A 69,993-nucleotide genomic window follows, 5' to 3' on the forward strand; every position below is an offset into this window, starting at 1 on the left:
CTACGGTAGCCGATAGCCATTACACGCAAGACGCGGGAGGACTCCGCGATAGGCGACATCCATTTATCAAGAGCACCCCTCGAGTAGATGGTGAGAGCGTGTTTGTGTTTGTGTTGGACTTAAAAGAACCGTTTCAGTTCCGAGGGTGCTTCAGCAAACGTCCATACAGCCCACGAGTCTGGTCACCCCTCCTTCCTGAGGCACATTTAATGGTGCTGATTAATGAAGCCATTGGGCATGAAGGTGCCGGGTGTTCACGGGCACCGCACACTGCTGCGTGCGGTGTGTGCGGTGCGTCCAGCAGGCGTGGGGGTAGGGGATGGGTAGGCGGCTCTGACGTCACGGCTGCGTGCGGTGGACGGTCTGCTGTGGCCAGTCCGACCGGCCACAGCGATCGCTGTGTGCGGTGACGGAAGGCTGACGTAGGGACGCAGTGGGCGGAGTTTCGAGGCTGTGTGCGGTCCGACCGCACACCGGGCCCGTGAACAGCCCTGGGTCAAATGTCTAGAGAGATTGTCATAAACAAGCATGGCAATGTGAGTTCACATAGGCTGAATAATAAGGTAAATGACCATAAAGACATGGCAATAAAATGACAGGCCTCTGGTAACCAGATTTTTTATGACCCTGACTGATCCTTTGACCAACAAGTAATAACAAAAAATAAATGCAAATGAATATTAATGCTTTTTGTTTCAAAATTATAAATTTCAGAATCAAAAACAAATCAAAAGATTCATGCCAATGAGTCAGCATTCCAAGCATCTCACAGCACAGCTCTGTAACAAACATCTCAATCTGCAAACAAGAGCTTATAGCTGAAACCCATAAGACCACCACTAATGCTAATTGCTACACATATATGATGACAATGCCAGTAATATCACATAATGTTTAAGAAAGAACTCTTAAATACAGAGAGGGCACAGCCAAGGCACCATGGGTAACACTTACCATGAGACCCAGAAGTTGCACATGACATGACAGCTGTGACCATGGTGCTACAAGATGGTGCAGCAGCAGCCCGATCCACCTTCATCTTCTAGGCTGTCGTTCATTTCCCGTACAATCTCAGTGAAAACTTGATTTACGTTGGTTTTACTTTTGGCACTCGTTTCAAGAAATGGACCACTCCACATCTGAGCAAGAGCCATTCCTTCTACCGTTGACACTTCACGTTGATGCTCTAGGTCAACCTTGTTGCCAACGAGCATGATAGGTACCCTGTCAGTTCCTTTCACCCTAGCAATCTGTTCCTTCATATTTTTAATGTCTTGAAAGGTTTGATGATTGGTAAGGCTGTAAACAACCAGGAAGCCCTGTCCATTCTTGATGTACAAATCACGCATGCTGGCAAACTGTTCGGTACCAGCAGTGTCCAAAATCTCGAGCACACATGGAGAACCATCCACCTCTATTTCTTTCCTGTAGAAATCTTCAATCGTCGGGTCATATTTTTCCATAAAGTGTCCGGTTACAAATTGGACGGTCAAAGCACTCTTGCCCACACCGCCAGAGCCCAAAACGACAACTTTTAATTCACGCATTTTCAAGCTTGATGGTCCTTCACAATGATACTAAAACAGTCTTAAAAATTTCTCTTAATCGACTGACACACTGGCGCAACGCCCACCTACACACCACTCAGAATTAGGGAGCGCGAAATCACACAACCGCACCACACCCCCTCCATCGCGGATGTGCAACAGGCGGTCAAGGACTCAGGTGATCTGAAACTCTTCGAAGTTGAACGATAACGTGACGTCATTAGTTCCGCAGCTCTGATTGGTTGTCGTTTCTGGCACCTGCAGAATAGTGATTGAAAATTTTTCAAAGAATGATAATATCCATGAGCTACATACTGCTTACTCTTTACTTTTGGCCAGTTCCTCTTCCTGAGTGTCACCTTTTGTTTCCTTTCAAATATCAAAAATATACATATACCAATTTCGTAAACTTCAATCTTTTTTCATGAGAACGGACTAGTGACGTAAGAAATATAACATGTCTAACACAAATGATGAGACAAAACAGGTGTGCAATAACGACGCATGCGGCAAAAATGACGCCGTCCGTTCAAGGCTATGAAATGGGTATGAAATCGCCAAGATTCTTACGGAAATGGCTACATTTTAGTCCAGGTGACAACTGACAAGGAGATAACTAGATAAAGTCCTGCAGTTTCTATTGAGCTGGTTCCGATTACTCAGGTTCCAGGATGATGTCAGCGACCGCAGATGCCCTGAACGCCCTCAGTGCGAGAGCTAGCGCAATGCCAATGCCAATGACACTAAGGACTAGATGGCGCTCGTGAATAGCAGAGGGCGCTAGAGTAGCATTAGAGATGGCGCTAGTGCAGCAGGGAGGGCGCTGGTGTAGCAGGGGAGAGCAAGATTAGAGGACTAATGTGGCTCTACCCAAGACCCTAAAGCTCTACCAACTTGGCTCTACCATAGAAATGGCTCTACAATGATTCCTCCCCCTGATGTGGCTATGATGGTGAGGGTGCCATTTAATTTGTAGACTAAGCGAGTATCCGGACTCCGATACATTGACAGACAGACAGACAAAAACTTTATTCCAGACCATATTGGTCCATAAAAAACCCTTCACATCATAAAAAACACACACACAAACACACATGCTAAAAAGACACACACTGCAGCCTAAACACAGGGGAGTTAGGACATACAGCTAGTGCTGGACGGAATCCTGTCGGCTGTCAGCTTCACACGGGATGGGACGCCACTCCTCATGAGCGGGATGCGACAGAGGAGGTATGTACCAACTTGTCAATTATCCGTGTGGAATAGTAAATGAATGAGTACCGATCAGGAGCCATGTAGGAGTCTCGACTGCAGGGGGGGGGGAGTCTCGACTGACAGCCCTTCCCCCGACTGGACCGATACAACTGCTTACTAACTATAAATGCAGTGCAGCTGCTTATCGCTCAACAGCCAGCTGTGGTACCTAATAGGATCGAGATCAGCAGAAACAGGGAAGGAACTGAATGTTCTTCAGAGTTCCTAACACATCGGAGTCCACTCAGCTTGTGAGGAATTGTATGTATGTATAAACCAACATTCCCTTGCAAAAGTTCACCCGACGTACGTACCTACTGATCTGAGATACACACTACATACTGTATAATCGTCATATTATGCCGTGCCGCGACCCATGAGGACAACGCTGAGAAAAACCGAGGACGTGAGGACAGCTCAGCCCATCCGCCGTCCGGTGGCGCTGGTGTCGGTCGACAGTGCCGTCCAAAATCACTCATTAGCTGCACTCGGATCGGGCGGACAGACGCAGACCAGAGCGCCCGCTGGACAGGCTCCCCGGGTCGACTCGCTAGCGACAGACGACCGGGTACAGCGAGCGACTCTGGCTCTCGCCGACTGACGACTCTGACTCGCCGACTCGACTCCGCTGGTATGGAGGTGCGCTGGGCGCGACTGGTCGTGGCTGCGGCGGTGGCAGCGGTGGCCCGGCCCTCTCCGGCTCCGCTGGGTACCGGGGTTGACTGCGAGCTACCTGCCAGAGTCCGAGACAACATCCTCCGGTACCGGCCGCAGGTGGACCGCATCATTGAGGTGAGCGGATCGTGTGAACCAGTCAGCAGCCAACTCGATAATTCTGCCTCACGGGCCAGAATGGAAGCATTGCGCGAGAATATCGACTTATTGGGCTTACACACTGTGCAATCCTGTTTCAGCCCATGAGCGATTTCGCATCACCCAACAATCTTCAGTCTCATACGCTTCAGATTTATAATGGAGTAGCCTCGTTCATAAATTACGAAAAGTTAATTACTGCACAAAGCAGATAACTAGCGCTGGCCTCCTCAGCCCTTTGAAAGTAATCGACGCATGTTTACGTTATAGTGCGGCCTTCAACGTCTAAGCAGTCCAAGCGGCTGCCGGCTGTCCTCAGCGCAACGGTGCGGCAGGCATTCCACAAAGCACACATGCTAGACCGAACAGAAGTCAGCCCTGGAGGCCGTGCACTTAACACATGACACAAACATGGCCAAGGCCACATGACAAGTAGGTAGGTATTACATACCCGGAAGGATTTTTTAACAATTAGCCCTCGCCGAGCTTTTGAGGTCTTATGTTAACCAATGACAATTAAGATCGTTAAATGGAACAAGGTAGAGTGAAGACCCAAATTGAATGAGAAGCTAGGTAGGTATCCGAGCGTCTGTTTCTTTCTTTGCGTCCCGGGCAATCGTCAGAAAACCGTCAAGAGGCTCATCGGGGGTAGGGGAGAGTGGGGTAATTTGGCCGGTGGTGTAAATTGGCCGCCCCCACCTGTACCATGTCTAATAAAGTGAGTGAAATAACTCTAGTCTCTATTCATTTGTCATGGGTAGAAATAACTGGAGGACAAATGTCTAAACTTTGGCCCTCGTAGTTTTATTCAAAATTAATACAACGTTAATTTCATTAGGAAGTGGTAACTTTTGCTTCTGTTTACAAAATTGTATAACATGTAGTATTTGGGCTAAAAACGAATTCAGACATTATAGCGCCATTCTTGGGGGTGTTCAGCGGTTCCAAGAGCAATTTCATCTAATTCCGTATAGCCGTGATGACTTTATAGACAAAAATTTTCAGAATGGCAATATGGGGTAATTTGACCGGGACTAGCGAGGCAACTTGGCCGGTGCGCTGATGGTCACTATGCTAGGACGGCCGAGTTTTCATTGTCAATTGTACCATAAATGACATGATTCATGACCAACTTTGACTACTTTGATGCCTTACTTCCGATTGGTCAACTGTAAGAGCATGTGACGTCATCAAAGGTTACCAACGTTTTTTGCTAATAAATCCTTACATAAAAATGGTACAGCCACACAAATGGTCTCATTCTGTTCAGTTCGCCAAGGCGCATCGAATGATATGCATGATGACCTTGAAATCACGTGACCTTGAGGTCTAGCGACGTGAGGTAACGTGACCTGAGGTAAACCTTTGACCTTGACTTCTCGAGGTCAACACATATATGTTTCGATGCGGACTGACGAGAGAATTACGATGGTACTCGAAGCTTTGGCCTAGCTTGATTACTTCAAAAGTTATTCGTAAAAAACTGTCTTCGCATCTAGAGCCGCTAATTTGGCTATTTTGACCCCTGTGACCCCTGAGTTAACCTCCAAAATGCGGCAAATGCGTCATAGGACACACGTCATTGCTGAATCTGAAGCTGACTCGCAATATAACAGAAAATCCCGGCCGCAAACTTAAACCGGCCAAATTGCCCCACACCCCCGGCCAAATAACCCTGCTAGTGGGGCAATTTGGCCGCCTTGCAGACCTTTGTAATACGTCACAATTTCAATATAAGTAATTACTCTATCATTTCAAGTTCACTGTCCAGTAAAGTAAAATGAATGCGACACCTGCCAGCGTTGAGAAAATGCAGAAATGTGTCGTCAATTTTAACCCGCGCGGGGCTGGGGTCTCCAGCCGAACGCGCGGGGCTGGGGGGGGGGTAAATTTTACCCCCCCCCCCTGTTATCTCCCGAACTAATGGTCCGATTTGGAAAATTCAAACGCCAATCGAAAGCTCTCATCACGAACTACTAAAAACATGTACTTAATTTAAAGTTTGAGGTCAAGGTCAAGGTCAGGTCAAGGGTACAAATTGCAAGTTTCTACAGTATCGGCCTTGCACCGTAGTTGCCGAAGAATAGAGTCATGGACTGAGACTGATCGCCCAAAACGTGTTCTTAGGCTACCAAGACAATATTCGTTGCATACAATATCATTCAGAGGTCAAGGTCAAGGTCAGGTCAGGTCAGGTCAGGTCACCAAAAAACAAAATATAGAAACCCAGCCGGCAATTCGCTTGGGCTAAACTATGGCAAACGTCGGGCAGCTTGGGCTTAGCCTGGGTTTGCCCACTTCGATCAAAACCAATGCATTTTTTACTTGGGCTGAGCTTGGGCATGCCGCAGCTATGCCCGAGTGTTACCAGCTGCAGCTCAGCCCGACATCCGCCCGCGCAATCAAAGCAGGCTCAACTTGGGCGGAGCGCGGGCTGATCAAGCTGGTTGTCTCCTTTGGCTAACTGGAGTAAAGCCGAAGTTGAGCCATACTTGATCGGCTGTTCACGCATGCGCATTTCTGCGCCAGTCACGTTTTGCTCGGGCTTACATCGGGCTACCGCCAATCGTCGCACAACTAGGGCTAAGCTACGGCTGTCCGGAGCTCGCAGAGCGGGCATACCTCCGGCGGAGCATGGGCTTTAGTCGGCGTTTTTGTGTCATACGCCGACTTTAGCCCAAGCCCTAGCCGACTTTAGCCCGACTAAAATCTCGGGCAAGCCGCACTTTAGCCTGCTTGGGCCCGGAGTAAAATTGCTGGCTGGGAAAGGGCATGTGCGACACATGTTTTATGGGTCATTTTACTCATAGAATTCAATAGACACACTCAATAAGTGATATGGACCACCTCTGGATGAATTTCAGGTCGAGGTCAGGTCAAGGTCAGGTCAAGTGAGGTCAAATTTTGAAGTTGCTTGTTAAGGCCTAAAAAGGTGTCTATCTGATGCAGTTTTTCACGGCGAATCGAATGTTGCTATTTTTGTTTCCGTACGAGGTCTAGAACTTCCAAAAAAGTCATTTTTCAAAAATTTGTGTGTCGTGACGTCATAACATTTTGAATAACTCCCACATTTTTGAACCGATTCTTCTAAAATTTGGTATGTAGGTGCACATAGACCACTTCTCTGACATATATTCCGGTTTTTTTGCTAGACTCAAAATTTTGGATTTTATAATGATTTTCCCAAAAAAGTCAGTTTTTTGAAAAAAATTAGGCCAAAATCCAAAAGTTTCAAAAATCCGAGATAGCCATTTGATAGACAAAGTAAAATTACGTATAACCTTTTTTTTTTGTTACGTCTTGATTCCTTTAAAAATGAAGATGTTAGCGGCGTTTGAACTTTTGCCGTTTTTGAGGCGAAAATGGCGAACATGACGTCACGAAAACGTCAATTTCTCAAAAATTTCCGACGGATTTCACTCAAATTTTCAGGGGACGTGTCAAATTGATGTAAGAAAAGGTACTGAAAGTTTGGCGGCGCTGCGCGCCGCCGTTTTTGAGATATCGCAAAAATTCGCGAGGGGGGGTAAAATTTACCCCCCCAGCCCCGCGCGGGTTAAGCTACATCGTTTTCTAAAAAAAGCGGCCAAATTACCCCACTCTCCCCTACTCCTTTTTCGGCCGGGGAAGGATCATTATTTTTTACACAAAATGTCATTTTAATTTTGTCCTTGTCCTTAAATTTAAAAACGTTTTAAACGTCTGTCTGTAGCATGGAGACGTTTAAAATGTTCAATTTTGAAGAGACCTGTCCCGAACGTTCTGCTGATCGTGTTGCCCCAGTAGGTACACACCTAGGCATTATAAGAGGCCGATTTATTCGTGTATTTTTTTTTGGCGATTCCCAACCACAGTCATACAACTTTTACCGAATACCTAGAACAGGACTTCACTGAAACGCGTACAGCACTTAGTTCGGCGTGCGTAGCTTTGCAGATGTCCCGCGCGTTCCGAGTAGGAATGGGCATATGCACCACTTAACCATCGCGGAAATCCTTGAATAGGTATGCCAAACATATCGTCACATCGGGAAGCGTGTCTCAGTCTGTCGCGCCTGCGGATCGTCAGTACCGGATGACAGCGTAAACACGGCAGAACTGACGCCCCGCCCCCGCCTCGTGACCTTGACATACCCCAGGGAGCCCGGGCGACTGAGCTCCGCCTCGTGCCCTGCCGTGCCCCGGGCGCGTATTCGCCAATTGTATTACACGAATCGGCCCATCAACTAGCGACATCTCTAGTGCGACGTCATAGCCATGCGCCGCGACAATGCATGCATTGAGGCTAGATTTGAGTTGAGACTTTTTTGAAATTGTATATGGCTATCAACGATGTATGTGTCGCAGTAGCCGAGTGGTTAGAGTCTCGGTGTGGTGGACGAAAGGTCAGTGGATCGATTCTTGCTTTAGCGGTTCTTTTCTCTTAAAGGAAGACTGCCACCTTCAAAAAGTTTTCTTAGATCGGCCTATGATTTATTCCCTGGACAAAACAAAATTTTAGAATTCACCTGACAAAGTATCATCACGTGAATCGCGAAAAAAAATGTCGATTATCATACAATTATCAATCGGTTAATGTCTAGCGACAATGTTTACACATCACTAGACTTCAAGGTCATAAGATTATTACATTTTATTTGAAAAAGTAAGGTATTTTATGATTTACTAATATATGATTTCATAAGAAATTGGCCATGTTTAATTCATTTTGCATTTAAGTTCTTAAAACATTTAAAAATCATGGCTCATTTGGAATGGGTCTGGCCCATGTTAAACACCATTTCCCACGCTTTTTTTTGGAAAAAATGAACTACTGAATATATGTTTAACTTTTATTTTGACACTCCAAAATTCTTCTCTGATCTCGAAACAATCAAAGTTTTGACATATATTTACCAAAAGATAAGAAAATTAATGTTTCAAAGTTATCGATAAACAGTAGAGATGTCGGTTTTCTTGGACTAAAAAAATGGCATCAAACTGAACTTTGGTCTCCGATTTCTCGCAAACGGGTTCGAATTTCGGAAAACCGTCTTCAGTCTGGGACATAGGTGGCTCAGCTCTAGTGAAAACCGTTTTGTGGAAAAAAGGTGGCAGTCTACCTTTAAAAAGAAGTCGGTCGTAGACGCGCATTTTTGGCCCCTACGTTCGCACGCCAATATCGTACGCCCAATAAATCTCTGACAAGTATTCATCTGATTAAGGAGTAAGTTGCAAAAGAACTGCAGTTGCAGTCTATACCTGAACTACCAATTTTGTTACGGCACTGTCGATATTCGTCAAAGTCGGAAGAGCTTTTATGAAACACACTCGAATGACAACGGATTCCTGTATTATTTCATCGATCAGATAAGACATGTATAGAGATAAATTGATAACAGCCCGCCGTGAGCATGCAACTTAACAACCAGTCCCAAGTTATCTTCATAAAGGTCTAATATAAATCTTTTGACTTTAACTATGTAGATTCCAAGGGGACTTAGGTATCCCCCTGGCGGCTGAAATGTAAGAGCTATAGTTAGGGCATAGCTCCTATAGATGACGCTCTGACGGCTGGAAACTGATAATCTCGTCCCGTGATTGTATCCCCCTGGCGGCTGAAATGTAAGAGCTATAGTTAGGGCATAGCTCCTATAGATGACGCTCTGACGGCTGGAAACTGATAATCTCGTCCCGTGATTACGCTAACAGCTATGCCGAACTTTTTTGTGCATGGTGATTCTTACACGAAAAGCTATGCTTACTAGCGTGCGATTTTTACTTTTCATCTTAGTTTTCGCTACTTTTTGGTAGGGGAGAGTGGGGCAAAGCGGCCACCCGGGGCAAAGCGGCCATCCATCGTTTTAGCCCTTCACAGCTGGCGTCAGTTCCAATTTATGATTTCCAATTATACTTCTCTTTGCGGTCGTTCGAATGAGCCAGACCGGGGTTTCAGGCCCATCGCCATTGTTCTGTGAAACACGGAAAAGCATTTCTTGCCAGGTTACCAATTATGTTTACAATTTTTAAATTTTATTTCATTCCATAACCGTTTGGAATTTTTATAAGCGTTCTTATCCATGCATTGCGTGGTTATCGTACATGCCTTCTACCAATTTTAATGCTTTTTACCCCACTAATAGCTGAGCTGGAATATTTTTGTCTCGGACGGTAGCGCGGGGCAAAGCGGCCGGGGCAAAGTGGCCAGCCCCCAATTGGCCATAAGTTGTTTCCATCTGGATAAAAACATTATTTATATTCAAATGTGTCGTCATGCATTCATCTTGGCCACTTTTCGGTTACATGAGTTACCAAATTATGCAATTAAATGTTTTTCCAAGAAAATTGTTTCTTTGTTTAGCAATAGGTGGGAAGATAACAAAGTAAACATCCATCTTCCCTTAAACCTTGTCACCATCAAATACCCTAGTCGTGCATGAGGCAACTATTCTGTTTCTCATATCGGGACTTGAGAAGTCGCCAGTGGCCGCTTTGCCTCAGGGATGGGGCAAAGTGGCCAATATGCTATAGGTTTAAAGTTTTGTCAATATCTCCCATATGTGAACGCCTTTGGAAATGAAACGCAGTTGGAATAAAAGACGATTTAATAGGGATCACATTGGTATAGAAAGAATCTTTCCAAGTTTAAAAATCAAGCGTCGGCATCGTTAGAAACGTTAGGGTGGCCGCTTTGCCCCACTCTCCCCTACTTTACCTTGCCAAGTGCCCACCTACTTTCAAAAGGTCAGCGCCGCCGCTGTCAACGCTGCGTGCTATCACCCATTAGTAGCGAGAAATATTGATCAATGAATGGCCATCGCCCAGCACCATTTGTCTTTCCATTGGCTACGTTCGCATAGTATGCAGTATGCACTATGCATTAGTGATGTCAATCACAGAAAATCAGAACACCGCTACCAAACCAAATACAAACAAAGACCATTGGAAAATACCGAAACCGAACCAATCGGTTGGACTGCAAATATCTATCTTATGCAACATATTCATTAGAAGAATGCCTACGTCTGATTTCTTAGGTGCACGCCGTTGCAAATGTATAAAAAACGCACAATGACACGAAAATCGCAGTCGCCGAGTGGATTCGAACCACCTACCTCTGAATCATCAGTCCGATACTCTAACCACTTCGCCACGGCTTCAACATGTTCCCAAGAGCTTAAATGTCATTAAGTTAAAACCTAGCTTCAATAGACGCCACCAAGGGCGAGGACCGAAAGTATGACGCCACGCTGACGTCACTCAGGAGGCACGCTATTGGTCGGCCGATTCGTGTAATACAATTCGCGAATACGCGCCCCGGGCGGCAGACATGGCGCCTGAGGGCCTGCTGTGACCCGCGACCCGTGCCCCGGGGCGGTAGGACTGACACCCCGCCTGTGCCCGAAGGCGGCGCTCGGCGACCGGCACCGTCACGCCGCCTACAATGGCCTGGAGGACTTTGTGGAGCGGTTCGGAGCCAGGCCGTCCGGCTCTGACGAACTGGAGGCCGCCATCGACTTCATGAAGAAAAAGGCCGAGGGCGATGGATTCAAGGTAGGTAAAGGCCGCCCCACACTGGACCTCGCATGCGGGTTGCGAGTTTTCGGTTTTTCAGGTTTTTTTTCCAAATTAAAGAATTCACTCTATGTTGAGTAGCACATACCACCATGCAACAAGCGAGTCTGCATGTTTTTAGCATGCAAGCTAACTTACATCGCATTCCAAAAGTTGATTTTGAGTCAACTGTCGATTTTCCTCGCTGCGAGGTCTGCGAGTTCTGCGAGGTTTGCGGGTTTTTCGTTGAAGTCGAATTTTGGTTCGTTACGCTGGTATTGCGACTATATGTAAGTTTCTGAAGGTGAACCGGCTTCACTGCATTCATGAAGTTACCCTAAGGGAACGGTCTAATCACTCTATGAATAAGTATTATGCTCGCAAAATCAAAACCCGCAAACCCGCAACCCGCATGCGAGTTCCAGTGTGGGGCGGCCTTAAGAGCTAACCAGCTCGCAAGGCATATCGGAGGGTCGCTGACTCATCAAGTTTATGGGTTAATAACTTACTTGATAACTCAAATGTAAAGTACGATTTAACAAGTAAAACGAAGATTCAGATCATCGACCTACCATAGCATCGAACGAGAGCATAAGTTGACTGTTGGTGGAAAGATAGGTAAGTACCACCAATGGCGAATCAAATTAGTCACAGAGTGGTAACAATCAGCATTATACCTTAAAACGTGCATCAAGCCTGTAATTAAACGATACAAAGAAATATCTTCAGATGCTTATCATAATTATATTACCATAGTATGGTAACACCAGTACCACCGTTCACCACCAACCGTGATGGAACAGCTAAGTCAGGGAAAGGCACTGTTGGCAGCTACGCCTTCAGTGATAAAGCAGATTATCAATTATTTTGCTCTTCGCTTCTCTACATATTTGATTTCTGCGGATCGTTGCCATCAAATAATAAATATGCAGTGCCATCTATAAGTAAAGTAATCTTGGTGCCATCAACGTCTCGTGATTTCTGGTCAGTCTCCGGTCATTCGCACTTGGCTCGTAGTTTTGCTAGCACAGCTACAGTAGCCGTCGCTACAAATCGGCATATCCTGTCTTCACTACACTCGCAACCGGGCCATTATTCACACACAGTAATTTTCAATTCGTTACTCCATTACGGCAGTGGACATGGCCCGGTTTTGGGTTTGTCGCGATCCTACCTCTCTTCATTCTCAAGCACCATGGGATCTTCCCTCTCTTCATTCTCAAGCACCATGGGATCCTCCCTCTCTTCATTCTCAAGCACCGTGGGATGCTCCCTCTCTTCATTCTCAAGCACCACGGCTACATCGCTTCGATCGCTGGTCTTCACAGCTGGCTGGTCAGAGCTGTCAGCGCGCGTAGAATCACTGACAAAATCAGGAATCACATTTTCATGGTCACTCGTAACGGCACGAGATTCATTGTTACTCCTGCCTTTGCTGCTCCTCGACTTGGGTGGGTGTTTTGCACATGGTCTTTTGAATCCACTCCCTGATATCCGATGTACCAAACTTTGTGGCACAACATACTGCATGTCTTGTGCATGCAGTAAGCAGCTTGGGCTTGCACTTGAATAAGCGGGGAATGTGCTCATGTTGTCGCCATCCTCAAAGTCTTGCTGCACTTCACGTCCACCTTGTTTCTTGTCCGACATTCTAATAATTACAGAACTAGAAAATGTATATCAAATTGTTCCTAAGTTTCTTGTCTATTTATCCCGTCACAATCTATAGTCTCGAAACACCAGGGAGTACCAACAGCCGCAAGAAGTGCGCCGCAGTCAGCTCGTGCGACGTGCGTTTTCTTACTGGCGTGTCCACGAACCGTTTATACACAGAGCCTACCCCGACGGGCAGGCTGATGCAGTTCAAATGGAAGTTATCTTTAGTGCTGATAAGAAAGTTAAACGAGTTAGGTACACATGAGCTTGTCAACCATGTTGCGATGGCCGATGCTGATAAAGGTAGGCGACAGGCGTGCATGGTGTTCGCTAATAAAGGGGTGGCGGGGAGCACGAAAAATCTATGGGTGACTGTCGTCTGTCACTATTCACCGGCTCATCTTCCCTCGCCCAGAGCGAGGCACCGCCGCTACCGGGGAACCACACATCATCATATGTACACCACACTCGTCCGTTTACCACGCTCGAAACCGAGACCACGCTTCACACACGGGTTATCCAAATCGCCACTCGCATTACGTTGGGCCATGAACCTCAAGGCAAAAAGAAGCTAAACGCCAGACGGGAGCATGGTGTCGACTTGTCGAGGACATTGCTATTCAAGACGAGTGGGTACGCACCATAAATGCAAATGCCTAATGATCCCGTAGAACTCGCAGCACGGTCATATTCAACATTGGCATCTTTACGATATACCAGCGTTCACTACTTTTTCACTTCTTTTCACTACTTCACTAATTCACTACTTTTCCGAGATTCTGTTATCAGTGGTGGCCCCAACCGGCGTCGAGAGGCGGTCAAACGTCAAAGAAAATAGTTTGGAGATCGTCTCTGCAGGTGCAATGCCATAGGCAGAATGCTAAAATGCTCGTCTATCTCCTCTTGTACAGGCTGTACATAGTCGTGCTAAGGGACGTGCTCCTCCACGAACCTCGGCAGGTACAGCGCGGACGACTGTGACAGGGTTTGTTTTGTCCCAGTCACATATCGTTCCCGTTTTTCCACGAACTGTACCCGCTCACCTCAAACAGCGGTTCGATAAGATATTGCGCAGTGTGTGCAGTTTGACAGCATTGTTTACACTGAGCACACCACAGCATTAATCAATGTAGCGAGCGACTGAGAGCAGGCCGAGACGGCAGTGAATGCAACGTCACTCGCCATTATGTGATGTCTGCTGCAACAAACGTTACGGTACCTACCAGAATGATCTGGCCCAGTCGGACGATCAAGGTCTATCGGTAGACGGCAAACAATATTGTCCGACCAGGGAACATAAGACCTAGCGTCTAGCGAGCTCTACATACGAACTCATTACTCGTACTATTCAACATTCATCAAATCACAGAGGGCAGTACACGTTTCATACCCATTTGTTTCAGCTGAAGCACAGATGTATGTATTCCATATATTTCAGGTCACCCTATATTTCAGCTCTAGCACAGATGTACTACTGTTATCTGTGGCTGAAGGTATTACGAGGAAAACAATTTTGTCGACAGGTGCACACGGAGGAAGTGATGGTGCCACGCTGGGTCCGCGGGGAGGAGACGCTCATGATGCTCAGTCCCCGGCAGAAGAGCATGTCGATCCTGGGTCTGGGCACCACCATCGGCACCCAGCAGTACCCGGGCGGCGTGCTCAGAGCCGAGGCCGTCGTCTGTGACAGCTTTGAGGAGATGGAGAAACTCGGCGAGGCGAAGGTGAGAAATACCTACTAATTACAGCAGCTGCTAGCGGTGAGTTTCAGAAGTGAGGGACGACGGATGTAAATTAATGCACATTGGGGCCATGGATTGACGATTGTAGGATCCAGAGACATACTGATTCCAAACCAACGTCCATGCCTTTCATTTCAGATTGCCGGCAAGATCGTCGTGTTCAACGACGACTTCGGGGACGCGTCTGACGCGCCGCTGACGCGGTACCGGTCCTCCAACGCGTACCGGACGCGGAGCGCGGCACGCGCGGCCTGCTTGGGCGCCGTGGCCGTACTGGTCCGCTCCCGCACAGACTACAGCCTGTACACGCCGCACGCCGGGATCCAGTACTACGGCAACAGCACGCAGATCCCCGCGGCGGCTATCACCGTTGAGGACGCGCACAGCATCGCCAGACACTATGCCAGAGGTACGTCTCATTCATTTGAGAGCCAGAAAGAACACAGGAGAGGGCGAAGGCGGAGGATGCTTAGGTTTCCAAATAGTGGCATGGTAGGGTAGAGATATACTAAGGCTTTGCTACCGGGTATTGACACTCAGTATAGTGTTGCGCTGAAAATTAGATAAACCAATGTCACATCAGCCGTTGTTTGCTACTGCCGCGCGAGTTCAACGATCCTCACGGCGCATCGTTTGCCATCGATGTTTCAGGAAGGACCGTGGAACTGCTTCTGAAGATGTCTGCAACCACCCTGCCGATGCGCAAATCTCGCAACCTCATCATCGACTACGGTCGTCCAGAGTCAACCGAGCTGGTCATCCTGAGCGCGCACATCGACAGCTGGGACGTCGGCGAGGGTGCCCTGGACAACGGTGACGGCGTCTTCATCAACTACCAGGCCGTGAAATTGCTGAAGGAGCTCGGTCTGATGCCTCACCGCACGATCCGGTTGGCCTACTGGACTGGCGAGGAGCACGGCCACATCGGCGGCAAGCAGTACGTCCGACAGCATGAGGGCGACATGGACCGGCTGCAGATGGTGATCGAGAACGACTTCGGTCCGTTCCGGCCGATGGGCCTGCGGGTGAACGGCTCAGAGGGCGCCGCCTGCTTCGTCCGCCACCTGACGTCCATGCTGGGGGCGGCCAACGCCACCAGCACCGGAGGCAGCCCTGCACTTTCGGAGGCTCGGCACTTCAGTCAGCGCGGTGTGCCGGCCGCTGCGCTGGACGTGGACCAGAGCCGCTACTACTGGTACCACCACACCGAGGCCGACACCATGGACGCGCTCGACCCGCACGAGCTGGACCTCTGCGTGGCCACCATGGCCGCATCGGTGTATGTTGTTGCTGATGTGGCAGACCGTGTGCCCAGATAGGTGGGGGTGGAAAAGACTACCAAGATGAGGAATAGTGAGTGATGCGGGGATGTGTTCACTTATCGGCTGTGGGACGTGCGGGCTGGTACCTTGCAGCATGAACAATAGATGCAATGACAAATATGAACCATTTCGTATCTTCATTCGTAGCGGTATAGCCCACGGTCATGAGTCCAATAGCATTCAATTTCTGTGTAGCATGATCAAGACAGGCGGATTACAAACTTTCCAATGTTTCATCTTCAATTCCTCATCGTTGGCTGAAGCTAATCGTTACAGGCGATTTACAGACACGCGAAACGTGTCTATTTGCCCAATCGATCGGTAAAGTTTGCATGCAGTGATCGTCCTAGATGTGACGGAAAGTCGTGAAAATACATAACTGAATAACGAAGGGTCGTATTTGCTTGGCCAGCAACGAACTGGCCGAGTGGTCCATCAATACACGAACGTTTCGCAACTTTTTGTTGATTTCCGCGAAAAAGGAGCATCCAAATCCAAACTTTCCAACGCCTCCCAGCTAACTGTTCCTTTCTTTTACCGGCTACCGCCATCCTACCGTCACGCTAGGATATCACGCAAGGAAAACTTCGTCCCGGCCGGGCCAGAGCAGACCAAGCCGGCGGCCATTCATCCACTGACCTCTGTCGACCGCGGTCCTCGACACTCGCAGTTCAGATGCCTTGGCTACCCGCAGTGCGAAACAAAGCGTCTCAAGACAAAGCGGCGCCCGCTAGTCACCAGTTCGGGGCGACTCCCGCGCCTCCGCGCGACGCCGAGCAGGACACATCCGGCAGTAGTGAGGATGATGACGAGGAGAGCAGCAGTCCCCCTCGGGTGGTCGCCTGGGCCCGGCCGGCGCGTCTCCTGCGGCCTGTGCGACGTCTGATGGAGATTCGTCAACTCTGCCCCCACATGCAGCTGATGCAGAGCTTTGTCGGAGGCAACGTCGACGACGACAGCGACGAGGAGCATCTGGAGCGGGCGAAGCAGCTTCCGGCAGCGGCGGCAGGTCGGCAGGGCGGCGAAGCAGCTGCCGCGGCCACACCGTACTGGCCGCCAGCGTCCTGGGCTGCGCTCGAACGGCAGTCGCCGGCACCGCCGCCCCCAGCCCGAAGAGGCCGCAGCATCGGCAGTGAGAGCGGCGGTCCCAGGCGGTTGGGCGTGCGGCGGCGCGGGGGCCAAGCGCACTTCGTGGACCAGAGCCGGGCTGCAGCGTTCTCGACCGTGCGAGACATCAAGATCACCCTGCAGCGGCGCACCTTGGCCGGCGAGTGGCCAGTCACAGAGGGTGCAGACTGGCGCACGCTAGCTTCCGAGGCGGAGACGGCGTACAGAAGACAACGCTTCCGCTATGCTGCCAGTCTGTTCTCCAAGGTAAGCGAAAATTTATCATGGGGGGGGGGTAGACATGTAATAATTTTAGTCCTTTGTGCTTCAAGTGCTTGGGACTTTTAAGGACCGTTGCCCTACGACTTTTCAGAAGTTCTCCTGCATTTAAATACTAAGTGCCAAAGGTTTTTCACTTTCAGGCCTTGCTGAAGATGCCCCCACAGCAAGGCGAAATTCGCCTACGATTGGGTCGGGCCGAGAGCCTCGCACGGCTGAGGAGGTTCAGCAAGGCTGGAGAGGACGCCCGGTGGGTGCGCCAAAAGGAGCCCGACAATGCCACAGGTGAGATGTTAGTAGCAGCACACGGACAAATTCAGATGAAGTCTGAAGATCAACATCACGTCACAACCAGATCGCGGCTCAAAATAGAACTGGTTCCAATTATCAGTCAGCAAGAAAAGCCGTATCAGCGCTTAGTCTTGCACAGTAAAACTTCTTTTATATGTGCCAAGATGATGTCTGAATGATTCTGTCCTCGACTGATTTCAGCGCAGCTTCTCGAGGCCGATGCTTTGCTGGAGTCGGGGGAGCCCGAGCTGGCCTTGGTGCGGTACCACTGCGGCAGCCGCAGTGCGCCCGGACACCCGCGCTTTGCCGCCGGTGTCAGACGCTGCGAGGGCATCATCAAACGACTCATGTCCAAGGTCGTGCTACGGAAGATGCAGGCACACGCCAAGTGTCCCGAGATGTGCTGGAAGACGTAGAGCGAACAGCTGACAAGGCATCGCCGATATAACTAGACGCATAATACATATAGCCTTAGGCGCACCTGACGGGGTTACGGGCTTGGTTCATAGTATAAGTGTAATAGAGGTAAGCGCATGCCCCGTAGCGGAATTGTACACGAAGACAGCCTTTAAAACGGCAGCATTACAAGCTTGGACTGCGCACTTCTGGTGTGAAACGATGGTGCCAATTGAAACTATCCCATTTTATAGCTCGTTGCGTTCCTTGCTGATTTTCACGACTCCTATGAGTCACTTTGTGTAGCTTTGTAGACTTACTGCAAGCTACTAAGGTAGAGATGCAAGGTACACCTGCGGGGCACCGGAGTTGCGCTTGAAGACTAGCAACTTCAGTCATAGCATAGTACAGCTTCTCTGATATCAATAAATGTATGTATTTAAGGCAAATACGTGGATATGATATAAGGCCCTCATACAAAACACCAACTATCAAGCACAATGACGATGCATCATCAAAAATACATTGATTAGTAAGCGTAGTGCAAAACCGACGATTGCATAACAAAAACGACTAGCACGACTTTGAGTGAGCTTCACCAGAGGTCACCTACACAGAAGCCGAAGATCACAGTGCGGCGGCGTGGCTCCTGATGCTGCTCCTCCGCCACGGAGGGATCGAGCACCCACCCACCAGTTCCACCTCGATGCCGGCCTGTCGCCAGTCGCGGAACCAGCGCGTCCACAGGTCCGATCGGATCATCAGCTCGACCAGCTGAAGGCACTTCAGGCCCGGCAACGCGGCCAGCAGCCAGTGGACGACGCGCGGCCAGCACGTGCCGCCGCGCAGCCGCAGCAGGCGCACCGACGGCAGCTGCAGCCCCGACGGCACAGACACGTCGCTGAAGCCCTCCAGCTCGAGCTCCGACAGCCGCGAGCACCGCGACAGTGTGCCCAGCGTCAGCGGCGCGCCGTCGTCGAACTGGTACTTGAGCGAGAGCTTTTCAAGCTGGGAGAGCGGTGCTGACGCCAGCACTTTCTCGGCGAGCACAGAGCTGGTGTAACAGTAGTGAAACTCGCGTAGTGCCAAAAAGTCGGCACCCGGAGACTGAGTGCGCACATCTCCAGCCAGAGCAATGCGGCGCAAACGCGGAAACATTCTCCCGCTTAAGGGAAGATTCGCTTCGAGACGCTCGCTTATGGTAGTCACATGAAGCGTCTCTATGTTTACGACTGACTGAGAGCCTAGTCTAGATCCCCGAAAATACACAGCACACTGCACACTTCTCAAAAAGTTAAGATGTGACTGGTTGGCGACATCTTCAAGATAGTACTTACAGCTCTCCATTGAAAGCTTCGTTAGTGCCTTCAGAGGCCTCTGTAACATTGTACAGTTTTCGCAAGCTCTCAGCGACAATTCTTTCAGTTCACTGAACCAAGAATCTGCCTCCAAGAGTTCGGACTCTGCTTCCCTCACACGCCAGCCGGACCTTGGTTTGTCAGGGTGCACAGACAACTTTTCTAGCGCCGGAAACACCCTGCACAGAGCTGCCAGGTCCAAACACGCATCGTGACCCATCAACAAAGCGAGGTCGACCATCCGACGACTGGTCACGCCCTGTTCAGCCAGCGCCGCCACACAGCCCGCCTCCCGCAGTTTGAGCACACGCAGCGACGAACACTGCTGCAGCAGTCTGCAGACGTTGGCCGGCTCTACCGCCTCCTCGGTGATAAGCGTGGTCAACGACGCCAGCCCGATGAGGTGGTCCAGCAGCCGCTGCGACATCGGCGGGCTCGTCCAGGTCAGCTCCGTCAGGTGGCACACGCGCGCCTCGAGCAGGCCCTCCAGATCGGCGGCCGCCACCTGGGTGAGCGGCTCGCGCAGGCACAGACACCGCGTGTACGGCGAGATGACGCAGTAGAGTGGCGCCGAGCTGGTCTCCGGCTCCCGCAGGCTCAGCATCAGGTCACAGACCAGGTCACAGAGCGGCGGCGGCAGGGAGTCGAACGGGCCCGGCGGCAGCGAGCTCAGCAGCTGATCGGTGCTGCTGCTCGAGTATGGCCCAAACAGCACACTGCTGCGACGCAGCATCCACTTGATGCAGAGCGTTTGCAATGAAGGCACGCTGCTGTCGGGGAACTTGTAGAACTCATCATCCAATGATATGATGCTATCCAGCAGGGACAAATAATGTATGTTCTCTGGAAAAACAGGTTCTTCAAAGTTCCTGTACCGAAAATTTCGTAGCACTCTTGCCATGGCCTGAAACCATATAAAAATATAAGCTTGGCATTGAAACAATCAGTTGCCTGCGGTGGAGCCACAAGCAAATGACGGCAACAGTGTGAGAAGCCCAGCTGACTTTTATGCTGCAGCTCACCCTTATAACCAGCCTCAACCAAGATAACTTTGCGAAAAGCTTCAACCAGTTTTGAGCACAATTAATACAGGAGTTTTGAGATGAAGAAGCCACTCCTAAATACACACTTGCCAAAGAGTGACTGCTAGTAAGTTGTAATAACAGCTCAACCAGCCAGGTGATATTTTTTCCCCTGCAAGATTTTCCTGTACCTGGTACCTACTTATGAAATGTAAAATGTACAAATGCTCATATATATTTAAACATTGCAAGCTCAGAACCTTCAGATTGTGATATGTATGAGATTTGGTGACCTTTCCTGAATATTTGTACAGAATATTATACAAAGATTTTGAATAAATACCTACCTATATTGGAGTTTCTCGGCAGTGTTTTCATCAAAAACTTCTTTTCAAAAAGCACAATATAGGATTGCAACGCGTTATTTTTGTATTACTTGCGTCATAAAGAGGACAAGCTGTGCTACCAACTCGTTGCTACCATATGCAGGGTATTCTCTATTCTTGGTTTTTCATATGACAGTCGCTTGCTCTAATTCACAACCTACTGTGCAGTCAATAGTCATCATATGAACTGCACAAACCTTGGCACGACGACATTAGCACCATTTTTGCTTTAACGTATGCGATTCATAGGCGCGGGAGCCGGGGGGGCAGTGGGGGCAGCTTGCCCCCCCCCCCCCCAACTCTGGGGCCGTGGGGGCGGTGCCCCCACAGCTTTGAGACGGAATACCACACTTTTTTGCAAATGTTTTCTTTTTTTGTTGAAAAAGTCGAGGGGTGAAAAATAAGTGGCCTAAAACCGGTGGGAAAACTAGATTTGGGGGTACCCTAGGTTAGTCTCTATTATGGTGTGCCCCCCCAGTCGGAAAGTAGTTCCCGCGCCCCTGATGCGATTTCATTAGCTACCACTTACCAGGAAAATGGTGACCTCAGGTTGATGCTGATTATAGGCTTGTTGTCAAGGGCAAAAACGCTGGGTTGACCCAACGCTTGACCCAAGTTTTACCAGCCATGCAAATTCTCTACTACCGAATTAGGGGGCAGCTTTACCTTTTCCACTAGACATCTCGACCATTTCGACTAAATCTCGAAGGGCCGATTTTATGCTTTTGTCGAAGAAATCCGCAGATCACAAGTCATTGTCAACAACCCTGCGCGAAAAACCCAGACGAAATTCAAATAGCCTGCGGATCACTACTCATTTTCGCCATTGGATCAGTAGCATAGTGACCGATAGAGGTAAATGGGTTGTGTGCTGCAGCACTAGCAGAATATCAAGTCTTTATGGGACAATATCCTACCAACAGACATTTATTTGGAAAAATAGGCACAGCAAGACACCATCATACGTTCTGTGCGAAAAAAAAAATGCAGTGGGTGGGCTGAGAAACACTCCTAAGAGGGCGACTCATCCCTGGATTGTTTTACGCCCGGTACCGTTTTCACGATACATCAGTAGTACACGGTCGGCTCCGTGGCATCACTGTGTGAAGCGTCCCCAGGGGCGGTAAAGTGCTCGCGCAGTTTGTTTAGCGCCCGCCTTCGGTGTGAGATGCTGTTCTTCACCTCCTTGTCCATCTCGGCATATGTCTGAGAGTAACCATCCGGCTGGAAACACGGGTCCCAGCCGAAGTCGCGCGGACCACGGGGCTCGACTATAGCGCCATCTGTGCGACCTTTGAACAGCACAACTTCGTCGTGTTCACCGCCAGGGGAGAAAGCGAAGGTGCACAGGGCATAGGCGGACTTGTCTTCCCAGGCTGACAGCATTTTGGCTAAACCCTCAGGTTGAAGATTTTTCAAGAACCATTTGATGTAAGGCCCTGAAAAGGGCAGGTGGCAATGAGACAAACACAGCTTTGAATGAATGAATGTTTTTTTTTTTGTTCTATTGGAAGTTTCTCTCAGTCACAAAATGCGAAAATTAACAGTGCATAATTATAACTACTTAGTTCACTGAAATAAACAAAACTTACCTGGCAGTCCACCAAATGCATTAAAGCATAAACAGGTGTCTTCTACAATGACAGGTGACCGTAGGAGGCTAGCTGCTGTTTTACATTTCTTAATTGATACTTCCTCTGGTGTTCCCTGGTACTCTGGGAGATCAAGATCGTTATTGATGATCTGAAAAATGAGGGTTCATCAAACTACAATAAGGTACTTATAGCTGCAGACTGCAACTCATCAACACCACTTGGCCTAATGAGCCCAGTACCATCAAAGAAATTGTCCATGTATCTGTCTCCAGTCATTAACCCGCGCCCCGTAGGGCTATCGGCGGACCCTACCACCCGTAAGGGGGGGGGGGCGTTTCGGTCCCCCCCCCCTAAGATCTCAGAAATTTACCGGCCGATTTTCAAAATTCAAATGGCGTTCGATAGCCCCACCGGGGAACTACCTTGTGACCAAATTTCATTGAATTGACCTAGGTCAAACCGATGACGTCACAGGTCAGGTCGAAGGTCCGATTTTCACCGTTCACAGGCATTTCAAGAAATGTGTTGTGAAATCGAGTAAATTGGTAAGTTATTGAAAACCATCGATGGTACATTGTTCGTCAAACACATACTTTGCTATCTGAGGTCACTGATACCAGGTCAGGTCACAGAGGTCAGGTCACTGGGGGTCACAATATGAAAGTGTCATGTGATACATGTTTTATGGTCCATTTTACATGACAAATGCGATTATGTGGGTCAGGCAGCCTTTCGGGCCAGCTTAGGTCACGTTTTGGTCAAGGTCAGGTCAAGGTCAGGTCAAATTAGGTCAAATTTCGAAGTTGATATTTTTGCATAAAATGGGTATCGATTCGATGCAGCTCGTCACGGGGAGCCTAATGGTCTTTGTTTTGCCCTACGTGGTCTAAAATTGCCAAAAATTGAGTTTGAAAATTTGACGTCATCATTTTTGAAGTTTTTTTTCGCTATAATTAGGCCATAAAACGAGACATTGATCTGAAATTTGGTATGTAGATAGGAGATGGTAGGTACTATCACATATATTCCGGTTTTTTGAAACTCAAACTTTTTGGATTTTTTGGCTGATACATCGAAAAAAAATGTTCTTTAATTTTTGGGGGTCAAAACTCAAAAATTTCAAAAATCCGAGATAGCAGTTTTGTAGCCCTGTCAATTCTACACCTTTTATGTCTTGATTATTTTTCTGTATCTTCAAAGCTGTAGGCCTGACAGCTCTTCTCGCGAAGGTCTTTTTTCGGTCGAAAATGGCAGAGCATGACGTTATTCTGACGTCATTTGTGGCCAACCTTGAACCTATCATAGTCCCTGGAACAATTTTTGGTAAAAATGTGTAAAATTGATGCTCGGAGGGGTCCTGAAAGTTTGGTGGCGATATCTCCAGCCGTTTAGGACATATCAACGGAAAAGGACAGGGGCCGTTTCGCCCACCCCTACGGGGCGCGGGTTTATGAAGCGATTTGAGAATTTGACATGTGCTTGGTGCTGCTCTAGCCATCCTTTGAAAGCATGTAGGCAGAGGGGCACAATATGAAGGAGATAGGGTATTTTACTCCATGATGACTTGCATACTGTGGAATGTGGATATTCTTACATACTTTCTTAGTTATATATTACAGGAAATCGTCAAACCTTTAAAAGAAATTGTAACAAACTAGAAAACAATGATAACCTTAACAAAACAGCACCAAAATGGCAATGATATATCAGCTATGACACACATCATGACACCCTCAAAACAGGAAGTGAATATCATTTGTGTGAATTTTGCAGTAAGTGCAGGATCACATGCTTATTTACCAGACAACAGACATTCAGAATCATGTATGAATTAAGCCTCCTTGTTGGTTCACAATTTCTAATATGTTTTTAATTTAAAAATTGATGTTGAACAACATACCTGAATTGGAAAGCTGTTTCCCAGAATGGCTTTGACCTCTTCTAACTTCTTCATGTTTCCAGTGACAAATGTGAGTGGCTGCCCATACAGAGCTCTTGCTGCCATTTTATGAGCTGCAAATGGTCACCTGTGCAGGACAGCATAACATCAATATCTTCATATAATATAATAAACAATCACAAAGAAGTGGAGTCAATTCTAAGATCCCTATACAAGCAAATGTGATGCAGCCGCACAGCAGGACACATTTTTTCCAATTTACAGGAACTTTGCAATCTGCATTTGATGTGTAATTTTTAATAATTCTTGTCAGACCATTCTCATAAATCTAGCTCAAATGCTGGAATGAACAGATCAACAGAGCTAGAGCCCACACTAAGCAGGGCTTATTGCATAGACCCCTTCCGCTCCGTCCAACCCCAATGCTGGGTAATCAAATAGGGGCATTTAGATAGAAGCGTTTCAGTTTAGGGGCGTTAAACGTGCCCATGAAAGCCGGGCAATGCAGGACCCACTCAGCTTTCAACTGGTTGCAGCTGCTCCCACAACTACCTAGTATCTACATACCAATCGCCATCCCTGTCAGGAGTCTCAAATATTGAATACCGAATGACTCAAACCAAGCCTCGCACCGCTTAACCCTATTCCTGGCGGGCTCCGCCGGGACAAGAAACTGGCGGGGGGGGGGGGGCCGATTCGGCCCCCCCCTGAGATCTCGAGAACGAAGCAAGATAGCGACAAGCGGTAAACGGCATCGGATACGCACGGCCAAGATCTACAATTTTTACTAAGGTCATTTTCAGGTCAGGTCAAAGATGACGTCACAGGAGTCGAAAAAGTCAAAATGGCGGCACTAGATATGGAGAGAGTTTTTCTCGAATAACTTTCGAATTAGTCTAGATAGGAACAAACTAAGGGCATCATCGTGATCCTCTCGTCAATCCGCATCGAATGATATATATGTTGACCTCGAAAGGTCAAGGTCAAAGGTTGACCTCAGGTCACGTGACCTCGAGGTCATCATGTATATCATTCGATGCGTCTTGACGAGCTGAACACAATGAGACCATCCACGCGTCTGTATCTTGTTCCTGTACGGAGTTATTGGCCAAAAACCTTTGGTGACCTTTGATGACGTCACATGACCTCACAGCTGCCCAACAGCAAAACAGACCTCAAGGTAGTGAAGGTTGATCGTATATGAAGTCATGTATGGTATATGGGGCCATTCCGACCCGTTTTAGTGGTAAAAACAGGGAGTTGATTTTTCCCCCATTGACTTATAATGGGGAGGTCGCGAAATTGACCTGACCTTAGGTCACCGATATCAAAATTCCGAGATATACAAATTGCACATACTGGTACCCTAACTAAACCCTGAAGAGAAGAAATTGATCGGTCAAAAACTCTAGCTCTGGCGTGATTGCAAACTTTTCTGAGGTAGCGTCACCAAACCGCCTCTGGTGACCTGACCTGAGGTCAGATCAACTCAAAATTTTCAGACATGTTGCGTAGAAGCCATTTAGGAAAAGTCAGAAAATTTGAGCTTCCTAGCTCAACGCGTTTGGGAGATATAACCAAAAAACCTCAGGGGGGGGCTCCTGAGGCCCCCCCCCCCCCCGCCAGGAATAGGGTTAACCTGCAGGGTTTACCAACTTGAACTTGAGCTGAGCTACAGCAATGGGACAGGCATCATTTAAAGTCATTTAATGGAATTGGAATTGCAATTGATTTGCAATGGATACACCAATACATAACAATTCATTATCGACTTATTTTGATTTCTAATAACTTTGAATTATCTATTATCTATTTATTCATATTTTACCGTCGTCTTTTGTATTAACCACACCAAGCTTGGACTCAAAAAGTGCCTCCTGAAAGTCCCCCGCATGTCACATCTATGGCAAGGCTATATAACCATCTATGGCCTTGATGTCACATGTGTGCGGTGCGCATACCATAATACTAAAATAATACTAAAATAAGAATCTTCAAATCATATCATTCAAAAAATTATCTGCAAAATTTTTGAACGGCTAGTAGGGAAACAAAAGCCAATCATAGAGCAGTTTTCACTGCTAGTCCTGCTGATAAAACGCAGTTCACACTTGACCGTCAGTCTGTCGGTGTCGGGCCCGTCACCGTCGACCTGACGGCCTGCAGCCCGTCGAACGAAAGTTGAGATTTGGTAGCTCCCATTGGCTGCCATATATTGTGACAGAAATGGCGCACCATTTTCGAGATTGACGCAGATGGGGGAAGGGGATGGGGAGGCCGAGAGGTTAAAATATTATTTGAATTACAGAAATAAAATACCACGCATTTACATTTTTATGTCAAATATTGCTGAAATTTTATTTAAATGAAAGACACATAGGTTCGCTGATTTAAAACAGGGATCGAATCTCAAGATATCGTGCCGTAATAAACACTTTCATCTAAAAAATGGATGGAAATTGGTATTAATACTCTTAAAAATGCATATAAGCTTAATGCTGCATGAGAACGTTCCTTTTCCTCTTCCTCCAACACGCAGATATTCAAACCGACGGGCCCGTCACCGTCAAAAGTTGAACATTGCTGAACTTTCCAAAGCGACGGCCGTCAGGTCCGGCGCCGGCGCAGTCAGCTGTTGCCGACCGTCAAACGCTGCCGGTTCACACATGCCCGTCGACCTGACGGCCGTCGCTCCGTCAGATTCGGCCGTTTTGACGGTGTCGGGCCCGTCACCGGCAGACCTTACGGGCAAGTGTGAACTGCGTTTAAAAGCTACTTCAACCATTGAATAAAATTTTGAACAGAAAATCCGTGAATCGCAAATGTCACATTTGCTTCTTAGTTGTAGAAAACTTGTTACATCAAACGCTTCCAAATTTCCTTCAATACAAGCTGGCTGAATGGTAAAGTAATCTTGAGTATGGTACCACCATTTCCGTCCTTTTTCCAACATTTTCCATCATCAGGCCACTGCCTTTTCCATCCACGCCTCAATAGCCGCGTTCGCAACGCAGCTTAATAAGCTACCTAGGTAGCTAACTAAGCCACCTTTGGTAGGAGAGCGTATAGTAGACACGAGGAGGCGTCTAGTTTCAACTATAATAATTCGAAATATTGGAAATTATAGGGCAGTTTTGCGGTAAATACATAATATTATGCACTATTACTTAATGGAAATTGTTGTTGAAGCCTGCTGTAAGTCAATAATCCAAAATAACTTAAATAATGTATTCATCCGGTTGTACCAAATTGTCTACCATAAAATATCCCAAATAGGCTGCGGGAAGGCAGTAGTGGCTGTGATGAGGTGCAATTCGATGTCTTCTTTTATTTATTCTGTGTTAGAACCAGTGTCTTGAGTGGTGCTCCAGCTATTTGATGTGTACATCTTTGTGAATTATATTAATTTATCGCAAATTGTGCCTCATACCTTCAGGTTAGTTAAATTGGCAAGCATATCGTGTTCTCAATTTTCATCTCTTCCCAATACCGTCCACGTGTTGCGGTGTTTGGCCTTGGGCTGCGATAGTTTGCGTGCAAGATCGTCCGGGCTGGATACGTAGTGGCGCTGCCGGGCCGCGCGTCAGCCCCAGTGGCAGCGATGAGGAAACGGAGTTTTCCTGGGAACTAGATGTGTCGCAGCGCCCAAGCCCAGGCGGTGCTGTAAACTGTCCGGGCGCCGTTCCCCCGCCCCAGTGGTGCTACCGGTCCCGGCGAGACGTTCAGAGCGCGCGCTGGCCGGCGCGGCGTTGCAGAAGCGCCGCGTGATGGTCCCAGTCGCGTGGCCGAGGAATCGCATGCTCTCAGCGACACCGAAGAGGACCTGCTCATGGACAACGATCAGCGCCGAGCGTCGGTGTCTCCGCGTTCGGGCTCCGGCGATGAGGTCCACGGGATGGGTGCCGGACCGAGCACCGGCCCTGCCGGCGCTACCGGGCCGCGCGCTGGCCCCAGTGGCGTGGCCCCAGCGGCGCGCGCCGGACCGAGCACGGGCCCCAGCGGCGCTGCCGGGCCGCGCGCCGGCCCCAGTAAACAGGGATAAACTCAATAAACCGGGACTGGTGTTTAGCATAACAATTGTGCGTTCGCCAATGAAGCAAAATGTAATAGACAATTTTCATTCAAGGTTGTTTTCAGCAATTAAGCCAGCTGGCAACTGGCGAGAGAGGGCCACGCTAGACCCGGGAGGACCGTGCCGCCATCTACCTGCGGCACGTTAAACTTTCGATCCAAATTATCACCGGTGAACCGGGCGCGGGCAAGGTGGGGTGGTGGGTCCGTGGTGTCATTCGCAACAAGCACTGCTTAGCGGGGCACCCGGGCCCATAGCCACCCATCCATCCATTCGGACAAAATTTCTAAAAAAAAATAAAAACTATTAAAGAAGCACAGTTAAGCAGCACACCCAATGTGTCATAGCATTATGTCAAATTCGGCCTTTTAAGGGTGGAATTGTGCTTTTCAGGACCTTTTGAACACAGGACATGTAATACGACGGGTGAATGAAACAGTTGGATACCTATGTGCATCACTGACAAGGCAGGTGGATATGATCAACACTAACAAGTTGATAACTAGAAAGCTAAATATTCAGCCATATCAGTTCTTTGTGACAAAGCAAGATTCTATAAGCAAGGATATGTCTTTGAAAGCGGCAAAAAGAGACTGAGGCTTTTACTTTAATAATTTTTAGCTGACAGTACACTGTACAGTGAATTTTAGCTGACAGAAATTATTTTAGCTTCCATCACTAGTTTTAGATGAGAGAAATCCAACCATTCAAAGCATTCGGACTAAATTTATATAAAAATTATTGACTGTTACCAGAGGAAGCAATATTGGCCAAAATAAGCAAATAATTTCAAAAACAAGTTAGATAGACACTGCCAGAATGAAGATGGAAGACGAAGTCATGTGTGCATCAAATGGATGAAGTCTAAATAAAGCCTAGGTAATAGGTATAGTATGCAACTTTTAACACTGCATTAGAAAAGCATGTGACACTTTTCCTAGCTATACACAAAAATGGGGACTTTGAAGCAGGATTGCAAATGAGTGAGGGCAAACTTTAAACATGGTTTTGATTTTATCAACAAGTTAAGTGAGCTCCGTCACATCAATTACTTACCAGCTTTGAAAGATAAAGGCATGTACCTCATACCTGTACCATGATTTATTTACTGCTTCACAGCTCGATTAAATAGAATGAACAAGGAATAATTTTGTTTGGCATTTAGGCAAATAACTTGTTAAGTATTGATGAAATCGTATAAAAAATTCACATCCAGATCTGAGTTACTGAAGCAAAGAGAATAAGTCTTATCGTTTGTTTATTCCAAAGAAGCTTGGGCAATTAAAATATAATGAATTTGGCATGCTTCTTACCCAAACACTTAAAAGATGAAATCGTATTGATTAAAACCACCTTCTCCCCAACTTGGTAGATAGGTTCCCATAAAAAGGTGCTTGTGAACATTTCCCTATCAACGCAGCTTCGCCATCCAGCTTGCAGCGCAGCCCAAGTTTTCTCCCTCTACTGGTTGGATAATTGTTGCCACAAAGAACAATAATAGGTAATTTAGGCAAATAAAAATGATAAACAAAAGCACTTAAAAATAAAAAAGAACAATCCTTATTACACGACACAACACACCAGCTTGAAAAGCAGTCCACAAACACAACACGAATGTAATTTTGATGCATCAGGTTTTCCTCACTCTAAAAACCTTTTTTCAATTTGTACTTCTAATCATTTTGTATACAAAACGTTACAGCAATGCATTGCATTACTGAACATTAACCAATAATTCCCAGATTCTAATTACTAACTCAAGAACTCACATACACTCCAGTTAAAAGGCAAACTGTAGCTTCGATTTGACTTTGATCCATTTGTTTCCTGATTCATGGCACCATCACTGTCACTGCATTATAAATACTCCACCTATACTCCAACCTCCTGTTCGAAATACAACTCAAACACACTATAAAAGCCTATCACATAATAGATACCATAAGTAAAAACAATAATAGAAATAAATCCAAACTATAAACGCGATGACTGATAAAATATACACCATTCAACCTTATTATACGACACAAGCCGTCGACTTCTCAAACCTCGACAAACGCAGCGCAGTTGATCGAGCTATGCCCTGAAGGCAATTTTCTATCGATTTAGTGCGGAATAAGTGCCAACAAAATAAAAAAAGTACCGAGTGAGTAAAACTGTAAGCTATCTGAATTTTCCCGAAGACCGAGGCAGCTTGCTAAGCTACCTCCGGCGGAGGTGGCTAACGTGGCATCGTGGGATGCCAGATAAGGACCAAGTCACACCGGCTAAGAACTGCTATGAAGCAGTGTGCTTACCTGACAACGGTGACAATCGTAAGGTGTTGCCAGGTGTGAACCCGGTGTTAGCCACCTAGGTAGCTTAATAAGCTGCGTGCCTTAAGTCACGTTGCGAACGCGGCTAATGAGGCCCCCTGCATTCTGATCCAGGCTGCACGTTCACCTTCATCCGACGTAGGTAGCTCCAAGATTCCAGTAGTACTAAGGAATCTTGCCCGGCCTCAGTCCTCAGGACAGGAGCAGTCTCATCGCGCAATGGGTGACTGTTCGTGGCTCGTGCGAGGCTGTTCGGCAAATATGATTATACGATGGCATAATTGTGCAATGCTATCATGCTATTCAGCATTCAGTCATTTTCGATCCTCAGGACAGTCAAGCCTTTTCCTTGACGCGCCAACAAGCCCGGGTTGGACGGTCACCTTATTCGACGTGACCAGAGTAGTTACTCAGAGTGCGAACATTTTTCGGAGCAGGTTCACATGCGGTCCGCGGAGAGGCTACCGGTTTAGGGGACTCAGTTAGTAGTTTACTCTATCCATCGTGACGGGCTCATCAGCCTCGGCAGCGCACCAGGGTGACCGCCCAGGCCTCTCCGTAATTCCAATCATTCTTTCGGCTCTGAAAATCATCAGATCGAACGGCCTGACCCTACATTAGTAGCGGCGGAACATCTTCAATTAAGGGGGGGCCGGGGGGGGGGCACTGCCGACTTTTGGTCCCATTCTTTCCATGCAACGCCCATGTTAAAGGGGCTAATGTTAACCCTCGCCGGCACAGGGGGGAGGTTGATGCAACCCCCCCTAAGGTTTTTCGCGAATAACTCGCGTAAAAAGCGGCCGATCGTGACGAAACTTTCAGTACCCTCGCATTGATCAATTTTACACCTACCCTGAAAATTTCATGACCCTGACCCCAATGACCTTTGACCTGTGACCTCTTTTCTGTGACCATGTTTGGCCGAAATCGCGGTTCGGCGCATGTCGGCTCGCATTAGCCGCGCGTTTGCAAGCTTTTCGTGGTTTCAAACGTTCAAACATGTGATTTGATGTTGCTCCCATGCATTAGGGTGGGTGTCAAGGTCACCTGAAGGTCAGGTCAGGTCATTGACCTTTGGTGACCTCGGGTGACCTCGGTTCACTTTTTCGAGTTTTACATGTATCTAGGCTAGTTTTTGGAGCTGAATTCGAATTCAGCAACCATTTGAACATTTACGAAGTAGTTTTGGTGCCTTCGTAACATGTTACGAAGCTATCCGAGGCGGTTGACAGGTATTACGAATACCCGTCACAACCCCTACCGGTTGACCTGACCTGACCTGACCTGACCTGGTCTAAATGCTTAAAGACATCATCTCTGATCAAAACTAATACGATATTCGTGATCAGCACCCCGGAAAACCACATGGCAGCTACACTTTACGACTTTCTAACAGGTCCCGATTTTCCCGGTTTTCGGGTCATTGACCTGACCTGGAAGGTCACCTGATGACCTAGGACCTTAAAAATTGGGTATCATCGGCTTCCTCCAGTGACGGGCAACACGCTCGTTTTTTCCGCGAAGCTCTAGTTCAATCAGGGGCCAAACGCGAGGGGGGGGGGGGGTCGTACCAACCCCCCCCCCCTTGTGCCGTCGAAGGACTCAAAATGGCCTGTGCCGGCGAGGGTTAAAATGGCACTAAATCAAGGGGACACGGTGCCCCGGTGCCCCCCCCCCCCGTTTCGCCGCCTATGCCCTACATACAAAACAAACAAAAAATAACTGGTCTTGTTGTGTGGTGGGAATGATGACGCCCATTACGCTGCATTGGCATAGGCGGACATTTGGCAGGGACATGAAATCAATTAGAGACGTAGTGTAGGCTGTAGCCTAGTAACTAGTCATTGTATTATGGTTGAAGCTCAAGTAGGTACCCAAAACAGCTAGGCACGAAAAAGTTTTTGTTGTCCATATACGACACAACTGTTAATCGCAAGGCTATATGCTATGCATAGGTATACCTAACCGTTTACCGACTGACTGAGTGCGACCAGCCTTCTAGGTAAGTACCTATAGCCTTCACGGTAGGGAAGACTGCAGGGCATCTAAGTCTTCAACATTCTCTTCTCTGTACCTATTGTGACTTTTATTGACCAAGATTCCTTTCCAGTCGGGTCTTCTTCCTATTTACCGTGTTTGTGAGTTGTGACTACTAAATATGTATAGGTATGCTCATATTTGGCCGTCAGCTAGAGCTGAGCAGATCGAGCAATGTCACACGAAGAGAGACTGACTATGTTGCAAAGTGACTGTTGGATCTAGTCGTTAACATGCAATGCATTGTAACTAGCTGACGGACCGTGACCTAAATAGGTGTACCCCTTGGCGCCTATCGCGTTGTAGAAACACATGTCATTAATTCCGCCCTGTGCTCCCCTGTGGTGTAATCTCACGCTCCGGGCACAGGCGGTGAGTGGATCCTCCCCCGCGCGGCTGCAGTTGGTTGGACGGACGAACGGTCGCAGTCGGTCGGACGGCCGACCGACCGCAGTTGGTTGGACGGGCGGCTGCAGTCGGTCGGACGGCCGACCGCAGTTGGTCGGACAGGCGGCTGCAGTTGGTCGGACGGGAGGTCGCAAATGGTCGCAAGGCCGGCCGAGAGTTGCACCTTTCGGACGTTAGTAGCACCATTCAATCTTCAGGGATGCCGGGGAGCAGTGCCGTTTCACCGGTGATCTGTCTGTCGGAGATGCGATCTCCGGCAGGCAAGTCGACCGGGGCAATATTGAATAATTCAAATAGGTATGAGTATTCACGCCAGGTCCAAAAATGCAAAAAATAGGCGTTGAACTATAACAGAGTTGAATGCTTGAGATGCAGTTTGTCAGAGCTCGAAGTGACAGCTGATCGATGGACGACCTCCTTATACCACTAGGATAACCTTACCGGCGCGACTATGAGCCGTGACATGCCCCTGCAGTCCCGTTACGTCCTTGGTCTGCACTGCAGTGTAAGCACGAAGACGATGTACACTCTCAGGGAGGCCAGGCCAGTACGAGGCCAGGGAGATCGGTGCCGGGTCGGAACAGGCGCTTATTGGTTCGGATAACGCTAATTCACGTGTGCATAATACAAGGTCTTAGCGTGCTTGGGAGATTCTGGGGAGCGTTACCGGACGATTCCCCCAGCTCGTTGCATCAATTGTGGTCGTGTGTGTTTGAGGTCGCCAAAGCAGGCCCTGTTTATAGTGTACCTAAATGTGTGTGTACGTGTGTTGGGCAGGAAGGGGGCTTTGCAGGTTTCTCTAAACGCGTACGTGGTCCTAGCAGAAGAAGAAAATTGTCCCACCGTGCTACGGTCATTATGGCGATGCTGTTTAGGTCTTTAAAACGTAGCGCCATTGACTGCAACCTGCATACAGCACCACATTTAGCATTTGATTAGTAAAACGTGAGCAATTGGCTCATGAAATTATGCAAATTGAGGGTCATCTCACCGGTCTGCAAGCGATCATATAACTTCCCAATGTAACTGGACTGAAAGACGTCAAAAACCGTGCCAATGTCAGGGTTGTTCGGCACAGGGCACCGTATATAACCCCGCGAATACCAAACGAACGCCATCAGTGTTCAACGGCACATCACAGAAACTCAGTGCAGCTAGTACATCCAACTAAACCAGCCATGAAAATAGTGAGTATCTGGCCGGCGAAGACGCTACCAAAGGAGCGTCTTCTTTTCCATTATCAAAACAGTTTTTCTTAAAATCATTTAGATAGTTTTTGATAGTTACCTACACGATAAGAAAGTCAGCTAATGTCGACGTCATCAGGAGGATACGGCGACTGTTGCCTCATGCGTGGACCAGATCTGATAGGCTGATAACCAGTTCCTTTCTCAGGTGTTGGCGCTTTCTGTTCTGGCGGTGGCTGCGGCGGCGCCTCAGGGCTACGGAGCCCCTCCCCAGGGCTACGGAGCCCCGGTGGGCGGCGCAGCGGCCTCGCAGCTGCCAGTCTATGGCGCCTCACAGGGGTCCGCCGGAGCCCAGAGCCAAGACGCTCAGGCCAGAACCATCAGCGAGGAGAACATCAACAATGGTGACGGCACCTACCGCTTCAGGTAAGACTGCTTACTGATAAAGAAGGGAATATGCGGTTATCGCCAGCCTTCTACGTGTCTATTGTAGCTAATTAAATTTTTCGTGTGATGTAAAACGAGGTTGTTTTCCACTTTTTCCAGTTTCGAGACGGACAACGGCATCCTGCGAGAGGAGGAGGGTGACGGCACCCAGGTGAGGGGCAGCTACAGCTACACCGCCGACGACGGCACACCCGTGGAGATCACCTTCGTGGCCGACGAGAACGGCTTCCAGCCGGAGGGCGACGCGCTGCCGACACCGGTGCCCACCGAGTACCCGACACCCGAGGTGCCGGCCACGGAGGCGGCAGCGGGCTCCTACTCGGCCCCCTCGGCGGCAGCGGGCTCCTACTCGGCCCCTGCGGCTGCAGCGGCCCCCTACTCTGCCCCCTCGGCTGCAGCGGCCTCCTATTCTGCCCCCTCGGCTGCAGCGGCCTCCTACTCGGCCCCCAGCCGCTCATACGGTGCCTTCTAAAGATAGATTGAATCGATGACTCCCCCGAAAGACAGCCAGCCTTTGACCGGCGACAGCTATCGCCCATTTGAACTTCATGATGAGAATGGTGGCGTTGATTCAATATCTGATAAGTGTAAGAGGTTGAAGAGCGATTAAGATAATGTCTGATGGTCGTCATGTATGCCTGTGTTTGTGTGTGTCCATTGTCTGTATTTATAATTACCCTTGAAAGCGATAATGTCGCGTGTGATTCGTCTCCATGTAGGTATGTTAATAGTTTTATTTATTTATTAGTCGTCTGTTATCCGTCTATGTTTTATAAATAAAACTACAAATAGCAAACATGTTTATAATTGCTATGTACCGGAGTTCCAGATCCAGTCTACAGAGCGCTTAGTAAACAAAAAGGCAGACGCACTTTCCCCGCCTTTTTAATTGTACTCCACCGCATCCCCGTAGTCGGGCAAGATCATGGCCGGCTCAAAGGCGCGATCGCTCTACCGACCCTTCAGAGCCCAGTGAAACCCGCCAGACGGTGCTATGATGACCGGTCCACCCGCGCTGGCCGGACAGTAAAGGACCACGTAATAACCTGCCGGTCCCCCTCGCGGCTCTCACGGCAGCGCGGCCGGGAACGGTGTCAGTATCAGAGTGTATGTCCGTGTCACGGTCATCCTAGCGGGCCTGTGGGTATAAAGTTATGTAGGTCGGACAGAAATGTGTTCTGTAGATAGGAGGGAGCGGCACATCACACAATTCGCCTACAGCTGCGATGCCGATAAAAAGTTGTTGCTGCTAATTTGCTGCGTTACAATGGGAACCGTGGATACAAAATAAAGAGCACGGAATACAAATGTAAAGTATATCGTGAATAGAATAAATCTCATCATCTCACCAACGAACAACAGTACAAAACAAATGTATTACAGAAAAGAGTAGCATCATGTAAAGCCTCAGCTTACAAGTAACAATGCTACAGGATCAGCGAAACACAACGCTTGAGGACCACTATGAGGGATATTGTATAAAACACAGTTACATAAATAGGTCAAAAATCTGCCTGATCTTAGGGAATGCTCTATAAAAAGCGAAATATTGCGCCACAATGAACACCAGAAAAGCTACCAAAACTCGTGGCTGTAAAACATTGAAATACGAGAAGGGGTTACACATCGTCGCTACTCGCTGTAGAGTATTAAAACCGGTATTAACAACAAATGTTACATGAAACATGACTGGATATGAAAAGAAAGGCTCAAATAACGGGCTATTCTAACTGAATATGAAACAAACACTAAAAAAAGATGACATTTATCCAGCACGTGATGAAAATACGATACCGGGACGAAATATTATAGCATCTTTGTTCGAAGAAAGCAGCATACCATACACGCAATAATATCTATATTGAGATAAGGACAAACAACTATCACAGCCGGTGTAATAAAAAGTTCGAGATTTTGAATATGAAAAGGGGCTGCCCGCTCCTCATTCCTCGCCCTACACCGCTGAAGGATCAGCGGAATAACACGCTACACTGCCTCGCTCAGAGAGGTCGGTACGTCTCCATCGGCACGGGTAGCAGTTCGTGAAGGGAGCGATCATACGGCGGCGGTGCTCCGTGCGCCCCGCGCGCTGTCGACGGAGCCTGGTGATGGTGGTGGTGATGGTGGTGGTGCGTCACACCAAACTCGGGCCCGGTCACATCAAAACCCGCCGGCTGCAGAAGGTCGAACCGCGGCGGCGGCGGCGGTGGTTGAGGGGGCTGAGGTACCGTCTGAGCATCGCTCAATGGAGGCGGCGACGGCGGCCGAGGAGGCGGTGGATTGGTACGAGCAGAGACCGTGCTTGCCCCCTCCACCGCCGCCTTGGCACCCGCACCGTGCTGGCTCTGTCGGTGCCGCGCCAGGTTCGAGCTGGTGCGGAACCGGGCGCCACAGACGCCGCACTGGTGCGGCCGCTCGCCGCTGTGGATCCGGCCGTGGTACACCAGGCCCGAGGGGTTCTTGAACGTCTTACCGCAGACGGCGCAGGCGTGCGGCCGGCGCTGCGAGTGCACGGCGGCGTGCTCGCGCAGCTGCGACGCCCGGTGGAACGTCTTGCCGCAGTCGGCGCAGCGGTGCGCCGCCGGCTGCCGGTGCCGGCGCAGGTGCTGGCGCAGGCTGGAGGCGTGTAACAGCGTCTGGCCGCACAGCTCGCAACTGAACTGGGCGCCGCTCGTGTGCGCACTTCGTTCGTGTTCAGACAGCGCTGACGATGAGCGGAACGTGCGCGAGCAGGAGGAGCATGCGTGCGGCCGGGCGCCCGTGTGGATACGCACGTGCGTGTACATGTAGGTGCGTTGTGTAAACTTCTTGTCGCACAACGTACATTGGTAGGTTTTCCCATCAGCAGAGACAGTCCACAGACGAGATTGAGACTTGTGTCGTTCTGCCAACACAGACGTTGACGCCTGTAACAAATATCGGTAAAGAAAAATGATTTCGAATGGTTTGAACAGAGGATCGACAAACTAGAGCCTGTGCTAGGCCGAGCTTGCTGGGCCTTCAACGTGCAATTAGAAACACATCCGACCTCTTCGCTGACACCCGGATCACCCCGGTCCATTAAATGTTTGGAGGCCCGCCAATCTATCATCTGTCACCGCTGTGCCTCGACGAAACAGAATAGGCAAAATATAACGGAAGTTTTATTTTACCCACTAAATATTGGAAGCTCTCACGATTGTCTGCATGTTTAGAATATGTAGGGATCACTTAGAAACTCCAATGTTTGAGAAGTGTTCACATTTGATGGGTGCCATCGGGTGCCAAGCCAGCAGCGGCCTGCGGGGCTCGTTTAGCCCCAGAGCCTCGCCAGCCTCGCTTACGACTTGCGCGTGCCAGGCAGATCACCGTTTGCCTATTTATGAATAAGTTTTCGATTTTCGATTTTCGATTTTTAACGGGCAGGCAGCAGAACGGTCCTCTCGAACCTAATGGGCCTCTCTCGCCAAGTCCAAATCAGCTTGATACCTAAAAAGCAGTGTCAACAGTCTACTGTTTCCCAGTGAAGAGCTGGCAATGAACTGTCAGTTAACAGGTGCTTTAGCCATTACCTAGGTGATGCAGAGGAAATCCACGTGTAACTGGGAAAACTTTTATTTAGAAATGTTTGGGCTTCAAAATTGTCACTTACTGCTATCATTTAAAAAAAGAAGAAGAAGCAAACACCAGTAAGCCCTGCTAATTTCAAGAATCATAGTACAATATAAAATATTCATAATAAATTTCACAATATCCAACAAGGAAAAAGTGAAACACGTTGCAAATATTTAGTAGGAAGTAAAACGGGTGATTTGTTTTTACATTAATTTCCATGTAGGTGATGAAATTTGAGAGGGGCTTTGGGCTAATCCAAACAAGACATAAAGTAATAAAAAGCACAAAGTGGTGGTTTACTCACCTGTAGCTCAGTGGTCTGGTCTTTAGCAGCAGGTTTGTATCAGTCGGGGAAACTGTGGTCAAATCTTCCATTTTTAGAAAGCCTTCCATTTTTGGAAGGATTTTCTATATATGGGTACGCACCTTCCAAAAATGGGTACGCTGACGACGTCATCGTACCCAAATATAGAAAATGTTGCGCATATGTTGGAACTTACCGATTTCCGCCGAACATGAGGCAAATGCGACTATCGCCCCTGGTCGCTTTCTATTCGCCATAGTGAAGTGTCCATAATCTAGCGTGGATGCCTAAATCCTAGCGTGGATGTATTTTAGGTAATTTTTCAAAGTAATGAGTCGTGGAAAATTGACAAAAATTTACCGACAAACGATGGTTTTATAAGACTTTATCAAACATTTTGTAAGCAAAAAGCATCAAAAACGAAAAGTAAATATCCTTAAAAGTACTTTAGTGACGGGCCATGCTTGTTCGATACCGCCGACTTTATTTACAGTGCGGAATTGTCTGGACAGAGTGCGGCGGTTTCGGGAGTGTAGTGGCGAGTAAAACTTGTATTTGTTGCCGTTTTCTGCATTTATTAGCATATTGTGTGGTTGATTTCAATTTTTTAAGGCTTTTGCCAAACATTTGGGTGGAGGTCTCGTCATTTTTCAATGTTTTTTTTCCGGAATATGGGACGAATTAAATAGGCGTTGCTGCGCCGTTTTTCGTGTTACTTTCTATCGAAGGAGCATGAATCTTCAATTTATATGAGGAATAGTAAGTTTAATTTAAACCATTTTTTGTCAGGGCTATAGCTGTGTTCCTCCTGGTTGGTTATTGACCAGCTGTTTTCTCTTCTGAATTTCTATGTGTCCTCTAGAAGTAGAAAAAGAGAGCAGTGCGCCAGGACACCATGCTATTATATCACTATGTACATTGACATAGCATGCCTGTATTACCAACACTAGCACTGCTGCTTCTCCTTATATCAATGATCATAAATGGCAAAATCAACTTTTAATGTTACACATTTAAAAAGGCCGTAACTTAAATCAAAGAATGTGAATCACAGTTGGGAACACTGAGATTAGACCTTCCAATTTTGGAAGCCTTCCATTTTTGGAAAATGCATACCCATTTATGGAAGGTCCTTCCAAAAATGGAAGGCTTCCAAAAATAGAAGATTTGACCACAGTTTCCCCCACTGGTATTGTCCTTGCCCAAGATCTTGCCATCCTGAGGCCATAACAAGATCAGTTGATTTTATGTTTTCACAATTTCAGATAAAAATATAGGTAGCTTGAGTGTTGGATTGTTTAAGTGAGCACCTTCTGTAAAGTTGAGCATGGCACTGAGGCTCACATAGTCAATAAAAAGGAAGATGCTATCATTCATAAATCATACCATCACATCTGGTAAAGTAAAGTAACAAAAATAAACATCTTGAAATATCACCCACAAAGTTAGGTAGCACTAGCACCCAATCCGATGTCAGTTGTGCATAGACTACGTCACAGACAGGCAACAAGGCCTTGTCACAAAGAAGTAAGAACAATGGGACACAAAGCAGGCTGATTTGAATTTTGAGGTAGTGTTCCAGTCAGAAAAATGATTCGTAGATAGCTGGAATGGTGAAATATCAGGTACCTACCTGAGTAAGAAGGATGACCAGCTTGAGCTCCTTTTTCCATAACTTGAGCTTGAGCTGGCAGGATGAACGCGGAGCTGCTGCAATCTGTAGCCTTTTTGCTCTCTGTGAGAAGCTGAGCAGTATGTGCATTTTTGTACTTGACAATCACATTATCCTTAATGGTTCTTACTTGTACCTCATGATGACTTATATCATCAACCAATTTCTGGCATGCCTTGCATAAATAACAAAGCTCAGAACCATGCTGAACTTTAGCGCTACTTAGTATAACATTTAAAATGTTTCGGTAACTCTTATCACTTGAATTGCACATATTATCCAGCATAGAGGAATTATCAGCATTTAGTATATCACTGAGGCACACATAACACTTCAATTTTGATGTTGGCATTTTCAATAAATCCAATCCTTCGTGCATTGCATTGTTTTGAACGAATTTTTCATGTGCTCATGTACAGAAAATACGCAGCTGAGACATTTCCAGCACAAAACAAAACCCACTAAACTGCTGCAAAGAAAATAAGGTGAACGACTATCAAGCACAGTGCAACTGCACACATCATCCATCGGACCTCATTGGCATAGCTTTTTGAAAATTTAGGCATAAAAAACTATTTCTTCCATTAAATCCCACATATGCTGCTAAAACATCCATATTTTTGGTGAGACTCGAGCTCTTTTGGGCCTATATCACCGAACTCTGTAATGCCTATATAGAACGGCGTAGATCTGGTAGCCGTCGATAATAAGAATATTCCGAATCCCAGCACCAATACCTACCTATCATTTAAAAAGTAAATAATTGGGAACCAATTTTGAGTCAGAAGTCAGAAAAACTGTTGATAACCTTTCGATGATGAAAGAACTTTCTAAACATCAGCATGTGTGATGTGTGCGCTATCTGTTTTACTGCTTCTAGCGCCACCTACAAAGGATCCGACTGTTTAGATTTCGCACGCACGCTGGGAGACGTCGGACAGTTCAGGGCTGTGGACTGGACTGAGTGTGGAGTGTGGAATGCGCAGTCGATGATTTTTGGTGACTTCGACACCGACTCCAGTTTCCAAAAATCAGCTACGTCTCCGCTTCCGGGCAGAGCTGTCGACTCCGACTCCGAACTCGACTTTGACTCCTCAGCTCTGAATAATTCGTTACCTATATGTCTACCTAACCTCAGTGGCGCGGGAACCGGGGGGGGGCTAGGGGGGCTGAGCCCCTCCAACTTTTCGGCTGGGGGGGCTCGTAATGTATTTGAGCCCCCCCAGCTGGAGGAATCGAGATCGGAAATCTACCAACACAATTTCATAGATTCATACATAGGCGCGGGAACCGGGGGAGAGGGCAGTGGGGGAAGCTTGCCCTCACAACTCTGGGGCCGTGGGGGCGGTGCCTCACAACTTTTCATGAGGCCAGGAACCGTTGGGGCAGCTTATCCTCCCCAAATTAGGGGTTGTGAGTCACAAAGGAAGAAAGCATGTGAGTGAAAATCTACCTATTTTACTGACTCGGCAAGTCATTTGGCAGCTTAAAACCTTTATTCCAGGTTGCCAAAACGGTAGTTTCTTCACTCAGCTGAGACGGAATACCTCACTTTTTTTGCAAATATTTTCTTCATTTTTTTTCGTTGAAAAGGCCAAGGTCTGAAAAATAAGTGGCCTAAAACCGATGAGAAAACTAGATTTGGGGGTACCCTAGGTTGATCTCTATGATGGTTCAGCCCCCCCAGTCTGGAAGAAGTTCCCGCGCCCCTGCCTAACCTATATGTTACCTATATGCCTACCTATATGCCTATATGCCTACCTTAGCCGTTTCGAGCAGCTAGGTAGGTATAGGCCGGTGCAAGCATTAGCGGATTCAGAGAGCCGAACGGTAGAAGGCAGTGGCACTGATGACACTCCGATAAAATATGTAAATGTTCTGTTACTGTTAATTTTTAGGTGAATCTAGGGCTGCTATTTTTCTGTGAGGAAAACGGCATAGGTACTGCAGGAAGCCGGACGCCGTACCTCAGAGGACGTTTGCACGAAAATCCTTGCTGGATCCATCATTGCCGTGCAGTTTAACTATTCGGGACGGATCCAGCGAGTGCACCTCTGTCCTCTTTTGCTCAGCAAGCGACGGCAGGCAGGGCATGTCTACTTTGCCGGCGACCCCTCCATTACCTATGGGGCATGGGTGCAAGGCCCTATTGGTAAGTCAATGGGAGCAAAGCTGCGCCTTTTCTGACGGACTTTATGCTCAAGCTCAATACTCCAAACACCCCACAACAGGGTAACTACTACTGAATGCCCTATAATTACGAAAATTGCACCCGTGACCTTTGAATCTTTGATCCTTGAAGTCATCTTCGGTGATTAGGTTCAGGTCACCAGCATTTTTTTTTTCGACAATAACTTTCGATACACATGCTGTATATATGTAGTGAGGTGACATTATCCAAACAGAAAAAGTCACTTTGTACAAATCAATATGTGGTACGACCGTCGACCGATCAATTCACGCAAGTGTGACGCGTCACATCGAGTGAAGCACGCAACGGCAAGCGAGTGAGCAGGCAGCCAGGTGAAACAGAACCAAACCATTTTATTACTTTCCCCATCAGACTCATGAAGAGGTTGGTGGGTTCTTTTATGTCGAAGGGTGACATTATCTGCTCTCTTAAACGCCTGAAGGCCCGCCAGGACAATAGGAGCCAGGACTCGCTTTTCCCGGCGGCGGGGCGCCGAGAGTTCAGAGGCCGAGCTCACTGGAGGGAGGCCGTTCTGTCCGGCTACCTCTGTAGAAACGCTGCATTGGCTCCCCCGGTACAGCCGCAGCGAAAATCACGGGTGCTGTGGGAGCACCTAACCTATATTTATGGCAATAACTACCTATCATCAACGGCATCAAATCATTCTTTTGCATAAACATGGCAATAAGTATCTCTTCATTTTTATTTTTATTTCATACAGTAAGCTACTGACCTTTGTCCTTTGTGAGCACTGAGCACGACGTGGACCTATTTTCTTTTGCTGACTTTCCGCTAAATAGTTACTAATTAGGTATGAATTGTAGGCATTATTATCTGATATTTATCCCGTAACGGAGGAAGAGACTGCCAGAAAAGCCCTAGCGGGTATAGGTAGGTACCCCAGCCCTCCCTCCCTCCCTCTCCCTCCCTATCTCTCTCTCTCTCTCTCTCTCTCTCTCTCTCTCTCTCTCTCTCTCTCTCTCTCTCTCTCTCTCTCTCTCTCTCTCTCTCTCTCTCTCTCTCTCTCTCTCTCTCTCTCTCTCTCTCTCTCTCTCTCTCTCTCTCTCGCTTGGAAAGCCTGCATTCCTCTATCGAATGAAAAAGTTGCCATCCTCATGAAGCGTGTGAGACGCGGGAGAGAAACTCTCGGCGAGCGGCGTGTTTTATGCGGTAGCCGGAACTTGATGGACGAGCCGATGGATCAGGCGTCCCAACAGTCTCGTGCGAGACACGACAGCGGGACAGGCACCCGCCGCACGCTAGCCGTGGAGACGGATGACCGGCAGTTTCGGGCGGCCATGTGAGGTCACAGAGCCACCAGAGACGATCCGCCTCCCCGTGTGGCCCACATTCTCCTCAATGTTTGAGCAATCCAGAGGAATGGAGGAATGTGGACGGATGAGCCAGCTACCGCCGTGCCTTGATGGAAATAGTAAGCACTTTTGTTATCAAATTGCATAGCATTTGCTTTCCTTTTCAGCGTCATAGTCATTCTGTCTAGGCTGCTCTCGTACCTTATCGAAACGATTGTCTCGTGCGACAGCCGATATAGCTCTGATCTGCCGGGAAGCGTCTCGGTTCGATCCGACGCGCCCGTTTTGATCGCGAGGCACCCGGACCCGGCCGTCGGGCGTCACCGCGCCCCTCCCTCCGCATCAGTCCGGTGGAGATTCGCCGTGCACCTCGGTCCCGTTAGATATTAGCAGCTAGCGGCGGGCGGAGCTGCGTGGCGCCGGCAGGACGCGCCGTCCTGGTGCCCTCCATAGCCGCCGGCCGGGCTCGGCACCAGCCGCTCACCAGTGGGTCAGTGGTGACCCGCGCGCAGCTCGGCCGCCGCCGGAGCCGACGTTTTTGTTGGTGTTTAAGCGGTCTTCTCACTGAGCCGCTCTGCAGGCTGCGTTTAGACCGGACCGTGCGCCGGCGTGCTGCCCCGAATGGCCCGAGAGCCGGGTCGGCGTAATGGCTTTCCGACAGGTCATCTGTCATATTTACGGAGGAAAATGAACAGTGATTATGGCGTGCTGTGGCGCCCGGCAAACGAGCCACCTTAAACGACAGAATTGTAATTGGAAAGCTTTGCGGCGACATGGCAAGACATTCGTTTTTGAGACATCTGTTTGGGACGACACAAATAATTACTACAAGAAAGCTCCCGGCGAAGGTGCGCGCTCATAAATGAACGCCTGAGGGTGACCCTTGAAAGGAATGTGTACCGGCAAGCAACGAACATTCCAAAGTGAGACTGGGGCAAGTAGGTCATCTCTTGAACGGTGGCACCGAAGGCACTTCTAATCCATGTAGGTTGACAATTTGGCTAAAAGGCCGCATAATATGATGGTTATGCATTTATCATTTATCGCATACGTTAGACAGCACATGCTTTCCACGGTGTGCATTTATTTATGTTAGACGATATAGCTATTTCCTCACACATATTCTACAATTCACCAATACATTTTGCACATAAACGGCCTGAGAATGTGCAATCACCATCGATGAAGCAGTCTGTAAGTAATGGTACGAAGGGGGGGGGGGAATTAAAAGGACACCTCCTATGAAGCGTTTGTATTCATTCGATATACTTTTGGGGAAGCTTTATGTACATGCTCGTGTAACAGCTTCATTCTGAGCACTCAGCGTACTAAACGGATTCGAGTCCAGACATCTGCATTCTGCCAATGCGCTTCTTATCAGATGCCTTCACCCCACTGTCAGTGTGTCCTCCTTTACGGCTGTCTTCCCCCGGCAGTTTCTTTGGACGCGGATGTTTCTCGCACGGTTTCACACATCCCGCGCCATATCGGCGACGCTGTGCTCCCTCGGAGACGGTCGGCCGGGCCGGGGTCCTGGTGGGGATGGGAGTAAACTCCCATCGGGTCAGTGCTTGGGATAATTTATAACTGAGAAGCTCTATGGGATCTTGGAACGTAGAGTCCCAGCGACACTACCGCACTTAGCCCCAAATGCTAATTTTGACTTAGCTCCGTCGTTTCATGACTGCTAAGAGACCGAATTCATCTGCTCGGTGGAGATGGTTTACAGGGCTTGTAACTGAGAAATCACTTGACACATTCCACATTGCTCAGTGCTCAGTCCTTTTGCCTGCTTCTAATTCTTTGCCCATATGTTTCGTGCTCCCAATAATTTTTGCCTAGTACCCATATCGGGCTTTATCAGAAATGCAACTTTGATCTAATGTTTTAACAAAGCGACAGACAAAAGGGTACCTACAACAGTTTCGTCGCGGAGTGGGAAACTAGCAAAATATCTCATGAGTTGCGCCACGGTCAGTTGTCCCACGGGAGCCAACAGGGCCACCCGATGCTGTCTAGGGTAAAAGCTGTCCTGGGCTCCCGACTCCCACTCGGTGCCATATGAAAATGCCTATCTATCCGTCCACCGAGCAGTCCGGGACTCCCCAGTTTGAGTTCACCAGTTCCGTGTCCGTATTAAAGTCGCCGCACGGCCGCGACGAATCTGGCGCCGGGCCAGAGAGGTATAAATCACATGGCGTTTTAGAGCCACAATGGCCGGGATGACGGATCGACGTGTTGGCATGTGGCCGAATTCCCCAGCTGCGACTCACTGGCCGACTGCAGGCCGCGGTCCGAGCTCCCATAGCACGGCCAGCTGTTTATAAACTCGGCTCGGTAAATCAGCTCGCCGTGCGATTTCCGAAGTTCAACTCAACTCGATGTTTGAATAAATCCCCCTCCCTGCTCACTTGGATCACAGTTTGACATAAGTAAGTTCGGCTAGCTCCGTAAGCTCGTTAGTCGCTAGCTCGGCCAGCGCGATTCGGTCGGCTCGGTTCGATCGCCACTCGGTTCGGTCCAGCTCGGTTCAGTCCGCTCTGTTCGGTCAGCTTGGTTCGACTCGGTTCGATCAGTTCGGTTCAGTCGGCTCGGTTCAGCCAGCCCGTTTCGGTCGGCTCGATGCGTCTCGGCGGTGCTCTGAGGCCGCGGCTGGCCGGCTCGGCGGCGACCAAAGGCCGTCACACCTGGCCGGCGCGTGTCTCAATTACGCCCCATTGTCCACCGGTGGGAAAGTCATCGTGTGGCACACTTATATACTGCGCTGGTATGGAGCGGCTCTACGGGCGAGTAAAACGGCCGCAACGAATATAGGACAACGGGGGAGCTGTGATGTTCAGAATGACATGCACACACAGAAATATTGAGCGATGTCAAGCTCAATATACTCGTAAATAGTTCAAATAGCATCAAAGTTCTGCTTCACTTAGTAAAATATCTTTAGTTTAAGTATTTTCGTGATAAATAAGCAAAGTATCCGTTGCACAACGCCATAATAAGTAAAGGTATCAATAATAAGTTTGTCTTTATACGACGTTTATTGGTTAACTAACAAACATCGGCAGTTTTATTACACCACACAAGCATCTTTACGCAATACAGGATAATGTAACATCATAACAGATGTTCAAATACCTAACTGATATGTTTCTATGCAAAGCAAGTGTATCCATACGCAAATGAGTGTTGTGTCGCACTGGTAATTGCGGTACACATCCAGAGCACCATTCGTTTACGTCGACCCGTGTAAATTTAGCGAAATTTTGAGCTCACGCTGACGGCGTCGGCGCCATTTTTGCAATCTGTCAGTTGTGCCCCGGGGACCGCGGGGGCCGGCAGGGGAGTGTTGTGGCTGCAGTGCGCAGAGTGGGTTTGCCCATTCTTGTGCGATCAGTGAGATAAAACAGTGCTGTGGTGTTTATCTAGTTGGATAATAAGCTGAGTAATGAGTGAATAAGTGAATAATAAGTGAAATACTGCATTGTGGTCGTCGTCTGATAACTGCAATCAAGACCGAGTCTGAAACCTGAAGCGGAGCGACATTAGAGGAGCTGCTGGAAATGATCCAGCTTTGTCGGAGTGCTAAGGTGGGCTTGTAATTTTTCAACTCAACTGCTGTCGTGTTATGAAAATAATGGATGCACTTTTATGCTTTTCTAGGGTTGATTAGGTGTAGTTATGCTGATATTTTACCAGATAGGCAATAGAGAGCCTATGGCTAATTAAATAAACGATAATTTTGGCACAGTGAAGTAGTGCGTACAGATGACATATTTTTTTATCTATCAATTACGGGCAGTTGACGGGAGACGGGCGGTGGCTGCGGCCTGTAGCGGCGCCCATGCGCCTGTGAAATGTCAGCTTATGTATATGATAATTGATAAGGTTATGCTTTTGCGCTAATCTAACTCTTATTTCCGTCAGATGTGATGTCGATTCTTATAAATAAACGACAAACAAACAAATAAGCATGTTTGCAGCATGGGGTAGGCATTGAGCATCACAATGTTTCGTTCCATTTAGCTAGGCTCGCGGCTGGCGAAACGTCCCGCCGCGTGTCGCTTGCGTTACAAATTTTGCGGGCCCAACATTAGCTTTACCAGAAAAAAATCGTTATAATAACCGTCATACTTGTGTAAATTTACCGCCATGAATTTGTGTACGATTACCACGCGAGTGTTCCTTTTGGTACTTTTTACCAAAAACACATATTTGTGCGTAAATGTAACGCGAGATTCGCGGTAAAGTTACACTGAAAGCGGTTCTCCTACACCATAGCGAAACACTCCGAAGCTAGCAAAACACACATATAAGTGTTCTTTTACCCAGAAAACTGAGTTATTTTACACCAAAAAAATGTTCCTTTTGGTACTTTCAATTACACCGTTTTTGCGCTCAATATTTCTGTGTGTGTGGAAAACGGCTGATGTGGTTATCTAACAACATGCACACCTTAGCATAAATACAAGCACTCCAATATCCACTCACTTTGTTAGCCATTCGTGTCCAAAGAAGTCATAACCATATATACGGCTATACCTACGCATAGGCATCGGTTGAATAAATTTACACCTACCGTAACAATGGGTTCGTTATGTAGAAAGATGAGAATCAATGTTGCTGATATAGGTTAAACATGTAATGCATGAAGGCTTATACTATAGTAACAATGTATTTTTTAAAGACACCATGCTCATATCAGTGAATAAGTCATACTGATAGTACAGGCATGATATTCATATGACAAGCAGACTTAAGAGCTGTCAGCTATTATAGAGGTAACCTGCTACGAATACACGGCACTACTGGTTGACCTGAGCTGACCTGATGCGACCTGGCCTAAATGCATGAATCATTATCTGTGATCAAAACTAGCATGATGTTCGTGATCAACACTCCAAAAACCCCATAGCAACCACACTTTACGACGTTTTAACAGGTCCCGATTTTCCCGACTTTTGGGTCATTGGCCTGACCTGGAAGGTCAACCAATGACCTAGGACCTTAAAATCGGGTATCGTCGGCTTCCTCTCGTCACGGGAAACACGCTCGTTTTTTTTTTTGCGAAGCTCTGGCTCGATCAGGGGCTAAACGGCAAGGGGAGGGACGAGGGTACAACGGACCCCCCTTACGTTCGAGGCTGGCGAAACATCAATTCGGGCGAGGGTTAACAATTATCGCTTTCGCCTCTCGGTCTTAAAGGGACCCTCCCACCTTCAAAAAAGTTTATGAATTGGCATGAAAGTGATGTCGCTCGGTTCAGAAAGAGCGAAAACGAATATCTACCAAATTTCATCGAAAAATATTCACCGGTTTTCAAGATATTAGACTTTTACTTTTGTTTACTTTTTGGGATCTCCGCTGTTCCTAGCGACTTTATTTGAAAGTGCGGCATTTGTTGCGCGCAAAGCAGCATATACCACCGCGTGCTGCCAAACGTTTTAGTAAAAGATTTAAAAATCGTTAGATCTCCGCTGACGTCACAAATTCTAAGGGGGCATACCAATGCATTAGCCCCTTAGAATCCGAAAACTGCAAGTTTGAAATTCCATATCTCCGAATTAAAGCATTTTTCGATGTTGTGAATGCCCAAACCGGTATTTTCAGGCCATGGCCACCAATTTGGCTATCTCAACTCAAAACTAATGTTAAGGTGGGAGGGTCCCTTTAATGAGTTACACCTTTCGGTCTTAGTGTATTTCCTGCTTGAACGGGACTTCAAAGCAATAAAGCAATCAACCCTGGCCGTTTCACTTTCAGTTACCTATCTTTTAATGAGGCCCAAAATACCTGAACACCGATAATTCCATTAAGCTTTACTCTTAACAGCAAAATATGATGACTTTCGAAATTCGTCACTACATCCAGCAAGTCAAGACGGTTGCGTCATTTTACTGTGTAACATCTCAGCACAAAGTCTTCTCAAAGAGGGTGTATTAATAGTTCAATGGCGTATTAGAGACGGGGACACCTTTCACCTCACATTGTATGTAGTTAGGCTACTCGTTTTTACTGCCTCAGCCGAGAGACAGGAATCTGAGGGGTTCGGGGGTCTAATGTGATTGTTGGTATAGGTACCTACGTGTGTCTAGTGACGAGGCAGTTTCTCATTTACAACGTCATTGTCCCGCCGTTTCGTCATGGGAAAGCGGAGGATGGTAAATCGGTTGAGTGGCTATGAGTTCTTTGGACGAACTGAGCTTGTTGATTAGGTAGTAGGTACCAATGAAATGAACCAATGAAAGCCGCCGCGAATCAAAAGCGGATGCACTATGTATAGAAAAGACGAAAACAGGAGATGAACCAAATACCTCCATTAAAATTCGTAGGTAAAATTTATTGTCAACACGTTATGGTCATCTTTAGGAGCTATTTATTCGTAAGAAAAATAGTAATCACTGGCAAAAAAGTTTCCCTGAATTTATTTGCCAACTGTGCTGTGATGTTCGTTTACACTACACAGCTAATGCGATCGAGTTAAGTACCATTTGCCATATTGAAACTAGCATTTATGTACCTTTCTATCGAATTCTTCACCGCGCCAGTCCGGGAGATTCGGAGACGGGACCGATGGTATCGATCGCTGATCACCGGCATCCACCAACGATACCGCCAGGAGCTGGTGGCGGACCGCCACCCAGTCTCCAAACTGTTTACCAACCGAAACCTGCTTAGTGCCGATAGCGAGCTATGCTGACGATGCAAGGCATGCAAACGGATTGTCTGTTGTGAAAATCAAAGAGGCACCTTAGGCACGTATCTCAGCCGACGAGATGATCAGCCGGCATTCAAATTCAGCGCAAAAACGCGCTCGTTTGTCTTAGCTGCGCCATAGTTGCGTTCGATGCTCGTAACAGGGCGTTGGCTGCTTTCGTGTTCCTGCCCCCAGGCCTGATATTCGGCCTTGGCCGCTTCTAACGAAGTGTGTGGTGTGGGGGTCTGCTTTCACTCGGCGTCCAGTGTGCTTTGGGGGCGCCCGCCGCGTGGGTTCAGTGAGGTGAGACACTACGAATGGATTGATAATGCAAACAAGCTCATCGCTCGTTGGCAGGTATATATGTTATGCATGGCGTCAGGAATTGTTTTGTGATTTTTATCAACATCAGTTAAACGGACCACCTCTGATCATTCATGAAGCAAAACAAAAACCGCACAGTTCCTCATACAACGAAATATATGAAAACTGTATTGGCATTATGGCAGGAGAGACAAAAACAATGCTGCATAATGTGATGTCACTGTAGCACGAGGGTGAAGCTTGGAACATGTGTCATTTGCCCTCGGCTTTGTCTCTGGTTTTAAAAGTTCAGTGTCACGCTTGAATGAGTACATGGAATGATGGGAAAACGTCTCATTTCTCGTTGATTTTTTCAGATAAGGCCACCGTCAAGGCAGCCAAAGCCTTCCAGCTAAGGCAGCACCCTTCCAGATATGGAGAGTGGTGAGGATCAGACGACAGGAGACATTTCTCCCGATGCTCCAGAAGAAAATCTCGCAGAAAGTCTGGGCCGCCGAGACATGGGACAGCGCCCTCGCTCTACCATGGCGCATAGAAGACATGGCGGAGGATTCAAAAAGCACTGCGCCCTACACACAGGAGGCAGGGAGGATGAGGCTACAGACAAGAAAACACACCATCCTGACGGTGAAATGCCTTCAGTAGAGGCTGTTGGCGAACAAAATAAGGCCCCCGCCACAAACCTGTGACACACTCACAACACTCGACCGATGTTTGCAATACGCACCGGATAGGTATGTCGCAGTGTGCATTTGCTGTCTCGCTGCTTACCAAGATCTCGTCGTGTCTGAGTCATTGAAATGACCTGCTCAACGTGTACAGCTGCCTCATTTGATCCGAAATAAATGTATTCTTGGTTTGTTTGGATAGGCTTCACAATAGAGCTAACAACATGTGTGTACTGCAATGTGCGTAGCGTGTCGTACCACACTAAAAATGTCATTAGCGTGCAATATAACTGGCTTCCTTTAATGAATACAAAACTAAAAAGTGACTTGTGATGTACCACGCTGCTTTTATAAGGGACTTTACTTAACCCGTGCCCCAGTGTCAGTCTGGATTTTCCACGACCTGGTGTGGGGGGTGTTTGAACACCCCCCAACTAACTCGGCTCCTGGGCCACGTAGCGACCACGCGGTAAGCGGCAATCGAAAGAACGTCCAAAATAAGGACGAAAACACTTCGGGCATTTTTTGGGTCAGGTCAAAGGTCAGGTCACCAGAGGTCACCAAAGGTAAAATGTTGACTATTTCAACATTTTGGAAACTGCCAACGGCTATCTCGGGAACCGATAGAGCTACAGCGCCGCGAAAAAGCGCATTCGATAGACCTTTTACAGACCTTTCTGAGTAATATTCTCAGATTTGACCTCAGGTCAACGGTTTAGCCTCCAGAGGGCAAAAACTCCAAAAATAGCCGTTTTTACGAAAATCGGTTTTTCGGCGATAACTTTTGACTCAAAAGAGCCATGACATTACTTTTGCCAGCATCGTGTTCCTCTCGTCGAGACGCGTCGAATGAACTATAAGTTGACCTTGAAAGGTCAACTTGAAAATTTGACCTCAGGTCAAGGTCATGACCTGACCGGAAAAGGTCATGTTGCATATCAGTCGATCCGCAACGTCGAGCCGAACACATCTAAGGCGTTTTAAGCGCTCTAGCACGCCTCTATCAGAAGTTATTAGCGAAAAACTGTTAGATTCTGTTCGTGACCTCTGTGCCTGAGATGACCTCGGGGACATAACGAGGGGTCACAGTTGCCATTTTCCGGTTCAGTGTGTCAATTTTACCTACATCTCGATGTTTGAGAGTGTCTAGAATAGCGTTCGTGCAAAACAGACGCTTTTCAATTTTCTCCCATTGACTTATAATGGAGAGGCCGCAAAATTGACCTGACCTTAGGTCACCGATATCAAAATTCCGAGATATACATTTTATAGATACTGTTACTCTCATCAATCGCTGAAAGTTTCAAAGTGATCGGTCACTCGGTGTAGCTATGGCAGACATTGAAACTTTTTATGAGGTGAGGTCACTTCATGTGACCTGGTGACCTGACCTTGAATAACCTTGGTCTGAAATTTTCACAACATGTGTAGAATTGATGTATGATAATGTGTACCAAAAACGGCGGCGCGGATTGAGATATCTGCGAAAAACCGCATGGAGGTGTTCAAACACCCCCCCCCCCCACACTTGGGCGCGGGTTAATAGGCATAACCAAACGAAAAACTACTGCAAACACAGTTTTATTTAACTGTGGATAAGTGGTGTTCGTATATTTTTTCGCTGACAACTGTGGCTCATCCCTATGAAAGCCCGACACTACAACCGTCTTAGAAATGGAATTATTGCAGCTGCCAGCTCACAATTTACTTGTGCTTTCCGCGTTATGATACTGAGTATCATGACCCCCGATTGATCACATCTGGAATCGTTGGCGCTGTGCGTTGTGTGACGCACCGCGATTTCACCGTCACGCTTCAGCGCCACCCGAACCCGGCGTACCGTCTCTGCTTCACCACAGCGGCACAGCAGAAGATTGTCACAGGACGGCGTGACCCGGTATCACCCATTCTCAGGAGCACGGCCTCAGAAGGCAGATCTATAAATGAATTCCAACATATTAATCCAACATATGGTTACTTGTAGTCAAATGCTGAGAGATATTCAACTCCATGGTAACCGATACCAAAAGCCAGCTTGGCTGAGCTTTACCCGGTCTCATGCCTGTCGTGGGTGCGTGCTGGAAAGGCCGGGGATTCCACACTCAGAGCTCTGGACGCCCACCACGGACCGCGGAGGAGGGCAGGAGTCGCAGCTCGCCCAGCGCAAGTCACGGAGAAACGAGCACGGGGGCGGCTCGGCCGAGGGCGTCTTCTCGACGACTGAGGAAGATGGAACACTCGGTCGTTTAGGGCGAGACTGACCGTCATAGCTTATTGATTTGGGCTGGGACGAGCGAGATAATGCAATGCTGCAAAAGTCATTAATCTCATTGAGCTTGGGCAAATCTTTAGAAATTGCCATATTTTTCGCCGATACCCTGCATTTTATGTATCAGCATCAGCAGCTTCATCATTTTCTCATCACTCATCACTTTCAAGGTAAATTATAAGGAACTCGTTTACAGTTTATTCCACGACTGTTATACCTACACGGACACAGTCCGACTGCGGACACTCGGCCGTTCTTGGAGCGTCTCTCGGTGTCGCGGCGGTGAAACCCCGCCGGCCCGGACGCGGCGCAATGCTCTGATTGTGGCGCAGCGTCGCGCCGCCACCACCGCACTCGGTCCTCCGACGCCGTCACGCCGAGTCGCGCGCGGCCGTGACGCCAGCCGATGGTGTCGTCTTTCACCGGCGTCTAACTAATTACGTTTTCTTCCGTAAACGTAATTGGACGAGTTAATTTTCGATCGTTATCATTGTATGACAAAATAGCTAGTGACGTATTTGATTTCATTCTCACTTTCCAGTTCAAGTTTGATACATTCTCTCATGTACAGAGTGTACAGAGGTCTATGATTCTCTCTATCAGGAGCTAGCTGTGTGTAAGGAACGGTGGCGGTCCAAACATTGGATGAAACATGGAACGTAAACATATTTTAGGAACGAATACACTACACACGAATGTAATTGAGGTTAATCACTTTCTCGGAAAACTTACACTTGCAATGACAGATTGCCGTCCGGAAACTGACAATGTACGCAAACAAATGGCCTCAGCAGGTCGCCGCATCCTACTTCGGAGATGTGGCACATTCAACCCTGTACAACTAATTAGCTGAGGTCCGGCTAGTCACGTGCAACCTGGTCACGTGCGAAATAATTGAAACCATCAATACCCGGCATGAAAAGGACTCAGCGTGCGTGCAATCCACCCGTAAGTCACACACGTGTCTGTTATTTTCAGCAATTACGCGATGATTGCTTGCCAATGGAACATGTTGAACCCAACACCCACTGCGTTTCTGATAATTGCCTTATGTTACCAGTCCCGTGAATAGCAACGTATAATAATACATTGACAGTTGATGTCCTGTTTTTCTGTTGTTGGAGGAAAATATTGTACAGGGTGTCCCAAAAGTAAGGTCATCATTTGTTTTGGCCACACCGCCAAAAATACGCGATGGATAGAAATAAATAGGACATCATATGAAAGAGCATTTTATAAAATTTTATTCTGATATACATATGAGTCAATACATTGGCTCGTAGCCCCACATTTGCTGATTTTCTGCATGGCTACCATTTCGGGCCGCGTGCACGAATAGACTGCGTTTTACTTCCTCCACTATTCTGGAGCGATTCTCCGGCGAGATGCCGCTTATGTTTGCTCGGAGGGATCATCCTTTAGTTCTTCCCGGCTCGTTGGGTTGTCCTAAAAGACAACCTTTCCGTTGTGTACCCAGAGAATAAAAATATGAAGGTGTAACGTCAGGTGACCGCGGAGGCCACTCAATGGCGTTGCCCTGACTGAAAATTACGCGATCTCACATCCACTCTCGGAGACAATGCATGATCTTCAGGACGGTGCAAGCATAGTCTCCATCCAGCTGAAACCACTGCTGGTTGATGGTGTCGGCACAGCTGCGTTGCGACGAGCGGAAGAACCACTGGGAGGACTCTCGGCCACCTCTCTTGATTTATTTTCACCCGATTCCCGCTGTCGTCCTCAGGACCTCGAAGCACAGGTGGCTATGTATACATGCCCTGTGCGTACATTATACCTTTTTTCTGACGTTTTACCGGTTGAGGCGAAACTATGCATGAGTTCAGAGATAGGGCGAGCTGATAGGGTCTGCTTAGGGCCGAAAACTGGGCGGTATTTACCCTTTGTTTTAATGACGGACCCTCTCTAAGAGTTGAATTTCGACCTTCTCAGTTTTATGCCTACTGCTCGATGTAGTTATGATCAAAAATGTTTTAAGCATGCAAGAAAATAATTTTATGGATGTACCTTGCACGTGTTAAAATTGGAAGTGATTCGGACTCTTACTTCTCGAGATATTTAAGTTTTAAATCATGACCTTACTTTTGGGACACCCTGTATTTTACATAGTAAGGGAATTCAATTCATAGTTAATTCAGCTCGCAAGTAACATCCGACATCGGGAAGCATGCACGCAATCACCGTTCTAATGGTCAAAATTACCAACGTATGTACCGCATTACCATTTTCAATTAGCGCCTACGTCACAGCAATCAACAGCACAATGCAATGACTAATGAGCAGCGCATCATGCACCGTTGGCCTCACTGACCTACGGCCCACCTTCTAAAGCCAATCCTCTGCACGCTATTTAAGCGGCCGCAGTCCATCTCGCTGGAATCACCTACTGACCTGGCGGGGGGGGGGGGGGAGCTCATCTAATCATCCGCATCCCTCTGCATCGGTCGCCGCCCGGCGCCATCCACGACCCTGCAGGGTAGCATGGATGCGGTCATGCAGACAGCATGCGTAATGAGATGTCGCCCGAGTGTCAAGCTTTTCTCCTGCCAGACTCATCTCCAGAAGGTGAGCGATCGGATCGGCATACTCGTAGAGAGCTGGCCAATCGCGAAAAGTGACATCCCGTCGGCGTGGATGTTGACGTATACGATCGCATCGCCTGAGTTTGCTGAAAGCTGCCGCGATACGCACGCAACTTTCTGTTGACAGAGCGGCGGGGATGGATCGAAACGAGCGGACGCTTGGAGATGGAGGAGCCGATGACGTGGCAACTCAGCTGAGATGTAGCCAGCAGTGAGCAGTTGCCGCTTACTTTTGGCCTCTCGTGAAATTGCTAGAAAATTTATCCTTGTTTATTCGTCTGTCTGAGGTCGGAAATGTTATCCACTATGCTGTTTACGAATTATTTTAATGGCGCTAAAACAAAATTCCGCAGATGTTTCAGTTGCTCGATTGCCCACTTAGCGACATCGCCAACATTTTACCTACCTACGTGCCAGGGTAAAATATCGAAATGCTCTCGCATCGAATCAGGGGGAAACCATGTCAGATTTTCCTTTACAGCGAGCATTAGGGTCTGGCCCTTGTGTGAGGTCTGGTATTAGCGCTCAGAACAAAAGGTTTTGGTATTTAGTCCAGATGTCCATCATTACGCACCGAACTGATGAACCAAATTCGCCACTAATACACCGGCGGAGTAGGCGGGCACTTCGAGCCACACAATAGACTGAACCATTCGTCTGACACAAATGTTCTCTTACATCACCATATCAATGCCGGTCTCACAAAGATAGCAGATGATGCGGAGTGAAAGATCACTCTGACAAGAAGTTGGCCCGGGTAGTAAGAATGAAATTGGAGCAGCCATGTTTTTCGTCGATATGCCTGAACGGGCGTGTTTTCACCGATTCGATGTGACAGTCTTGGAAAGGGGGGGGGATGGGGCGTGACTTATTATTGGTACCGGACCAGCCTCTAGAACAATGGTAAGGCCACGCGTTTGTTTGGGATATTGTCTTATCAGTTTTCTACTTTCGTTAGGCAGGCAATGAACATTGGACCCTGTGGACTGTGTATACGAGCATGCTCCAGCAGTTATAGGTAAGCTACACAGCCAATTATCAATACAGATGTGAGCCTAGCACTCATTGATGAATTATCCACGAGGCAAGACCCAAAGCTGAACTAAAAGCATTTCACATGTTTCTAAAAGGTCCGACGTCAGAAATAATGTCATTATAAGGTCTGACCTCACTAAGTTGTCAGATGCCCTTGCATTCCTTCACTAATCCATCCAAGACATGACCTAATCTTCCTCCTAGCACTAATCGGACCGAAGCACTCGCAGGCTCCGACCGGACCGGCGTCGTATCGGCGCATCAGTCCTCTGTCAACCGACACCGCTCAGTCGTGGCACCGTTGGACGCGGTCGGCGGTCATGACACGGCAGATATCGGTGCGGTACGGGCTAGGTCAAACGGTCGCGCGCGCCGCCGGCCGACGACGGCGCAGCTCTGCCGAGAGGCCCCGTGCAGAGGACGGTCCAGCCGGGTCACTGACCCGACCGGACGCAGCACGGCTGTGCAAATAATTACCGAGAAGGCCGTGGCGTTGTAAGCCGTGGAGCTACCAACGATTGGAAGGCTTCTTTATTTCTTAAGGCCGAGTAAAACAAGAACATTCTTGCTCATTGGTTTACTGTTAGTGAGCGAGTCAGTGCAGTCAGGCTCAAGGACTAAGCTGATGCCTTTTTTACCCGAATGACCTGAGGCTGCAGCCCATCTAACCGACCGCCAGTCAAAGAGGTCACACACTTCCTGCGCCTGCCGCTACTCCAGCGTGCCGACTGCGGTCCGTGAGCCTGCAATCTGCCCTGATCGGGCGGGCGTGCGACTTCGCCGGGGGCCTCAAACCACCCCATCCCACCGAGCTGCGGCGGCACGTTTGAACACGGCGGCGGCACGTGCAACTGGCTCGATGGGACCGCAGAGGCGGCTCCGACACGACCGCACGTGCTCGTGGCGGTCGGAACGGCGGCCACAACACCGCCGCACGGCACGCTTTTCGAGCGGTATGTATCAAACCCGACACGGCTACACACTTTCCCGCGACGGGCGGCCGCTCGGGGCGGAAAAGCGGACGGCCAGCGGAAGTCGAAGGGACGCCGCCGCGCCGGTGCTGGGAGCTCCTGCAGCGGGGCACGGAGGGACGCGGCCCAGCCCGCTAATTTCCGCGGCCGACGGACGGTGGTGTCATTAGCGGCCCGTGCCGGCACTGGTGTGAGCCATCGCGCCGGCGTGACCATGGCCTAATGATCGCCTTCCGAGCGGTGTAGGGAGCACCGGCCGGCCGGCAACGAAAGTCGGACACGACGCCACCAAAAAAACGGCCAAAGTGGGGACGCCGGGCTCGCAACCGACCGGCAGACACGGTTAGGGCCTTCAATAAACCACCTCGGCCGCCCGTGGCTGGTTTCTAGGCGCCTAATAGCTGGTGCGAGGCACTTTGGGCTCGTCAAGAGATGACCCGATGACTTACAGCGATGGAGCGCTGGAGAGGAGGGCTGACATGATGCCTATTCGTGTTAGGGAAAGAAGGTAGGAACCTTACTTACAAGCATACCACAGCAGCAGAATTGTGCCAACAGGAGAGAAGCAAGATAGGTGAGTGTGGGGGTTAGCTGGAGATGTCACCGATGACTGATTTTTTCACAAGGAAAGATTAAAGGAACACCTTTTGCCTTATTTTGTTCACAATATAAGAGCCTGACATACGAATACCGTTACTTGAGTCCTTAGTCATCAATTTGAGCTTATTGTAGGTAAATAAGTGTCTATTAAGCAATATGTAGGTATAGGTGCTTAGCGTTTTTGTCGCAGAAATGATTCGGTATTATGTAGATCGGTCACATGCAGTTAGCTATAACAATTATACTTTACCAATGAACTATACCAATAAAAATATACCTTTTATGAAAGGCGCAATAAATATTAGCGAAAGAATGAGATAATTACGGAGCGAGCGAAGCGAGCGTAGTCTTTCCTTAGATTAACGGAAATTTCTGAGTATGAGCGGCCGGCCGGCCGGCCGTGCGGACGCTTTTGCGAAGCTTATATCTCAGCAACCACTTGACCGATTTACACGGGATAATTTTTGTAGGGTAGCTTCATTCCTTCTACCAAGTATTGGACTATTCCCGATGCATGTGGGTGACCCCTTATGCACGTGCCACGCGCAAAACGAAGAGGTGTCAGTTTTGTAATTGTTGCAATATCTCGGTAACTACTTGGCCGATTGCGCTGAAAGTTGGCATGTAGGTAGGCACCCCCTAGGCACTGCATATCCATGTGCCAGAGTTGGGGTGCTGCTGCACGTGCGCACGTGCAGGGGTCGTTTCCAGATCTCGAGAACGGCTGGACTGATGGCGCTCAAATTTGGTACACGGTTAGGGACCAGTTAGTAGGGTGCCGTGCACAAGTCAGTTGGGACCCATTCTGCACGTGCGCACGTGCAGGGTGCCGCTTCCAGATCTCGAGAACGGCTGGGCCGATTGTGCTCAAATTTGGCACCTCGCTAGAGACCGGTTAGTAGGGTGCCGTGCACAAGTCAGTTGGAGGTACCCCCTCGAACTTTCGCACGTGCAAGGCTCACCCTCTCGCTCGCTCCGTTAGTCGCCCCAAAAGGCGCTATACTGGTTGATAGTCGATTATGACAAAAATAACCCTGAATAGCCACGCATGGCTAAACAGCGTCGTCAAATGTTGAAGGCTAACCGGGACTTGCTTTTATAACACGGCAGATCTTTAGACTCAAGGGAGGGGGATTAGGGAAATGTCCCCAGCTGTAAAGTTGTCCATCTTCACCCATTCCGTCACCTCCATCACCCCGAAATGATATTTAGAAATGCTGTCGATTATGTGGCTTGATCATTATAACGCTAACGGTAACATATAATTGAATAGCATTACCATTCTCTACAATACGAAAATGTCATGATAAGATGTGAACGCGTACATGCCAATCAAGAATCACACCGAATAGGTACTTCAACGAATGGCCAGTGTTATAAACAGATAACGAGGCATGGCTAGCTGGAAAAAAAGCTTTAGGTGTCATTATTCCATCGAATAGAACATACCAAAACGCACCTAAACAAATATCTGAAATAGCAGCGACATACTGACCCCAGCAAACGGCAGTAGCCTCCCCTGACCAATCGGAATTCCTCGGAATTCCACTCCGTCCACCTCACTGTCTCCTTCCCCCTCCCATCTCTCTCTCTCTCTCTCTCTCTCTCTCTCTCTCTCTCTCTCTCTCTCTCTCTCTCTCTCTCTCTCTCTCTCTCTCTCTCTCTCTCTCTCTCTCTCTCTCTCTCTCTCTCCCTCTCCCTGCGTGGCGGCGCTATCCTCCCCCGGCCGTCGCCGGGCCGTCGGTGGCGGTCGTCGACGGCGCGCGGGGCGGCACCAGTCGTCGGCCGGCAGTCCTCCGGAGCACACGTGCCATCTCCTCCGCCACACCGCCGCCATGCGTGCCGTCTGCCTACTGGGAGTGCTGCTGGTGATGGCGGCAGGAGCGTCGGGCCGCTGCCGCCGCTTCCCCGCCATCGAGACGTTCGATATTGACTCGGTGAGTACCGACATTTGGTGAATAGGTACAGATGGGACCGATGTTGGGTGTGGATGCATGGCTGGCATTGGGTGCAGAGGTAGGCCTATGACTGGCAGCGAGTGCAGAATGCAGAAGCAGGACTGTGTCGTTTCGATCACGCAAAAATATTAGGCACATTATGTGTTTACGACGTTCCAAACACTAGCTCTCGTTGGCTTGCCTCCACATGACGCTGAAACCGAGGCAAGAAAGGCCGATACGGGCTGATAACCCTGAACTCCTCTTATGAACTGATGCAGCCTAAGGCAGTGCCAAGACAGGTAGAATAGTTAACTATCTAAAGCCGCTAAAGCCTATGATTTTCGAAATTGTATGTAATGAAAAATACTAAATGCGCTCACTCGTTTATTAGGAGACTTGTATCAAAACAAGGCTAAATCGGCAAAGGCGAAGTTGCGGCACTTCTCAAAATATGCAAATTCATTTTGGGACCTCCCGGTTATCAACGATTTCGTTCTTTTCCCCTGTATCAAAATTTTGACTTTTCAAATGCAACCCGGTGCCGATGAGACCAGTCTGATGGAGGACTTCCCATCAATCAGTTGTGCGGCTCTCGAGATCGCCATGCAAGTAAATCACCGCTTATGATCACTGATCTATATGTAGATGTTTATGTTTATGAAGTAATTATTTCTTTATAAGTAGGTACAAAAAGTTCCTTGTTCAAAACTGCGTAGAATAAAAGACCAGAAATTTCCAGCAAACTCACTCAGCTTTCCTTACGCGTATAGCAGGCTTTTCTTCCCTATCTCTCAAAGAGCAGATAACAGCGGAGAGTGGAGACACGTGGGCTATCATCTGAAATGCTGCTCTGGAGGACAGCGCTTATCGTGAAAGCCGAAATGCTGCTGTGATGGACAGTCCATACTTGAAAACTATGCAGCTCAGTCGCGCATTCAGTACCTAATAAGTTGTGTCATCGATCCTCAATCCTTGAACCTCGAAACCTCGTTCCTCAAAACTCACAAGTTTAAAGACTGTTATTAGTTACTTCTACCTATGTATACTTTACAGTCTTGTTTGACTGATACTACGCATCAGTTGGCGATGACCCTAAGCTTCGGTGCTCCTGTTGTGTGCGCTGATGCAGTTACTTGGACGGACCGGTGCTAGTGTCTTGTGTTTTATTGCAGTCGCCTGGCGTGAGTAACACTTGTGTGCGTTATTGCAGTTACTGATAGGATTGGTGCTAGTGCTGTGTTATGTTATAGTTTAAGTATCAGGTGCCAGTGTTATGTTGCAGCATGTAGGTACTGCTGTGTGTGCTGCTGCAGTTACCAGGGCCAGTGCAAGTGCTAGAGGTTATGTTGTAGTCACCAACAAGAGGCAGTTTGGATACTGTTGTGTGTGCAGCTGTAGTCAGTCGCCAATGTTGTGTTTGACGATTATCACTATAGCGGACGGCAGGTATTTGGGGACAAAAATGATCCAGTGAACGTCTTTTTTGTCTAATAACATTGAGGTTCAATTATAAACGGTCAACACATAATTCAACATGAACAACATTCTAACATGGTTTACCTACGACATTACCTTTTTTGTATGCGACTACAGTCGATAATATAGTGTGCTTTACTGTTGTCACTAATGTTTACTGTTGGGTTTCATATAATGGTCCCAGCGCGCAAAAAACTGGTTCAAGACAGTGATTTGTTACCTGCGTTTAAGCGCAACGGCTGCTTCTCAGAGTAGAATTTTAGGAGAGTTAAAGAAAAAGTGCATAATCGCAGCCACAGTTGATTCACGGAAACTACTCCAAAGCTTTCCGATGTAAATCTCTAGTCATCGTTGGAGAGATGGCGTTGAGTAATGGGAGGACAGAACTGCGTTCAAACGCATCTCCTGTACCATCGCTCGAGAGCAAAAGTGACAGGGGCGGACAGAAGTGACCGGTGCAGATTGGGAGAAAACGACCGACGGGAAAGAGATAGAGAAAGGAAGGAAGAGAGAGAGAGAGAGAGAGAGAGAGAGAGAGAGAGAGAGAGAGAGAGAGAGAGAGAGAGAGAGAGAGAGAGAGAGAGAGAGAGAGAGAGAAAGAGAGAGGGAGAGAGAGAGGGGGAGGCGGTGAGATCCGAAAGGTGACAGGATTTAGGAGTATCCGACGAGCACTAAGTGCTCACCGTGACGAGAGGTTCCCGCCTCCCCCGCACGAAGCGTGACGGTTGGTTTCTCACGCTACCGGCGCCGCTGGGGGTGTGTAGTATACTACGCTATCTCCTACAGGAACTGCTCAGCCGTGACGCGGAGGGACACTAATCGTAACTCGTGCGTTGCCATTAACAAAACATAGGGCTATTGGTGAATAGGCTACACCGGTTGACGAAAGAATGCCCGAAATTCGCACGCCCGAGCGAGCGTGCTGGTCCCGAACTTCCATGACCCCTCTGTGTCTGCTCGTTTTTACATCTTACGTTTCCCCATTTCAGTACCTGGGCCGGTGGTACCTGCAGTACATCTACACCAACGAGGCAACAGTACCGCTGTCACAGTGCTGGAGCTGGCTCTACTTCAAGGACCGAAACGACAAGCTCAGGATCCAGACTAGCTACGTCAACAGCCTGTGAGTAGCGATTGGAACTGCGCAGCGCAAGTACAATTCGGTATTCAGCTTGAGAAAGGGCACCCAATGGGCGCTTCTTTATAAGGCGATATCTTTCCAAACAGCGTTGTTGCAAAAGATCAGCGACCAAAAGTCATTGGAAATCACAAAGTTTATAAACACTATGCTACGCTCAGTTCAAATACTTACGTTATCCTACCCAAAACGCGATGTCGTTGGCACGTGAATCTCCGCTCGCCCGTCCCGTGCGAGCGACTTTCTGCCCGTACCGTCTGTCACCAAATCGATGTACTGTCACCAATCGAGAGCTCAGCTACCCTTATCAGTCGCGGACTCACGAGATGAATGCGCGTCCGGCCCCGGACGAGGAACAATGCCTGGTGAACGCGAACAATGTTCTGAATACGGCGGCTGAGTGCCGGGGTGGCGCGTGAGGGGCTTCTCAAATACCGACTGTGTCTATGGGTTTTATCCGAACACCGACAAAGTGGCCGTGACAGAGGGAGCTATACGGTGACCCGTATCACACAAGCTGGCACTTAGGTATTTATTGTTAACATCGTAAGGGCAAAGTCAAAGTGAAGAGCAGCATATTAGTTTAGACCATCCCAGCCCCTAGGTTCCAAATTGCACGCACAGTCATTTCTTCCACACGTTTTTCCCAACTCTGCGCGTGGTCGGAACAATAAAGAATCACACAACCCCACAAACAATCGTCGTCTAAATTTCGTTTTGTTCTCAGCGATCTCCTTAACCTCACCCGCGGCCGACACTGGCGGTTTCCGTGGATCACTCCCGACCCATTACCCTTCTGGGCGGCGGCCTTTGTCCTGACGCCGACCCGCTTTCCCGCCGGAAGCGAGGCGCAGAGGCTGGCGCCCGGTCACGGCCCGAGAGACCCATGCCGTGCAGCTCGGGACACAAGTGTGCTCTCCTACTCAAAAACCACCGCGGGCAGGCGCCAGTCGCGTGAGCTGCATCCGCGCCAGGCTAGAGAGTGTGCCAGAGAACAGAAACAGTGCCGCCCTGTGTGTAAAACGCGGAGGAAAACACCGGCTTCCAGGTCAAGTGGCTATTTTGGTGTCCGGGAGGCTCATGAGATCACAGATGTTCGAACCACGATGTAGACCAGAGCATTCCACCTCGAGTGATAAAAACCCATATCCAGCTGTTGCGAACATAAACGGTTGGAGCCTGCATGGTTTCGGATATTCAATCGAACGAGTGCCCTCTTTGTGAACAAAATCAAAAATTTCACACGAGCTGTAAATCATTTCGATGAAAACAATCAGCACTCGTGTTTCATTTCATTTTACCTTATTGTAGAATACGTGTTTTCAACTTTTCAATCAAACCTGGCTGTGCACCACCGCATCGGTCTTGGGATGGCACTTCCGGACCGAAACAGGAATGTTGCCCTGCGACAGAACGCCTGACTGAATGCACGTCTCCGTTTCAGAACCAACCGAGTCACAAACTACCAGAACCGTCTCTGGATGAAGAATCCGTCGGAGCCATCCATCATGCGCTACAAGCAAAACTACTTCCTCTGTGAGTATCCAGTCATGTAAGCGGACTGACACCCAAAATATCAGTCAAAGTCAAAACCACGTTCACCGTTCAATCAACAATGACGGATGACCACTTCCGGTAGAAGATCTAAGCACGTTCAGCAAAAGTGTAGTCTTTTTTTAATGTCATTGCCTAAATTTTCAAATAGCCCTTCCGCATCACGCCTCACCATCATCACATCTCATTATATCATCTTACCACATTAATCCATCACAATCAACACCCCGGGGCCGGTATTTCCCACCGCGCCCCGCCCCGGGTCACACCGCGGGGCCCTGCCGTCGGGAGCCGGGAGGGTGCGCTGGCCGGGCTCCCCGCGGGTCGCCGCGCCGGCCGGGCCCTTTCACCGGCCGCCGCCGGTCGTGCTCCAATAAAGGCGGCGGTGATGAGCCGCCGTGGCCGGGCGGGGCGGCACGCACCGTCTACCGTGACACGGCCTCCGACCGGCGCCGAGGCGCCTCCCGCGGCTCCACTTCTCCACGGATTTTCACTTTTCGAGCTCGACAAAGAGCTCAATCGGCTTTCGGGTGGCAGGCATGACAATGAGCACTCGAACGCCTTCTGAGAGAAAGCGCCAGGGACTGTATGGCTTCATTCGTCATAGGAGTTATTCCTCACACAGAGGTCCTCCATGACGTTATAATTGGATCAACTGGTAAGATTCGGGTCACAGCCTGTGTCGTTTTCCGGTTATTGTTACCGAACCGACACAATGTGATCGACCAGTCAGGCAGGTAGTCACGCTGAGCACAGAGAGCTACCGTAATACTCCACTATCAATAAAAAGCTGAGGCATGTAATCCGAGGTTTGGCGAGAGGCATCCCCAATCAGCACACAGCTTCAAAATTGTAATGTCACATAGAACAGTGCAAATAGTGACCTCACTGACCTTAGGTCAGGTCATTCCACACGGGCGATTCCAGGCACCCGATCAAGAAGGTCACATCGAGCCGTGACTGCGGATGTGCCGTGACGCGCTTACCCGTAACACCGTCACCACCTAACGACATCACGCCGACACCCGCATGACACGGCGTCACGGGGACAGACGCCGCGTCATCTCTTAAGCCATTTGTTATCGTACCTCGTCATCACTCAGTCTCCATTCTAGTGGCGTGGCTGCTCACTTGTCTGATCTCTCCCTCGCTATCTCCCTGAGCACGATCATCTTACGAGGCACTCGACTTCGTCACAAACACCCACACTCCATCCACGTTCTCTGACACATGCTTTGTCAGAGCGTCATAATAAAGATCGTAAGGTAGTGGTCTTCAAAAGCGGAGACAGTTCATCCTAATAATAGACTGTTATTACATTTGCGGAGATTCGAGTCGTGAGAGGTAATGCACCCTGAAGGCAATCATTTTTGCAAATAACATTGCAACCACGTAACGAACAGCTCATCAGACATTCATTTATCTGCATTCCAATTGTAGGCAATGCATAGCGTATTTATGATGCATTTCAAATGAATGAAATGCCTTTAGGAGTTAGTCTGACCTTTATCCGGTACCCAACAGCTCCCGTAGTCATTTTAAATCAGCAGCGATCCGTTGACCTAACAGATACGTGCAGACTAGCCATTACATGCTTCAACCCATGACCGCACCGGTCACAGCAAATGTGTCCATAAAGCAGAGTTTTACGCGCTCTCAGGTGACCGAATTTCCTCCACCCTCCACATTCATCGACACCTACACACTCGTACACGAGTACACAAAGGTGGGGCACAATCCCAGCCTCTCGTTCGCGCGAGTGGATCTGCATAACCGGAGCTGCGGTGACCGCCGAGGTCACGCTCTGGCCGCGTCCCGCTATACCGAGCCGTCTCGAGTGCTGTACCATTGTTCGGCGGGGCGGGCCGACGACAGAGCGCGGCGAACTTGACACGCGAGCCCGGCGCGGCTCCGTCTGGGGTGTCGGCGCCGCCACCCACCGACACACATGGGTCGGACGAGCGCCGACAGTCGCGACCCGGATCTGAGGCCAGGGATGGAGGCGGATTCACGCAGCGGCGAATCAGTCAAACGTGATGAGACGGAATGGGAAGGCGTGGACAATCTCTGTCTCACGGATGATATGAACAGGCGGGATGGCGGATTCACGTCATAGACGTCATTCACGGCAGATTCACATGACTGCCTTTGTTTCGTCTCCAATGCCGCATATTGGTAGACATTGCAGCGGTCCGAATGTTCTAATATGAGACACGAATTACCTAATGAAAAGAAGTCGAACAGCACACTATGACAAGCAGCAAGTGTAACAAAGCGATACAAGAGACCCTAACGGAACACCTATTAAACGCACCCTGTATTTTGCCACTCTGTAACGAATGCCTCTCATCAACCTGCTCTTTCCTGTCTTCATTAACATATCCTCCAGCACTTTCCGCCCGCCTCGCCCCGATTAAACACGTGTGGCGTGACTGAATTGCAAGGAACACAATCGTCCGACGCTGCGTTCCACCGGTATTCGTACAGGTGTTTCAAAATTCAGGTCAGAGACCGAACACCTACTCATTATGTGGCGGTAGTAGAATTTGCCACATCATGAACCGCACCCAGATCCGCGGCGCTACCGCAGTATCGAGTAGGCCAATGATGCGCAACAAAACTGAAGAAATGTGCTTGTCATTCTCGCATACAGTTACAAGCTAGCCTCACAGTGTCTATTAATTACCAATAGATATGCAACTGTAATTTCGAATGTCATAAAATGCCTTTGCGTAACAAGAACCGGAGTGATAAATCCTACCGTTTAACGAACGACATCCGTAGATTGTAACCACGTCCCATGAGATGCACTCGCATAGGTACGTAGGGGAGAGTGGGGCAAAGCGGCCACCCGGGGCAAAGCGGCCACCCATCGTTTTAGCCCTTCATAGCTGGCGTCAGTTCCAATTTATGGTTTCCAATTATATTTCTCTTCACGGTCATTCGAATGAGCCAGACCGGGGTTTCAGGCCCATCACCATTGTTCTGTGAAACACGGAAAAGCATTTCTTGCCAGGATACCAACTATGTTTAAATTTTTTAAATGTTATGTTATTTCATAACCGTTTGGAATTTTTATAAGCGTTCTTGTCCATGCATTGCATGGTTATCGTACATGCATTCTACCAATTTTAATGTTTTTTACCCCACTAATATCTAAGCTGGAATATTTTTGTCTCGGACGGTATGCGCGGGGCAAAGTGGCCGGGGCAAAGTGGCCACCCCCCAATTGGCCATAAGTTGTTTTCATCTGGATAAAAAACATTATTTATATTCAAATGTGTCGTCATGCATTCATCTTGGCCACTTTTCAGTTGCGAGAGTTACCAAATAATGCAATTAAATGTTTTTTTCATGAAAATCCTTTCTTTGTTTACCTACAGGTGGGATGCTGACAAAGCAAACATCCATCCTCGCTTAAACCTTGTCACCATCAAATACCCTAGTCGTACATGAGGCAACTATTTTGTTTCTCATATCGGGACTTGAGAAGACGCCGGTGGCCGCTTTGCCCCAGGGTATGGGGCAAAGTGGCCAATATGCATAGGTTTAAAGTTTTGTCAATACCTTCCATATGTGAACGCCTTTGGAAATAAAACGCAGTTGAAATAAAAGGTAACTTAATAGGGATCACATTGGTATAGAAAGAATCTTTTCAAGTTTAAAGATCAAGCGTTGGCATCGTGAGAAGCGTTAGGGTGGCCGCTTTGCCCCACCCTCCCCTACCTCAGCACATCCCACATCCATAACCACGCCCTCGGGATGCCTAGATCTAACCACACCGCGCAGAGCCTATTTTAAGGGAATTTGACTGGGGGGGGGGGCAACCTGGAAAATTGTCTTTAATAATCCATTAACCCTCGCCCGTATTGGTGTTTCCAGTAGCGAGCGTATAGGGGGGGGGGTCCGTTGGACCCTCCCCCTTGCCGTTTCGCCCCTGATCGAGCTAGAGCTTCGCGGAAAAAACGACCGTGTTGCCCGTGATAAAAGGAAGCCGATTATACCCAATTTTAAGGTCCTAGGTCATCGGTTGACCTTCCAGGTCAGGTCATTGACCCAAAAGTCGGGAAAATCGGGACCTGTTAGAGCGTCGTAAAGAGTGGCTGCTATGGTTTTTCGGGGTGCTGATCACGAATATCATGTTAGTTATGATCATAGATGATGTCTTCATGCATTTAGGCCAGGTCAGGTCAGGTCAGGTCAACCAGTAAGGGTTTTGCCGGGTATTCGTAGTAGGTGGCAACCGCCTCTGACAGCTTCGTAACATGTTACGGAGGCACCAAAACTACTTCGTAAATGGTCAAATGGTTGCTTAATTCGAATTCAGCTCCAAAAACTAGCCTAGAAAGTAGAAACATATAAAACTCGAAAATGTGAACCGAGGTCATCAAAGGTAAATGATCTGACCTGACCTTCCGGTGATCTTGACACCCACCCTAATGCATGGGAGCTACATCATATCCCATGTTTGAACGTTTGAAACCACGAAAAGACTGCAAACGCGCGGCTAATGCGAGGCGACATACGCCGAATCGCGACCTCGGCCAAACATGGTGCCATGGTGCTAGGCCGCCGGTGCATCTGAAAGAACTGTGGTGCCCCTGACAAGCCTGAAGTTCCAACGACAGGCCCGTGGTGCCCCTGACAGGCCCATGATGCCTTTGCGAGGCCGGTGGTGTCCACGTGAGGCCGGTGGTGCCCCTGGGCCCTGACAGGACTGTGGTGCTCCTGACAAGCCTGGAGTGTCCCCGACAGGCACGTGGTGCCACTAACAGGCCCAAGGTGTCCCAGTCCCTGCGAGGCCGGTGGTGTCCCTGCCAGGCATGTGGTGTCCATACTAGGCCTCTGGTGCCCCTGACAGGTCCGTGGCGCCCTTGCTAGGCCTATGGTGCCTCTGGCAGGCCTATGGTGCCCCTGGCGGGCCTGTGGTGGTACCCCTGACAGGCCCAAGGTGGTGCCCCTGCGAGGCCGGTGGGGCCCCTGG

General features: G+C 48.4%; 7 protein-coding genes and 1 long non-coding RNA gene across 20 annotated transcripts in view; 4 read left to right on the plus strand and 4 right to left on the minus strand.

The window, feature by feature from the left end:
• Nucleotides 1–982: 982 nt before the first annotated feature.
• Nucleotides 983–1,715, minus strand: LOC122374482 (ras-related protein Rap-2b-like). The gene has a single exon (XM_043353280.1). The coding sequence runs from the start codon at nt 1,545–1,547 to the stop codon at nt 1,002–1,004; it is 546 nt and encodes a 181-aa protein (XP_043209215.1). The 5' UTR covers nt 1,548–1,715; the 3' UTR covers nt 983–1,001.
• A 1,490-nt stretch (nt 1,716–3,205) lies between these two features.
• On the plus strand, nt 3,206–16,323 carry LOC122374488 (carboxypeptidase Q-like). The gene is made up of 5 exons (XM_043353288.1): nt 3,206–3,593; nt 11,000–11,146; nt 14,326–14,526; nt 14,683–14,953; nt 15,196–16,323. The coding sequence occupies exons 1-5, from the start codon at nt 3,435–3,437 to the stop codon at nt 15,861–15,863; spliced, it is 1,446 nt and encodes a 481-aa protein (XP_043209223.1). The 5' UTR covers nt 3,206–3,434; the 3' UTR covers nt 15,864–16,323.
• A 2,028-nt stretch (nt 16,324–18,351) lies between these two features.
• On the minus strand, nt 18,352–20,869 carry LOC122374476. The gene is made up of 2 exons (XM_043353263.1): nt 20,667–20,869; nt 18,352–20,201 (listed from the first exon to the last, which is right to left on the minus strand). Exon 2 carries the CDS (start codon nt 20,196–20,198, stop codon nt 18,567–18,569), a length of 1,632 nt encoding a protein of 543 aa, XP_043209198.1. The 5' UTR covers nt 20,199–20,201; nt 20,667–20,869; the 3' UTR covers nt 18,352–18,566.
• A 747-nt stretch (nt 20,870–21,616) lies between these two features.
• LOC122374478 (inosine triphosphate pyrophosphatase-like) lies at nt 21,617–30,332 on the minus strand. Of its 12 annotated transcripts, none has more exons than XM_043353273.1 (4): nt 30,286–30,332; nt 24,201–24,327; nt 22,298–22,448; nt 21,617–22,144 (listed from the first exon to the last, which is right to left on the minus strand). In XM_043353273.1, the coding sequence occupies exons 2-4, from the start codon at nt 24,303–24,305 to the stop codon at nt 21,774–21,776; spliced, it is 627 nt and encodes a 208-aa protein (XP_043209208.1). In that variant the 5' UTR covers nt 24,306–24,327; nt 30,286–30,332; the 3' UTR covers nt 21,617–21,773. The 12 variants fall into 12 exon arrangements, with proteins under 12 accessions (XP_043209208.1, XP_043209207.1, XP_043209213.1 ...); XM_043353272.1 differs by lacking the exon at nt 30,286–30,332 and adding an exon at nt 30,145–30,176; XM_043353278.1 differs by lacking the exon at nt 30,286–30,332 and adding an exon at nt 27,175–27,207.
• Nucleotides 30,333–33,761: 3,429 nt separating this feature from the next.
• On the plus strand, nt 33,762–35,425 carry LOC122374480 (larval cuticle protein LCP-17-like). Its single transcript, XM_043353279.1, has 3 exons — nt 33,762–34,219; nt 34,428–34,645; nt 34,766–35,425. The coding sequence occupies exons 1-3, from the start codon at nt 34,211–34,213 to the stop codon at nt 35,136–35,138; spliced, it is 600 nt and encodes a 199-aa protein (XP_043209214.1). The 5' UTR covers nt 33,762–34,210; the 3' UTR covers nt 35,139–35,425.
• Nucleotides 35,426–36,023: 598 nt separating this feature from the next.
• Nucleotides 36,024–40,641, minus strand: LOC122374477 (zinc finger protein 628-like). Of its 2 annotated transcripts, none has more exons than XM_043353265.1 (2): nt 40,198–40,641; nt 36,024–37,572 (listed from the first exon to the last, which is right to left on the minus strand). In XM_043353265.1, exons 1-2 carry the CDS (start codon nt 40,324–40,326, stop codon nt 36,667–36,669), a joined length of 1,035 nt encoding a protein of 344 aa, XP_043209200.1. In that variant the 5' UTR covers nt 40,327–40,641; the 3' UTR covers nt 36,024–36,666. The 2 variants fall into 2 exon arrangements, with proteins under 2 accessions (XP_043209200.1, XP_043209201.1); XM_043353266.1 differs by lacking the exon at nt 40,198–40,641 and adding an exon at nt 38,565–39,674.
• A 9,987-nt stretch (nt 40,642–50,628) lies between these two features.
• Nucleotides 50,629–51,290, plus strand: LOC122374481. Its single transcript, XR_006255227.1, has 2 exons — nt 50,629–50,737; nt 51,115–51,290. It is a non-coding gene; the product is annotated as an uncharacterized LOC122374481 (long non-coding RNA).
• A 9,393-nt stretch (nt 51,291–60,683) lies between these two features.
• Nucleotides 60,684–69,993, plus strand: part of LOC122374483 (apolipoprotein D-like) — a 13,040-nt gene continuing 3,730 nt past the window's right edge. The window contains exons 1-3 of the mRNA XM_043353281.1: nt 60,684–60,838; nt 63,307–63,440; nt 64,900–64,991. Of these exons, the coding sequence (XP_043209216.1) occupies nt 60,737–60,838; nt 63,307–63,440; nt 64,900–64,991 (328 nt within the window). The 5' untranslated portion in view covers nt 60,684–60,736. The remainder of the gene's footprint in view (nt 60,839–63,306; nt 63,441–64,899; nt 64,992–69,993) is intronic.

Source organism: Amphibalanus amphitrite, unplaced genomic scaffold, assembly GCF_019059575.1.
Source record: "Amphibalanus amphitrite isolate SeventyFive unplaced genomic scaffold, NRLGWU_Aamphi_draft 001661F_arrow, whole genome shotgun sequence".
In the NCBI taxonomy this organism is placed as follows: domain Eukaryota; kingdom Metazoa; phylum Arthropoda; class Thecostraca; order Balanomorpha; family Balanidae; genus Amphibalanus; species Amphibalanus amphitrite.

Coding starts and splice junctions, on each gene's coding strand:
- LOC122374482 (XM_043353280.1), bottom strand. CDS start 1,547: ATGCGTGAATTAAAAGTTGTCGTTTTGGGCTCTGGCGGTGTGGGCAAG.
- LOC122374488 (XM_043353288.1), top strand. CDS start 3,435: ATGGAGGTGCGCTGGGCGCGACTGGTCGTGGCTGCGGCGGTGGCAGCG. Junction 3,594..10,999: donor AGGTGGACCGCATCATTGAG/GTGAGCGGATCG, acceptor CTGTGCCCGAAG/GCGGCGCTCGGCGACCGGCA. Junction 14,954..15,195: donor CGCCAGACACTATGCCAGAG/GTACGTCTCATT, acceptor TCGATGTTTCAG/GAAGGACCGTGGAACTGCTT.
- LOC122374476 (XM_043353263.1), bottom strand. CDS start 20,198: ATGGCAAGAGTGCTACGAAATTTTCGGTACAGGAACTTTGAAGAACCT.
- LOC122374478 (XM_043353273.1), bottom strand. CDS start 24,305: ATGGCAGCAAGAGCTCTGTATGGGCAGCCACTCACATTTGTCACTGGA. Junction 22,449..24,200: donor GAAACAGCTTTCCAATTCAG/GTATGTTGTTCA, acceptor CTCATTTTTCAG/ATCATCAATAACGATCTTGA. Junction 22,145..22,297: donor TGCATTTGGTGGACTGCCAG/GTAAGTTTTGTT, acceptor TGCCCTTTTCAG/GGCCTTACATCAAATGGTTC.
- LOC122374480 (XM_043353279.1), top strand. Junction 34,646..34,765: donor GACGGCACCTACCGCTTCAG/GTAAGACTGCTT, acceptor CACTTTTTCCAG/TTTCGAGACGGACAACGGCA.
- LOC122374477 (XM_043353265.1), bottom strand. CDS start 40,326: ATGCACATACTGCTCAGCTTCTCACAGAGAGCAAAAAGGCTACAGATT. Junction 37,573..40,197: donor TGGTCATCCTTCTTACTCAG/GTAGGTACCTGA, acceptor TATTTGTTACAG/GCGTCAACGTCTGTGTTGGC.